Genomic DNA, 63023 nt, shown 5'->3' on the forward strand with positions numbered 1-63023 from the left:
GGAGGGGAGAGGGGAGGGGGGAGGGGAGGCGAGGGGCGGGGAGGGGGGAGGGGAGACGGGGGTGGGGGACGGCAGCGGCGGGCGGGGAGGGGGGAGGGGAGGCGAGGGGCGGGGAGGGGGGAGGGGAGACGGGGGTGGGGGACGGCAGCGGCGGGCGGGGAGGGGGGAGGGGAGGGGGGAGGGGAGGCGAGGGGCGGGGAGGGGGGAGGGGAGACGGGGGTGGGGGACGGCAGCGGCGGGCGGGGAGGGGGGAGGGGAGGGGGGAGGGGAGGCGAGGGGCGGGGAGGGGGGAGGGGAGACGGGGGTGGGGGACGGCAGCGGCGGGCGGGGAGGGGGGAGGGGAGGGGGGAGGGGAGGCGAGGGGCGGGGAGGGGGGAGGGGAGACGGGGGTGGGGGACGGCAGCGGCGGGCGGGGAGGGGAGCGGCGGGCGGGGCGGGGCGCGGCGGCCCCGGGACCGCGCGGACTCTGCCCCCGCCTGCCCGCGGCGCCCAAAGGAGCGGGTGGGGCGAGCGTGCGGGCGCCACGGGGACCTCGTCCGCCCGGAGTCCCGGCCCTGACCGGGGCTGTGCGGGTCTCCGAGCGGCGTGAGGTCCTCAGAGGCTGGAGGTTCCACGCGGGTCGGGCCGGCGGAGCCCCGGGCGGGGACGTGGAGAAGGAAGACGAGCAGCGGCGGGGCCGGCCCCGCAGGACGGTTCCCGACTTTCCTCCTCAGGGAATGGCAGCCGCGCTGTGCACCTTGAAACTCCGAAAGCAGGAGGCACCTTAAAGTGGAAGGGGCGACGTGGCTTCATTTCAGAGGAGTTTCTTTTCTCCTAATACTCAAAAGCCTGGCGCGTCCTTCGATCCCTGGCACGTTAGAAGCTCAAGTTCCTCGGCACCCACCCTGCGACGGCGTAGGGTGTCCAGGCGCAGCCCTGTGCCCAGGCACCGTTCCTGTCAGCGCACTTGCTATCCCATTTCACAGAAGAGCACGGGGGCGCCAGGAGCTGGGAACCCCATGAAATGGCGCCGGGGTCTGTGCCCCCACCAGGTCGTGGGGAGCCCTGAGCTGAGGGTGCCTGGGGATTGAGGGCACCTGAGCCAGGGAAACCGAGGCCCAAGGGACCCACACTGGGTCCTTTCGGCTGGGACCATCCGGGAGGCCTCAGGAGTGTCAGACCCACGTTTCCGGAGTCCAGCCTTGACCTCTGCCACTCACGGTCACTTAAATGGGAAGTGGCAGGCCTGGGATCAGAAACAAGGCTGCTGGGCCCCAGATCCGCTGCCACCCTGAGCCTCCTCTAAAACCTGTTCAGCACCACCATCAGCCCCCTGCCCCAGCAACACCAAAACAGGGTGCGTCTCAGCAACTGGACTTCAACTGGGAGCTCCTTGACCCTGCTTCCTGGATGCTCAGACACCTGCACGTGGGGCAGGGGGGGCATCATGAGGGAACTCCAAGGGCAAGGGGCTCTTGGGAGACAGCAAAGGCACCCAGAGTGGTGCTGGGTGGGAAGACGGTGCAAGCTGACCTGTGGCCCTCCAAGGGCAGGGTTGAGGTGCTCCCTTGCTGCACTCACGGTGGGGTGGGGGGGCTGTAGCTCCCGTCGGAATTAGGATTGTGAGGGTTCCGGTGCCTAGCATCAATGCTACATAAATGTAGGGTTCAGCGTCACTACTGCGCTTTCCCCCACACTTCAACCTGTCTGCAAATGAGTGACCACTGCTGTCAGTGTAGTCTTGCTAACGCACATTTTCTGCTAAGATGGAGAGGGTGCAACATCTACTGGAGTCAAGGAAAGGCAGGGTTCTTCATTGAGCACCTACTGTGTGCTGGGGAGCAAGGGAGAGGTCACTTGGAGGGGCCTGCCAAAGTGGGAGCGGGGGGAAGACAGTGGGGGCTGTGGGATTGGGCCAAGCCAAGAGGGAGAGACCCAGGAGAGGGGTGGAGGTAGACCCGGGAGGATAGAGGGTGGAGGTGAGGCTGCAGGCTGTTCCCCCTTCCATCCTTCCCCTTGGGTCAGGATTTGGGTCAGCCCTTAAAATCCCTGGGCAGGAGAACGATTAAAATCTGGTGGGGAAAGCAAGAATTAGGATTAGGGTCAGGATTGGGGTCGTCTCCTACATATGCTGACTGCAGTCCACCACACTTCAAGGAACTTGTCATGGCTTTCATAGCTGGATCTGCTGCTGCCCCCAGCTGCCTGGTCCTCCCTTACAGGAAGAACCTGAGGCCAGGGCAGCTCCCAGCAGGGACAGAGCCCGGCCTGGAGGCCAGGCCTCAGTGGCTTTCTCCTTCACCTGCAAATAGCAGAGCTGGAAGCCGGTGGTGGTACATGTCCCCAGGCTGGGTCCCCTAGAGACAAGCAACCCCTGGGGGCCAGGTCGCCACTCCCAGGCAAGCAAGCTCACGGATTCAGCAGCTGCAGCTCCCGCCTCTTGCCCAGCACTGGCTCTGCCACCTTGGTGCCTCATCGCAACCTAGATGGCTCCGGGCCTGTTTCCATATGGACTCTGTGGAGACTAAGACACCTGTGAAGTGGGCAGAAGGGGGCCTGGCACACAGTAGGTGCCACCTAAGTGCAGCCAGCCACTATACCTGCCCTTGCTTTCTGTGCTTCTCTGGGACTTGAGAGGTGAAGTACCTTGCCCAAAGTCAAAACGGGAGTTGTCTCCCAGGTTTCTGGCACGGGGCTCTTGGAGTCGAACAGGTGCCCGTCAGTGGGTTTGACGTGCAGGCAGTGGGCAGGGAAGGCTGAGGGGGTGGATGATTTGGAAAGACATCTAAGGTATCCCTCAGTCTCTGTCTGCATAAAGGCGGCAAGACAGTAGCTACCACCTGGGATTGTAGAGAAGATTAAATAGTTTGTGAAATGCTTGACCCAGGGCCAAACATTAGGAAACATCATTTGAGGGTTAATTGAACAAAATACAGTGTGGGTAGGTATCATGTGTTTGCTGGGTCAAGATGTAGAAGGTACTTCTTCCTGGGGTCAAGATTTAAAAGGGTTGGAAACTGCTGCCTTCAAATTCATAATCCAGGACCCATGAATTCAAAATTCCCCTCGGACTTTGCAATCCTTGGAGTGCCTCTTAATTTAGTGTAACCTTACAGTCAGTCAGGGACAGGGTAACCCTCCGGGTTTCCGCACCGCGAGTCTGCTGTGCTCTGTCTGTGAGGAAGTCTTCACTGGGTCACAGCAAAGAAAAACGCACAGCAGTAGTGCTGGATGCGGTCGCCAGAGCCCCTCGTGCAGACAACCCGGAACGCACAGCCCCTCCCACCATCTCAGTCTGTGCGTTCGTTCACTGTCCCCGTCTCCTCCCACAAGCTCCAGGAAAGTGGGAGCTGGCACACAGTGGGTGCGCAAGCCGTGCTTACTGGGATGCCCAGAGCCTGAGGTCACCAGGGAGCTGACAGCTGCAGGGAGCTCTCCCTGGGTCACAGCAAGGCAAGACACACAAGCAACAGTGGAGGGCAACAGTGCGTTCTCAAAGGGAGAGCTGGTTTCCGCCTGCTTCTCATACAAAACGAGGGGCAGAGATGGCAGGGGCCACCCTGCGAAACACTCGATTAAATCCCCATTCACAAACCTTCCTGATGCATGGAAGCTCTATCCCTGCCCCCCAAACCAGCATCTGGTGAAGGCAAGGAGAGTCACCTGGAAGACCTCAAATCTTTGCAGGTCTGCAAAGCTGCTGAGCACCCAAAGACCCCAAGGACCTGGTTCCGACTCAAGGAAGAACAAGGACGGTGGTGGCGGAGGGGCTCCAGAGAACTCGTAATGCCTCTGGTGAGGCCACCGCCGTCCTGTATGTCTTGATGTGACTGGTGACAGCCCACCAGGGCGGGGAACCAGTTCACTTCCCAAGTGCTCACCAGGGGCCGCGCTTTCGACTCTCCCTGCACAGGCCGTGGGTCGTGGCTCCGGGTGAGTGGAAACATTTGCCCCGCAGCGACCACCACCCCTCCCTCCCCGACCTCAAGCCACAGGACCAGGGGACGGGGCTGGGCTGCGCTCTGGGCTCCGCGACGCCTTCGGGAGGCACGGGCGCCCTCTGCTGGACACGCCGAGGAGGCGCTCCACACCAGGGTCTCAACATCCTGCTGAGAACAGCCCAGCAATGGGGCCGACAGATGGAGCAAATAAACATCAAGGACCCCCTAGCTGAGTCCTGATACCTGTGAAACAAACAGGACACCCCGTTACATCTGAATCCCAGAAGAGCAACAAACCAGTTTTCAGTATGTGTCCCAAATACTGCATGGGACATACTTACACATTCGTTTATCTGTAATCCGAACCTAACTGGGCATCCTGTATTTTATCTGGCCATCCTACCCAGGAACTACAAACCCAGGAAACAAGGACCATCAGGGAGAGAGAAACAGCTGGGTCAGGTCAGTGGCGGCCCAGACAGTGCCAGTCCAGGGCCCGGACATCTTCAACAAAGCCTGGGCCTGGGAGGCTGAGGCTCTGGGGACAGTGGCCAGTCCAGGACCATCAGTTCTGAGCAACTTTCTCCCTCCCCCACTTCCACCCCCACAGAAATTGTCTCAGGAGGGCTGATCTCCAGGCAGGCCCCTGGCTAAGGCCTGCTTCCTGGCATGGCCATGGACTCTGTCCAGAACAGATTTCCATATTTGGTTAGCAGGTAGGAAGGAGGTCATCAAAGACCTTCACTTCACTGTAAAAGGAAAGCATTAAATAAACTAACACAAATGACTTTTATTTATGGCTGCCGAAAAGCTGAGGACAGTAAGTTTGTTCTAGACAGGTATGAGCTCCCCTGAGGTTAGTCAAGACCAAGTCTGGTGGAGGCCTCATTAGTCCTAGGAGCCTGGTGTCAGACAAATTCGGAAGAGCCCCAAGGCACAGCGGGCCCTCCAGGTCCTCCTGCCTGGGTCTGGGCTGCAGGAAGGGCAGGATTCCACCACCCCACAGCTAACCCAGAGGCAAAGCTATGCTACACGAGCGGTGAGCAGGCCAGCCCAGCTCCTCGAGACCAGCACATCAACCCAGCTGCTGACAGGAGAGGGGCAAGCCCTTCCTGAGGCAAAACAGTATCCCCTCTGCTCCTTAACTGTCTTACCCACATCTAGTGCACTCTCAGAAACACAAGACACCATGGACAAGAACAGAATATTAGTCAACAATGGCATCCCAGGGTCTCTCCCAGCTCCAACCTATCTTAGATATTCCAATCAAATCCAATCTCCCTAAAGCGTGACTCTACTTCAGCTAAAAAACACACTAAGACTCCCCACTGCCTTCCCAGTTTCAGATTTCTTGGCCTAAGAGGGAAGTTGTTCCTGCACTGCCCTCCTGACCTTTGTGCTCACCCCACACAAATGGGACGCTCATGCCTCTGGGTGGCTGCGCCCGGCCTGCCCATGTGCTCCTCCCTCTTTCTATTCCTTCTCCATGGGGCCTGCCCTGCTACCGAAGGGGAACAAGGGACCCTGGCCTGGCCAACCAGGAAACCCCTTCTGCTCGGCAGTTCCTGATTCAGTTAAGGGCACGAGACCCAAGAACAAATTTTACCCAGGAGTTTTGTTAGAACAGTTGGGCAAGATACAGGCTTCCCACAGAAATCACAGATGTAAGGTTGTGTGCCTGGAGCTTCTGGTGCCATCTCAGTCGCCACGAAGGGCGCTGCCCCTGAGAAGAAGGTCAGTTCGGGCAGCAGAGAAATAGAAGCACCGAAACATCATAATGTGGATGGTGACTCCTGATTCCTGTTTCTGGAGGCCCTGGCATCCCCGGACTGGGTCTTAAGAGTATAACTTTCGGGCTGGGCGCAGTGGCTCACGCCTGTCATCCCAGCACTTTGGGAGGCCGAGGCGGGCGGCTCACGAGGTCAGGAATTCAAGACCAGCCTGGCCAATATGGTGAAACCCCGTGTCTACTAAAAATAAAACAAAAATTAGCCGGGTGTGGTGGCGCACACCTATAATCCCAGCTACTGGGAAGGCTGAGGCAGGAGAATCGCTTGAACCCAGGAGATGGAGGTTGCAGTGAGCCAACATCATCGACGTCATGCCACTGCACTCCAGCCTGGGTGACAGAGCAAGACTCCGTCTCCCAAAAAAAAAAAAAAAAAAGAAAAGAAATTATTCAAACAGAAGCACAGAGAGAGAGAAAAATAAAAGAGAGAGAGCTGTGAGGCAACACCGAGGGTTGTAACATTAGTGACTGCAGAGACTGTGGGACACCCAGGGCCGTGACACCAGTGACTGGAGAGACTGTGGGTCACCCATGGCCGTGACACCAGTGACTGGAGAGACTGTGGGACACCCAGGGCCGTGACACCAGTGACTGGAGAGACTGTGGGACACCCAGGGCCATGACACCAGTGACTGGAGAGACTGTGGGACACGCATGGCCGTGACACCAGTGACTGGAGAGACTGTGGGACACCCAGGGCCGTGACACCAGTGACTGGAGAGACTGTGGGACACCCAAGGCCGTGACACCAGTGACTGGAGAGACTGTGGGACACCCATGGCCGTGACACCAGTGACTGGAGAGACTGTGGGTCACCCATGGCCGTGACACCAGTGACTGGAGAGACTGTGGGACACGCATGGCCGTGACACCAGTGACTGGAGAGACTGTGGGACACCCAGGGCTGTGACACCAGTGACTGGAGAGACTGTGGGACACGCATGGCCGTGACACCAGTGACTGGAGAGACTGTGGGACACCCAGGGCCGTGACACCAGTGACTGGAGAGACTGTGGGACACCCAGGGCCGTGACACGAGTGACTGGAGGGACTGTGGGACACCCATGGCCGTGACACCAGTGACTGGAGAGACTGTGGGACACCCATGGCCGTGACACCAGTGACTGGAGAGACTGTGGGACACCCATGGCCGTGACACCAGTGACTGGAGAGACTGTGGGTCACCCATGGCCGTGACACCAGTGACTGGAGAGACTGTGGGACACCCAAGGCCGTGACACCAGTGACTGGAGAGACTGTGGGTCACCCATGGCCGTGACACCAGTGACTGGGGACTGTGGGACACGCATGGCCGTGACACCAGTGACTGGAGAGACTGTGGGACACCCATGGCCGTGACACCAGTGACTGGAGACTGTGGGACACGCAGGGCCGTGACACCAGTGACTGGAGAGACTGTGGGACACCCATGGCCGTGACACCAGTGACTGGAGAGACTGTGGGACACCCAAGGCCGTGACACCAGTGACTGGAGAGACTGTGGGTCACCCATGGCCGTGACACCAGTGACTGGAGAGACTGTGGGACACCCAAGGCCGTGACACCAGTGACTGGAGAGACTGTGGGTCACCCATGGCCGTGACACCAGTGACTGGGGACTGTGGGACACGCATGGCCGTGACACCAGTGACTGGAGAGACTGTGGGACACCCATGGCCGTGACACCAGTGACTGGAGAGACTGTGGGACACCCATGGCCGTGACACCAGTGACTGGAGAGACTGTGGGTCACCCATGGCCGTGACACCAGTGACTGGAGAGACTGTGGGACACCCAAGGCCGTGACACCAGTGACTGGAGAGACTGTGGGACACCCAGGGCCGTGACACCAGTGACTGGAGAGACTGTGGGACACGCATGGCCGTGACACCAGTGACTGGAGAGACTGTGGGACACCCAGGGCCGTGACACCAGTGACTGGAGAGACTGTGGGACACCCATGGCCGTGACACCAGTCACTGGAGAGACTGTGGGACACCCAGGGCCGTGACACCAGTCACTGGAGGCTGTGGGACACCCAGGGCTGTGACACCAGTGACTGCAGAGACTGTGGGACACCCAGGGCCGTGACACCAGTGACTGGAGACTGTGGGACACCCAGGGCCGTGACACCAGTGACTGGAGAGACTGTGGGACAGCACCCAGGACAGGGCACATGTACCAAAGACCCAAAAGACAGAGTGGGACATCAGAAAAATTTGAGAAATACTCCTTCAGAAATGGAACTCTAAGAAAGCAAAAGAAAACAAATATCTGCAGAAATAACAGTCAAGACTTCAAAATCTGTTAAAATGCACCCACCCTCAGGTCGAAGTAGCTCAGTTTAGAAAACTAGACCCAGGTGCATCACAAACGGCCAAAGTCCAAAAATAAAAGAAAATCATGTATATAGTCAGAAGTAAGATATTTCACAGTAAGGAAAACAGAAGAATGAGAAAATTCCTCATCAGAACAGTAGAAAGCAGCACGAATAGAACCACCTTAACACGCCCAGGGAAAAACACAGTCCACTTAGAACCGTATATCCTGTTAAAATGCACTTCAAAAGAGGAGGAGGAATTAGGGCCTTTTGATCCACGTAAGAGCTAAGCCTAGGCAGAATGTCACTGCAGAAGATCTACAAGACAATATATATTAAATACGGCACTTCAGACTCAAAGAAAATTATCCCTCTTGGCAACACGGAGTCTGAATGAAGAACTTAAGAGCGCCAGAAAGGTACAAAAATGTACACATCTTCGAAGGCTATGGAAAACAAGATCCCACTACACACCTATTCGAATGGCCAAACACAAAATACTGACACCACCAAACACTGGGCAGGACATGGGCCTCAGGAGCTCTTACTCATTGCTGGTGGGAGTGAAATGGCAGCTTCTCATTAAACACGGTCTCATCACACGGTCCGGCAATCAGGTTTGTTTATCCAAATGGGCTGAAAAGTTGTGTCAAAACAAAAACCTGCACATGGGCGTTTACAGCAGCTTTATGAGTAACTGCTGAAGCTTGGAAGCTGCTAAGATGTCTTTATGTGTAACTGCCAAAGCTTGGAAGCTGCTAAGTGTCTTTACGCGTAACTGCCGAAGCTTGGAAGCTACTAAGATGTCCTTCAATAGGTACGTAGATAAACAAGCTGCAGCACACGCCCAGGATGGAGTATCATCCAGCGCTAAAAAGAAATGAGCCATCAAGCCACAAAAAGACATGGCGAAGCCTTCAGTGAACATGAAAGAAGCCAATCTCAAAGGCTACATACTGTACGTGTACACCAAAGCACATCCTCATCAGACACCTCAATACACCAAAGCACATTCTCATCAGACACCTCAATACACCAAAGCACATCCTCATCAGACTCAATACACCAAAGCACATCCTCATCAGACTCAATACACCAAAGCACATCCTCATCAGACTCAATATACCAAAGCACATCCTCATCAGACACCTCAATACACCAAAGCACATCCTCATCAGACACCTCAATACACCAAAGCACATCCTCATCAGACTCCTCAATACACCAAAGCACATTCTCATCAGACACCTCAATACACCAAAGCACATCCTCATCAGACTCCTCAATACACCAAAGCACATTCTCATCAGACACCTCAATACACCAAAGCACATCCTCATCAGACTCAATACACCAAAGCACATCCTCATCAGACACCTCAATACACCAAAGCACATTCTCATCAGACACCTCAATACACCAAAGCACATCCTCATCAGACTCAATACACCAAAGCACATCCTCATCAGACTCAATACACCAAAGCACATCCTCATCAGACTCAATATACCAAAGCACATCCTCATCAGACACCTCAATACACCAAAGCACATCCTCATCAGACACCTCAATACACCAAAGCACATCCTCATCAGACTCCTCAATACACCAAAGCACATTCTCATCAGACACCTCAATACACCAAAGCACATCCTCATCAGACTCCTCAATACACCAAAGCACATTCTCATCAGACACCTCAATACACCAAAGCACATCCTCATCAGACTCAATACACCAAAGCACATCCTCATCAGACTGCTCAATACACCAAAGCACATCCTCATCAGACTCCTCAATACACCAAAGCACATCCTCATCAGACTCCTCAATACACCAAAGCACATCCTCATCAGACTCCTCAATACACCAAAGCACATCCTCATCAGACTCCTCAATACACCAAAGCATATCCTCATCAGACTCAATACCCTAAAGCACATCCTCATCAGACACCTCAATACACCAAAGCACATCCTCATCAGACTCCTCAATACACCAAAGCACATTCTCATCAGACACCTCAATACACCAAAGCACATCCTCATCAGACTCAATACACCAAAGCACATCCTCATCAGACTCCTCAATACACCAAAGCACATCCTCATCAGACACCTCAATACACCAAAGCACATCCTCATCAGACACCTCAATACACCAAAGCACATTCTCATCAGACACCTCAATACACCAAAGCACAACCTCATCAGACTCAATACACCAAAGCACATCCTCATCAGACTCAATACACCAAAGCACATCCTCATCAGACTCAATACACCAAAGCACATCCTCATCAGACACCTCAATACACCAAAGCACATCCTCATCAGACACCTCAATACACCAAAGCACATCCTCATCAGACACCTCAATACACCAAAGCACATCCTCATCAGACTCCTCAATACACCAAAGCACATCCTCATCAGACACCTCAATACACCAAAGCATATCCTCATCAGACTCAATACACCAAAGCACATCCTCATCAGACACCTCAATACACCAAAGCACATCCTCATCAGACTGCTCAAAACCAGTGGTACTGAAAAATCTTCAAAGCAGTTGGAGGAAAAAAACCAAGAGAGGACTGAAGATTTCCTGCTGGAGGCAGGGCAAGCTGGAAGACAGAAGACCTTGTACATCTGAAGAAAACGTCAGCAGGCTGCGGCGCTCCAATGAAAACTCCTCTACGCCCATCCCCAAACACCCAGGTTGCCCAGTGGCTGGCCCTGGTTCTCACAGCTCCTGGCACAGGCTCACCAGCAAGACCCCTGACTCTCCCACACCCATCATGCAAGTGGTCCTGGTCCTTCACCAATAGTCCCTGAGGCCAAGCCACAGTCACCTCCCAGCTGGGGGCCGGCCCTCCCCATATCCCATCACCATGCATGCCCACATTTCCCTCACTGATGTGGACAATATGCAACCCAACCAGGCTGCACCGTCCCACAGGGCGCTATTAACAATGCAGACCTCAGCCGGGCGCGATGTCTCACGCCTGTAATCCCAGCACTTTGGGAGGCCGAGGCGGGAGAACACAAGGTCAAGAGATAGAGACCATCCTGGCCAATAAGGAGAAACCCCATCTCTACAAAAAATACAAAAAGTAGCTGGGCATGGTGGCGGGTGCCTGTAATCCCAGCTACTCGGGAGGCTGAGGCAGGAGAATCGCGTGAACTCAGGAGGCGGAGGTTGCAGTGAGCCGAGATCGCACCACTGCACTCCAGCCTGGCGACAGTGTGAGACCCTGTCTAAAAAAAAAAAAGCAAAACAAAACAAAAAAACAATGCAGACCTAAAGTAGCTTCCACACCAAGAACAAAACTTGGCCTCATGACCTACTGTCCCCACCCCGCCCAACCTCTGCCCTCTGTGCCCTCAGCTTCTCCTGGAGACCCAGGCCTCTGTCCTCTGCATCTGCTGTCACGCCTGCCAGGCCTCTCGGCAAACTTTCAGCAAAGGAGGCCCATTCTCCTTCATGTTTCAGCTTAAATATCACTTCTAGGAGGCTGCCCCGACCACCTCTACTCAGACGTGGGCCCTCCTCACATCCCGTCATCGTGGCCACAATTCCCTTACTGACGTGAACAATACGTAGCCCACCACGTCATGCCCCCGGTGCACCCCCTCGCCCGTGTTGCTCACGACTTATCCTGGACCCTCCAAGAGACATGCAGGCCCCCAAGTGAGATGACAAGGACACCTGCCGCCCCAGCCCCCACCCGATCCACCACAAGGCACCCCGGGCTTCAAATCAAGTTTAATAAATAAAACAGCAAAGGGGGGTTCAAGGCAGTTATCACTTCACAGTGTGGTCCTTGGTGGGGTGAGGGATGGTCGAGTCCAACTCGGAAAGGGGCTCGAGCACAAGAGGCTGGACGACACCCGGGGCAGGGTGCGCCGCCGCCCACGGAGGACCCCACTCCAACGTGTAAACAGAAACAGAAACAAATGAGGGGGCCAGGGAGGAGGGGGACCAGGACTCCAAGCCATCTTGCTAGGAAGCTTCCCACAGAAGGAAGACCTGCAGGGCTGGGGAAACAGGCTGGAGTCTGGCCCCTGCGTGGCCAGCAGGGCTGGCTCCTCCGGAGGCTCCCTGCCTTGGTACCGGGGGAGGACAGCAAAGGGGGATGTAAATCACCTGTCTCCTCAAACCCACGCCTGGGGTTGCTGAGGGACCCCACCCCAACCGCTCAGGATCGGGGAGCAGGGATGGAGAGGGAAGAGGCAGGTGGGGGTGTAAAGTGCGGCTTTTCCTGAAGTGGAGACAATGGGGTGGGAAGGCGAGGCTGGGGTGGGGGCCGGACAGCGAGGTATATGGCTCTGTGCCCCACGGGGTTGGCACTGAGTAGCAGCTGCCCACGACCCCCAGGGCTGGGGCAGCCCGTGGCCCTGCCGGGTGTGGAGAGACAGAGCCAAGCAGGGAGCTGAGGGCGCCCCGGCGGAGGCTGCTGGTGCGGGGCAGGGCGTCCTGCCCGTCTCCCCGCTGGGGCAGTGACGCCTTCCCTCGCCTCTGCTGGCTGGAAGGGACTAGGTGGCCGGCTCTGCCCTGCGTCCCAACGGCGGGGTCTTTTCTGTCCCCGGCTGCCCGACGGATCCCACGTGCAGGCAGCGGCCTGGACCCGGGTGGCAGTGCCGGGCGCTGACGGCGCTGGGTGGGGCCATGGGTCCATTCTGTGTGGACAGGGGCGAGGGCTCACGGCCCAGCCACCTCACCCCAGTCCTGACGTGTTCTGAAGCAGAAGGAGGTGCTACCCCAAGGCCCAGGGGGTGGGGAAGGGGTCAGGAAGACTGACAGAGGCGGGCCCAGCGGCAGCGCTAAGTCCAGTCTGGGCCGCATACGCCGCCCGCGGCCAGGAGTCAGCAGGTCATCACGTTACAGCTGCAGGGGAGAGACCAAGAGAGACGCAGAGAGTGTCAGTGCGGCCCCACGTGCCTGCACAGCCCAGTGCTGAGCGCTGGACTCGAGACTCCCAGCCTTGCCTCCCCCACAGCCTATGGCAGCCGGGCCCGGGGTGCCCTGAGGGGAGCTGGTGGCTGGAGCAGGGGTGGGACAGCCTGGCACCTGCCCCCATTTGTGGAGAATGTGGACCACATGAATGTATTCTCCAGTCAAAAAATACATACAAGTAAAGAATAAACCTAAAGACACACTGAGAGCCTGCTCGTGGAGCCACACTGTCCTCGGGTCCTTGGGGCAAATGCCTCCCACCCTCCTCTGCTCAGCCTGAGGGCTGGGGGGACCTCGGTTGGAGTGTTGCGGAGGCCCTGGGCATGGGGTGGCACTCACTGTGACAGGGGCTCCGAGTGTAGCCCGGGGGCCGGGCACGTGGGGTGGGCGGCCAGGAAGGGGTTCACGTCCCCAATGCCGATGAGTCCAAACTCGGTGACCGACAAAGCCACCTGTGCAGGGGCCACAGTCTCCTCCGGATCCCCGCTCAGGTCCACATGGCTGGAGATAAGGGGCAGCTCCTTGGGCAGGGCGAAGTCCACGGCCAGCCTTGGGCTGGCGTCTGGCTCCGGAGCAGTGACAGCTGGCTGGTATGAGGCTGGGTCGGCCAGGGCTGGGGGCCGATGGGACAGGGGTACAACGGGGGACTCATCCAGCTGCTGGAAGGAACACGGCCCTGGCTCCGAGGACGGGAGTCCATCAGAGGCCACTCCGGGCTCATCGAGACCACCGGCCGTGCCATCCACGCTCAGTGGATCTGTGAAAGAGAATGCAACAGAGGGTGGGGCCTGCCCACAGCCGCGGATCCTGTGCAGGCTCCTGCCTAACTTTGCTGGGTCCAGCAAAGCCTGTGGATCCCTCCCCAGAAAAGCCTCCACACAAATACAAAAGACACCAGTTACACTGAAATCCGGAGCCCCAGGTTAAGGGTCTCAGCTTTAGAAGTAGATTTTAGTTCATCAGACCCACAGTGGGTCACAACCCACATCTTTAAAAAGAGCAGAATACAATAGACTTAGGTGTAAACAATGCCGGGGGCACTGCAGAGGGTAAATACAGGGTCTGTGGAATACACAGACTTAGGTGTAAACAATGCCGGGGAGTGCACTGCGAGGGTTAATACAGGGTCTGTGGAATACACAGACTTAGGTGTAAACAATGCCGGGGGCACTGCAGAGGGTAAATACAGGGTCTGTGGAATACACAGACTTAGGTGTAAACAATGCCGGGGGCACTGCGAGGGTTAATACAGGGTCTGTGGAAGTTTTGTTCCCACAGGCAGCGCAAGGGGCCTCACCACAATTCTAGGAAGTAGCCGAGGTGGACACCCTTTGGCAAACAAACCATGGAAACAACCAGACTCTGGAAATGGGGGACCCTCCCAGACTCAACCATCTAAACACAGAGCCAGAAAGCAAAGGATCCTCGTTTGCACCCTCCCCGTGTGGGTCTCCACCTTCGGACGCCACATCAGACACCACCACCGGACATGGTCCCTACCCGAGGCCCTGCTGTGCTCCGTCATGGCCTCAGGTGCAAGATCCTGGCGACGGCTCCAGACACCCTGTCCTTCCTGAGTGTCCTGGTGACGGGCTAAGTCCCCACCCTGGGGCAGGAAGGCCCTCCCCGGAGACTGAGGCCTGGTAAATACCCCAACCTCACCATATGGGGCTCCCCAGCAGTGGGGCCACATGCACCCCTCCAGCAAGCCCAGAGGGTAAGCGTAATCCCTGCCCTCCCCTCTCCCAGCCAGGTGTACAGAGCGGCATCCACATCACGTGGCTGCCCTCCGCCACCCAGACGCCCACTCCTCCTGGCGAGGCTGGCCCAGCACAGGGCGCCAGGCAGGAGAGGCTCCACCGGGCCTCAGTCACGGCTCCAGACCCGTGGCCACCCCCAGGGCAGGAGATACTCCCCAAGCCTCACCTGTGCGCATCCCAGTCAGGGTGTCCTGCTCCGGGCGCGGACGGCCGGGGCCATCGGGGTCGCTGCCATCCAGGTCCTGGTCTGCGTCCCTGTGGGGAGAGGGCGCCATGAGGGGCAGCAGACAGGACGGACGCCCCCACCCAAGAGGTGCCGCCCAGGCGCCCACGTGCCCACCCCCGGCGGGGTGGCCGCGTGTCGTTACTGCTGGGGAGTGCTGCACGCACGTGGTTCCGGACGGGACGTACTTCCTCCGGCCCAGTCGCGTCTGCTGGGCGAAGTAGTCGTAGCGCTCCGACTTCTTCCACAGGTAGTAGTACTCGACACACTCGCCCACTGACCGTGTGCGCACCTGCGGGGAGGGGTCAGGAGCCATCTGTGTCCCCGGCTGCCCAGCCCCGGCACCTGCACCACCATCCCAGGACGTCCTGGGACCCCGGGACAGCACAGAAGGAGCACAGCACCCATCACTCTCAGATAACGCAAGAGCCCCCGACCCATGACCCCAACAGGCCCACAGGCTATGCCCACCACAGGGAACAGGGGCTTGGAGCACTGTGGCACTGCCTCCTGTTTCAAGCCCCCTCAGAGCCCTCCAGCTCCTGGCTTGAGACCCCTCTTTCCCTTCTGTAGCATCAGCCAGACAAACGTACCCTCCAGGCCTCTGTCTACTGCTCACCCACCCCATCCCAGACCATGAGCCACCGGCCAGTTGCGTCCACCTCATCTGCCTGCTTCTCACAGGCCCGGGGTGGGAGTGGGAGTGACAACCCCCGGGTCCACAGACTCCTGGACTGAGCCCCTTTCCCGGGAGGAAGAGGCACAAGCCCGCGGCGCCTGCTTTCCCACCGAACACATCCCCCCAGGGCCCAGCGAATGCTTCCCAAGTGCACAGAAGACACCACGGAAGGACACATGGGTTCTGTGAACCCCACAAAATTCACGACGTGGCACATAAAGGCCAAACACACACGCACACAAGGCTTCAGGGAGACGAGAAGGGACAAACACACACGCACACAAGGCTTCAGGGAGACGAGAAGGGACACAGACACACGCACACAAGGCTTCAGGGAGACGAGAAGGGACAAACACACCCACACAAGGCTTCAGGGAGACGAGAAGGGACAAACACACACGCACACAAGGCTTCAGGGAGACGAGAAGGGACACACACACACACAAGGCTTCAGGGAGACGAGAAGGGCCAAACACACACGCACACAAGGCTTCAGGGAGACGAGAAGGGACAAACACACACGCATACAAGGCTTCAGGGAGACGAGAAGGGACACACACACGCACATAAGGCTTCAGGGAGACGAGAAGGGACACACACACGCACACAAGGCTTCAGGGAGACGAGAAGGGACACACACACACACACAAGGCTTCAGGGAGACGAGAAGGGACACACACACACGCACACAAGGCTTCAGGGAGACGAGAAGGGACACACACACGCACACAAGGCTTCAGGGAGACGAGAAGGGACACACACACACAAGGCTTCAGGGAGACGAGAAGGGACACACACACACAGGGCTTCAGGGAGACGAGAAGGGCCAAACACACACGCACACAAGGCTTCAGGGAGACGAGAAGGGACACACACACACGCACACAAGGCTTCAGGGAGACGAGAAGGGACACACACACACGCACACAAGGCTTCAGGGAGACGAGAAGGGCCAAACACACACGCACACAAGGCTTCAGGGAGACGAGAAGGGACACACACACACACAAGGCTTCAGGGAGACGAGAAGGGCCAAACACACACGCACACAAGGCTTCAGGGAGACGAGAAGGGACAAACACACACGCATACAAGGCTTCAGGGAGACGAGAAGGGACACACACACGCACATAAGGCTTCAGGGAGACGAGAAGGGACACACACACGCACACAAGGCTTCAGGGAGACGAGAAGGGACACACACACACACACAAGGCTTCAGGGAGACGAGAAGGGACACACACACACGCACACAAGGCTTCAGGGAGACGAGAAGGGACACACACACGCACACAAGGCTTCAGGGAGACGAGAAGGGACACACACACACACAAGGCTTCAGGGAGACGAGAAGGGACACACACACACGCACACAGGGCTTCAGGGAGACGAGAAGGGACACACACACACACAAGGCTTCAGGGAGACGAGAAGGGACACACACACACGCACACAAGGCTTCAGGGAGACGAGAAGGGACAAACACACACACACACAAGGCTTCAGGGAGACGAGAAGGGACAAACACACACACACACAAGGCTTCAGGGAGACGAGAAGGGACACACACACGCACACAAGGCTTCGGGGAGACGAGAAGGGACACACAGCAAGTGCGTTCCATGTGGCACCTGGCACAGAGCTGGGCACACACCTGGCAACACCTCCAACATCTCCACCCGGGAGGCTCATCCCACAGAGAGCTTGAGGCTGTGGCCACTGCTGGTGATGGCGGAAAAGACCCCCTCACCTGGACATGCTCTGGGCCAACTAACCCACCGCCACCCAGAACGAGGATGCCCAGTGCTCACCGCTGCGAGAACAACGTGGGGTCCTGCCTGGGGGTGAGACCGAGACAACCTCTCTGCAGGGCAAACCTCAAACGCACGTCACGAGGGAACTCTTCTGTGAAGGGCCAGGGTGAAATACGCACTGGCTCAGGCTGACCAATGTGTGCTGGCTACACACAGCCCCTCGCGGCTGGGCCAGGACCTGCCCGGAGCTCCAGAAACACGGCCGGGAGTTACAAAAACACGGCCCGGAGCTATAGAAACACAGCCCAGAGTCCAGAAACACAGCCCGAAGCTCCAGAAACACGGCCCAGAGCTATAGAAACACGGCCGGGAGCTATAGGAACATGGCCCAGAGCTATAGAAATACGGCCGGAGGTGTAGAAACACGGCCCGGAGCTATAGAAACGGTCCTGAGTCCAGAAACACGGCCTGGAGCTGCAGAAACACAGCCCGGAGCTATAGAAACGGTCCTGAGTCCAGAAACACGGCCCGGAGCTGCAGAAACACAGCCCGGAGCTATAGAAACGGCCCAGAGTCCAGAAACACGGCCTGGAGCTGTACAAACACGGCCTGGAGCTACAGAAACACAGCCCGGAGCTATAGAAACGGTCCTGAGTCCAGAAACACGGCCCGGAGCTGCAGAAACACAGCCCGGAGCTATAGAAACGGCCCAGAGTCCAGAAACACGGCCTGGAGCTGCAGAAACACAGCCTGGAGCTGTACAAACACGGCCTGGAGCTACAGAAACACAGCCCGGAGCTATAGAAACGGTCCTGAGTCCAGAAACACGGCCCGGAGCTGCAGAAACACAGCCCAGAGCTATAGAAACGGTCCTGAGTCCAGAAACACGGCCCGGAGCTGCAGAAACACAGCCCGGAGCTATAGAAACGGTCCTGAGTCCAGAAACACGGCCCGGAGCTGTAGAAACACAGCCCGGAGCTATAGAAACGGTCCTGAGTCCAGAAACATGGCCTGGAGCTGCAGAAACACGGCCCGGAGCTACAGAAACACGGCCCGGAGCTCCAGAAACTTGACAGGGGCTCCAAGTGCAGCCCGGGAGCACCACACTCCAGCCACACCTCGCCCCGCTGTCTCCAATCAAAACACCACGTGGTGCTGGAGTCTGACAAGGACAGTCCATCGCTGCTGCGCACGGCACCGCACAGTCACCTGAGCAATGTCCTGGGCCGTACAACCAGCCCCGGGCAGGTGCCTCCTCACCCAAGCCCTTCAGTGGAACACATCGGGCCCCAAATGGAGCACGGTCCCAGGACACGAGGCAGAAGCAAGGCTCGGCAACAAGGCCACAGCCCACTGGTCCTGAAGGGACTCAGTGCCCAACCGGGGCGTGGACAGAGGCGGAGAAGCCACTGGTCAGAGCCATGGGAAGGTTTTCAGCCAGAGATGTCTGACTGCCAAGAGGCTGGCTTGGAAGTTACCACTCAAGAAGCCACAGGGCAGAGGGCACTGCTACAGACATGCAGAGACCCACAGAGGACGTGGGGAAGGTCTAAGGAAGGGCAGAAGGCCCCGGCACTTGGCAGCACCTGCCTGTCATGAGGGTTTGTCCCGGGTGGCAGAAGGACCTGGGTCCCTGGAGGAGGGAACCAGGAGACCCCTGGTCTCCAGGTGTCAGGGGTTCTGCTGTGGGGCCAATGCTGGACACTGAGCCAGCAGGCTCTGCTCAGAGGACACAGACTTGAAGATGAGGTGCCCAGGGCCCTGAGGTGGAATGTGAGGCAGAAACAACTACTAGAATTCAGCTTTTGCCACGTTCTTTCCCAAAGCCAGAGCCTTGTTCTTGTGGGGACAGCAAAGGGGCCCACAGCAGTCAGTAGCAGAAAATGCAGAAGACAGCAATGGGCACACGGTGAGGAGGCGGACACGGGACACGGGGCTCCAGGCCTCCAGTCGGCCGTGTGCTGTGCGCCTGCGGACCCTGAACCCCTCCCCAGATCGAGAAGCCCCCGGTGGAGCCTGGCAGTGGAGTCCGCACCTTGTTGGCCTGGATCAGGTGAAAGTTCTTTCCATGCACACGGAAGCCGTGCTCGAAGTTCCTGCACTCCTCTTCACTCCAAGCACAGAGCCCATCTGCAAACACGGCCGGGGAGAAGGGTCAGCGGCGCCCAGGGCAGGGCCGCAGCGGAAGGAAGGCCCAGGCCGGGGAGAAGGGTCAGCGGCGCCCAGGCCGGGGAGAATGGTCAGCGGGGCCCAGGGCGGGGCCGCAGCAGAAGGAAGGCCCAGGCCGGGGAGAACGGTCAGCGGTGCCCAGGGCGGGGCCGCAGCAGAAGGAAGGCCCAGGCCGCTGCTCACCGGGAGAACGGTCAGCGGTGCCCAGGGCGGGGCCGCAGCGGAAGGAAGGCCCAGGCCGCTGCTCACCGGGAGAACGGTCAGCGGTGCCCAGGGCGGGGCCGCAGCAGAAGGAAGGCCCAGGCCGCTGCTCACCTCGGATCACCTTCACGTTGAACCGCAGCCTTCGCAGGGCCTCCTCCACATTGAAGTTGCATTTCACCAACTCGTACAGCGCCTGGGGAGAGGACATGTTGGCTCTTCCATGGGCTCAGCCCAGGAGCCGACAGCAAGAACTGTCTATACCATCCAGGGAGTGGCATCAGGGGCCGTCCTCACCACCCTCCTGGGCGATGTCAGGGCCACCTACACCTCTATCCAGCGAGTGGCTTCAGGGGCCGTCCACACCACCCTCCTGGGCGATTTCAGGGCCACCTACACCTCTATCCAGGGAGTGGCATCAGGGGCCGTCCACACCACCCTCCTGGGCGATGTCAGGACCACCTACACCTCTATCCAGGGAGTGACATCAGGGGTGTCTACATCCCCTTGCAGGATACCCGGAGGCGTCTACACCTCCTCCCTGATACGTGGTTTTAATTGGCCCCCTTCTGACCTGAGTAGCTGTTCCAGTGCCCTGGCCCCCGCACACCTGACCCCTGCCCTCCCCTCTGCCCTGCCTGGCCCCTGGAGGCACTGGGGTGTGAGCTCTGGCCCACGCCATGGCAGCCCTCAGCCCCTCTGTCCCCGGCATGGCAGCCCCCACCTGCTCACTGTCTTTCACGGCTTCTCCCTCTGGGAGCTGAGGCCCGGCCATCTCGTGCCAACGCCGCTTCACCGCCCTGTACAGGAACTCCTCCACCTCCCTCTCAGGGAGGACGCTGGGGTCCCAGAGCAGCTGGTCTTCGTTCTCGTAGACTGCACAAGCAGAGGGCAAAGGTCAGGTTGCAGGAACCCAATCTGCACCCACACACGCCAGGACAAGCAAAGCAGCCAACTCAGCCCCTGACAGGGAGGAGGCACTGTCCGCCTTCCCTTTCCCAAGCCCTGGGCCGCCATCGCTGCGCTCCTCCTGGGCTTGGTGCTGCTGTGCTCAATTCAACTACCGAGTGGGTCCAGAGCAGGCTCTGGGCACCAGACACAGGCCTGTATCTCAACGACCAAGTGCAGGGAGCCATGAGCAGTCAGCAGGGGCGCCTGATCCAGCCAAGGGGTCAGGGGAAGCTGTGGACAGCCTAGATCTGGGGCAGGGGGATTCTGAGCAAGGACTCTGCAGAGGGGGTTCTAAGTAGTGAGACCAGTGAGGTGAGGCTGGCTTCAGGCTGCACAGCTACAAGGGCACCTGAAATGCAGAGGCCTGAGGGAGCAGCAAGGAGGCCCCCGACTCTGGATAAAGGCAGCTGAGACTCGGGCCTGTGGACAAGCGGGAGCCCCCACAGTTAGGCACTGTCGCGCTCTAACCCTGGGAGCTGAAGAGCCACGGCCAGAAGGTGCATCACCGCTGGGGAGACATCCTGCCCCCGGTAGCTGGTGTGGATGGCAGATGTGCTCACAGAGGGGAGGAAAAGTCCACGACCTCAGATGCAATTGGCTTTCGGCAAAGGGAGGGACGCAGCCTCCAGCTGTGGCGAGGGACGTGACTGGGGACAAGGCAGGGGAGAGCTCAGGGCCAGGTCTGGCAAGGCTCAAGTGCCAGCACCTCTCGATTATCCAGGAAAGAGGCACAGGATCCCAAACAAAGCAAACCAACAAATAAAAAACAAAATCAGTGCACGGGAAGAAATGTGAAAAACGCACTGGGGAAAACAGCTCCACACGGGAGTCTCCACTGCCGGGGGCTGACGCGGTAACTAGCTCCCAGGTTGGTGCTGTGCCCCACCAAGTAGGGGCCTCTCCCGGTCCTCATGGCCATGAGGAAAACAGGCAGACACCACAGCCACCTTTCTCCATCTCCACAGGCGACACCTGAGCCCTGCTTGGACAGAGGTGGTCTCCAAGAAAACAGCAGACCATCTCTGGAGAAAAAGAACACCACATACAGCCTAGCATGTGAAGGGTGGGAAAACACAAGGGAAAAACATTAACTGGATGTGAGGGCTCATGCCTGTAATCCCAGCACTCTGGGAGGCTGAGGTGGGAGGATCGGTTGAGGCCAGAGTTTGAGACTCGCACACTCCATCTCTACAAAAAATTTCAAATGTAGTACAGGCACGTCTGTAGTCCCAGCTACGGTGGGATTGAGGCTAAGGTGGGACTGAGCCCAGGAGGTCGAGGCTGCAATGAGCCATGATTGCACCACTGCACTCCAGCCTGGGAAATAGAGCAAGACCCTGTCTCAGAATAAAACAAGAAAACAAGGCCAGGCGTGGTGGCTCACGCCTGTCATCCCAGCACTTTGGGAGGCTGAGGCGGGCGGGTCACCTGAGGTCAGGAGTTCGAGACCAGCCTGGCAAACGTGGCGAAACCCCAGCTCTACTAAAAATACAAAAATTAGCCGGGCGTGGTGGTGGGCGCCTGTAATCTCCGCTCCTCGGGAGGCTGAGGGAGGAGAATCACTTGAACCCGGGAGGGAGAGGTTGCAGTGAGGCAAGATCGCACCACTGCACCCCAGCCTGGGCGACAAGAGCGAGACTCCGTCTCAAACAAACAAAACAAGAACACATCAGACAACAAAGCAGGTCTACACAAAGCCGATGTTAAGAGTCAGCACACGAAGACTTCAATCTAACTAGGATTAATACGTTAAGGAAATGGACAAAAAGCCGGAGAGTCTCAGCAGAGACTTGAAATTTATAGAAAAGAATCTCAAGGACCTTCCAGGATTGGATAATACAATACCCGAATGGACCCACTGAACAGCTTTTTTACCAGCAGCCTGAACACAGCACAAAACACAATTAGTGGAATCAAAAGGAAACCAATGTTTACAAGACCAAAACTAAAGTGTAAAAGGAAAGAACACCGTTTAGGGTAGTACAAGACAGTGAGGCAACCTCTAAGATACGTGTAAATGAGTCACAGAAAAAGCAAAGAAGGAGGCAGCACAAAATCTGAAGAGATAACAGCCAAGAATTCTTCAAAACTGACGACTGATACCAACCCACAGAGCCAGGAAACTCAGGACGAACACAAGGACACACGAAGACGTGTGCACAGGCACAGGAGAGTCAAACTGGCTAAAAACAAACAAATAAAGGAAAGGAAACAACTCTTAGGAGAGAAAAGGGCACAATGACTTCAGAAGAAAGAATAAGACCATCCTCTGACTTCTCAACAGAAACGACGACAGCCAAAACGCAATGGAGTGAAACTTTTCAAGTGTTGAAAGAAAACACCCTGCAAACCTGGAAAAACATGCCATGAAAATATGCTTTAAAGAATGAAAGCAAAAATCCAGGCTTTTCAGACAAAAAAATGCTGAAAGCAAGCACAAGGCCTATTACAAAGGAAGTTCTTCGGGCTGAAGGAAATGATTCCAAATGGAAGCAGGAGGAAATATGTGGATAGGATAAATACAAAGAAAGTTCACTGTTTAAAACAACAATGTTATCATCTTGTGATATGTAGATTTTTTTTTTTTTTTGGAGATGGAGTCTTGCTCTGTCCCCCAGGCTGGAGTGCAGTGGTGCGATCTTGGCTCACTGCAACCTCCATCTCCGGGGTTCAAGCGATTCTCCTGCCTCAGCCTTCCGAGTAGCTGGGACTACAGGCGCCCACCACGCCTGGCTAATTTTTGTATTTTTAGTAGACACAGGGTTTCACCATGTTGGCCAGGCTGGTCTCAAATTCCTGACCTCAGGCAATCTGCCTGCCTCGGCCTCCCAAAGTGCTGGGATTATAGGCGTGAGCCACCGCAGCCCGGCCGATATGTAAAATTAACGATAGCACAAAACGCAGGGGACAGGTAAATTGAGTTAAACTGTTTCTTGCTTTGTAGGGGAACTAGAATGTACTTATTTCAAGCTGTGAGGCCCGGTGTGGTGGCTCACTCCTGTAATGTCAGCACTTTGGGAGGCTGAGGTCACTGGAGGTCAGGAGTTCAAGACCAGCATAGCCAACACGGTGAAACCTCATCCCTACTAAAAATACAAAAATTAGCTGGGGATGGTGGCGTATGCCTGTAGTCCCAGCTACTTGGGAGGCTGAGGCAGGAGAATCGCTTGAGCCCAGGAGGCCGAGGTTGCAGTGAGCCGAGATCACACCACTGTACTCCAGCCTGGGCGACAGAACAAGACTCTGTCTCAAAAAAAATGTAGACTGTGATAAGTCAATAGTTCATGTTGTAACCTCTAAAGCGCTAAAACTAAAACTTATAAGCTGAAACAGAAGGACAAAATAAACCTATTAATCCAAAAGAAGATATTTAAAAATTAAAAAACAAACAACAGTCCAGGTCCAGTGGCTCATGCCTGTAATCCCAGCACTTTGGGAGGCCGAGGTGGGCGGATCACGAGGTCAGGAGATCAAGACCATCCTGACCAACATGGAGACAACCCATCTCTACTAAAAATACAAAATTAGGCCGGGCGCGGTGGCGGGCACCTGTAATCCCAGCACTTTGGGAGGCTAAGGCGGGCGGATCACGAGGTCAGGAGATCAAGACCATCCTGACCAACATGGAGACAACCCATCTCTACTAAAAATACAAAATTAGGCCGGGCGCGGTGGCGGGCACCTGTAATCCCAGCACTTTGGGAGGCTAAGGCGGGCGGATCACGAGGTCAGGAGATCGAGACCATCCGGGCTAACACGGTGAAACCCCATCTCTACTAAAAATACAAAACATTAGCCGGGCGTCATGGCGGGCGCCTGTAGCTACTCAGGAGGCTGAAGCAGGAGAATGGCGTGAACCTGGGAGGCGGAGCTTGCAGTGAGCTGAGATCGCGCCACTGCACTCCAACCTGGGTGACAAAGCGAGACACTGGCTCAGAAAAAATAAATAAATAAATAAATAAATAAAATAAAAATACAAAATTAGCCAGGCATGGTGGCGGATGCGTGTAATCCCAGCTACTTGGGAGGCTAAGGTAGGAGAATCACTTGAACCCGGGAGGTGGAGGTGGCAGTGAAGTAAGATCGCATCACTGCACTCCAGCCTGGGCAACGAGAGTGAGACTCTGTCTCAAAAAAAAATAAAAACAAACAAACAAAAAACAAAGAACAGATGGAACACACAGAAAGCAAAGAGCAAGACGGTGGCATTACACAATTGTTTTATAATTACATGACATACAAGTGATTTTAAAAATGTACATGGACTAAAAAGTCTATTAAAAGACAATGGTTTTCTCAGACAATTAAAAATAAGATCTAGGTCGGACACAGTGGCTCACACCTATAATCCCAGCACATTGGGAGGCCGAAGTGGGCAGGTCACTTGAGGTCTAGAGATTGAGCCCAGCCTGGCCAACATGGTGAAACCCCATCTCTACTAAAAACACAAAACTTAGCTGGGCATGGTGGCGGACGCCTGTAATTGCAGCTACTTGGGAGGCAGGGGGGAAGAATTGCTTGAACCCGGGAGGCGGAGGCTGCAGTGAGTGGATATTATGCCATTGCACTCCAGAGACTCCGTCTCAAAAAACAAGATCTAAACATGTGCCATTTACAGAAAATACACTTCAAATATAGGAATCTAGAATGGAAAAAAGAATGGGAAAAAAACCATGCAAACACTAAACAAATCAACAAAAAGCTGCCGTGGTCACACTGATGGCAGATTAAGTACTTATATACGGTAAGAAGTATTACTACAGAGAGACATGTCACAATGGTAAAAGAAACAATTCAACACAAAGACAAAGCAATCTTAACGTGTATGCACTTAATAATAAAGCCGCAATGTGAAGTAAAAATGGACAGCATTAAAAAGGGGAAATAGACAATCCACAATCAGAGGAGGTCATTAACAATCTTTCAGTAAATAGAACAAGCAGCCAAAAAAATTAAGTGAGAATACAGATGATGTGAACAACAATTATCCAGCGGATCCAAGGGAATACACGGAAAATGCCACCCAACAACGGCACAGCACACTCTTTTCAAACACGTACAACATTTACCAAAACAGATCAAATAACGGACATAAAGCGAGGTGCAACTAATTACAAAGAACTGAAATCACAGAGTATGTTTTCTGACCACAGTGTAATTCAATTAAAAATCAGTAAAAGGAGGCCGGGCGCGGTGGCTCACGCCTGTAGTCCCAACACTTTGGGAGGCCGAGGCGGGCAGATCATGAGGTCAGGAGATCAAGACCATCCTGGCTACCACAGTGAAACCCCGTCTCTACTAAAAAATACAAAAAACTAGCCGGGCGTGGTCGTGGGCGCCTGTAGTCCCAGCTACTTGGGAGGCTGAGGCAGGAGAATGGCGTGAACCCAGGAGGCGGAGCTTGCAGTGAACAGAGTTCGCGCCACTGCACTCCAGCCTGGGCCACAGGTGAGACTCTGTCTCAAAAAAAAAAAAAAAAAAAATCAGTAAAAAGGCTGGGCGCTGGTTCATGCCTGTAATCCCAGCTCTTTGGGAGGCCAAGGTGGGTGGATCACCTGAGGTCAGGAGTTCGAGACCAGCCTGGCCAACATGGTGAAACCCCATCTCTACTAACAATACAAAAACTAGCTAGGCATGGTGGCGGGCGCCTGTAGTCCCAGCTACTCAGGAGTCTGTGGCAGGAGAATCGTTTGAACCTTGGAGGCGAAGTTTCCAGTGAGTCAATATTGCACCACTGAACTCCAGCCTGGGCAATAGAGCGAGACCCTGTCACACACACACACAAAAAGTAAAAAACAGAAATCCAGCAACAGAGAGACATGAACAAGGCTAAAGTTAGTCCTTTGTAAAGAGTAATACAATTGATAAAACTTTTTGGTTTTGTTTTTGAGATGGAGTCTCGCTGTCACCCAGGCTGGAGTGCAATGGCGAAATCTTGGCTCACTGCAACCTCTGCCTCCCGGGTTCAAGTGATTCTCCTGCCTCACCCTCTCTAGTAGCTGGGACTACAGTTGCGTGCCACCACACTCAGCTAATTTTTGTATTTTTAGTAGAGACAGGGTTTCACCATGTTGGTCAGGCTATTCTCCAACTCCTGACCTCGTGATCTGCCCACCCCAGCCTCCCAAAGTGCTGGGATTAAAGGCATGAGCCCCGACTCCTGGCCTCTTACATCTTAAAGAATAATTCCTCCAGAGGTTAGGAAAAAGGCACACTTCCAAACACATTCACGAAAGCAGCATAACTCTGGTACCAAAACCAGACACGGACAAATAAAAATAAAAGGACAGGCCAGTACCTCCATGAACATACATGCAAAAATCATAAATGTGAGCACATCAAACTGAGGAGGGAAGGGATTAAATACATATGTGTTGATTTTCATTAATCCAGGTGCTCACAGCGAGCATGTAATCACTGCACCAGGGGATATACAGCATTTTCATCAAGCAATCAATACATAAACTTGTTTCAGGTGTCCACTTAAAGACGCCTTACTGCAGGCCAGGTGCAGTGGCTCATGAGTGTAATCCCGGCACTCTGGGGGGCTGAGGCGGACAAATCACTTGAGGCCAGGAGTTTGAGACCAGTCTGGGCAACAAGATGAAGCCTGGTCTCTACAAAATATACAAAAAAAAAAAAATTAGCCGGCATGCAGTGGCGCACATCTGTAGTCCCAGCTACTCGGGAGACCGCAGCACAAGAATCACTTGAGCCCAGGAGCAGAGGTTGCAGTGAGCCAAGATTGCGCCACGGCACTCCAGCCTGAGTGACAGAGCAAGACTTTGTCCAAAAAACTAAATAGATAGATAGATAAATAAATAAAATTTAAATTTAAAAAATAGATACGTAAATAAAATTTAAATTAAAAATAAATAAATAAAATTTAAATTTTAAAAAATGTGTTATTGCAGGGCTTCCCAACCCCCAGGCCACGGCTGGCCGCACAGCAGGAGGTGAGCGGCAGGAGAGCCAGCATCACTGCCTGACTCCGCCTCCTGTCAGATCAGTGGTGGCATTAAGATCCTCATAAGAGCGCAAATCCCACTGTGAACTGCACACACCAGGGAGGCAGGCGGCACACTCCTTATGAGAATCTAATGCCTGATGATCTGAGGTGGAACGGTTTCCTCCTGAAACCACGCCCCCTACTCCAACATCCGTGGAAAAACTGTCTTCCACGAAACCAGTCCCTGGTGCCAAAAAAGGTTGGGAGCCACTGTCTCACTGGATCTGCCTTGTGGATTCACTAACACTGAACTCACGGCCAGCAGCCCCAGAGCTTGCGCCTGAGTGGAGCTTCTCAAATTTTCTCTGAAAGGGACATCATAGCCTTCTTCCACCTAAGAACACCAGACGGAACCTCGGCACTACATTTAGGGGCCACTTTAAACCGTCAAGTAGCCGACACAATGCACAAGGATGTGAAAAACGGCATTCGGTACACGGCAGGAAAGGCGCGTGCTCACAGTAAAAGATCTGAGAGCCAAGACAGAGCAGCAGCTTGTCCCACCTCGGCTGGAACTGCACGTCAGGTAACTCGCCTTCACTGACACTCTACACACATCTGCTGGCGCCTGACCGTAAAGGTGTTGCGAGTTTTGATTTGCGGTTTCAAATAAATTTTACCAAGTAGGCAATTCACCAGCACAGAACCCACAAATAATGAGGACTGAGTGCATGAGATACACACACACAAGAGAGAACACTTCATGGCCAGGAAGCACGTTTATTCCACCGTGCACAGTTAAGTTAACGTTTGAAAATCAATTTATGGGCCGGGCGCAGGGGCTCACACCTGTAATCCCGGCACTTTGGGAGGCCAAGGCAGGCGGATCACCTGAGGTCGGGAGTTCGAGATCAGCTTGGCCAACATGGTGAAACCCCATCTCCGCTAAAAATACAAAAATGAGCCAGGCGTGGTGGCGGGTGCCTGTAATCCCAGTTACTTGGGAGGCTGAGTGGGAGAACTGCTTGAACCCAGGAGGCAGAGGTTGCGGTGAGCTGAGATTATGCCACTGCACTCCAGCCTGGGCAACAGAGCAAGACTCCATCTCAAAAAAAAAAGATTAAAACTTGTCAGTTGCTGAAAAAAATAAGTTTTAATTTTAAAACTTACATAGATATGCAATGAAAACTTACAAAGTTAGAAGACTTGCACCACCTCAGACTTCCTTGTAACCTGTAATAACTGAGACAGTGGCGATGACTCCGGGTGAGACAAGACACACCTTACAGGCGCCTGATTTACCACAAAGGCATCACTGCAGCTCAGTGGGGGAGACAACGGACTTTGTTGTTTTTATTTTTATTTTTTATTTTTGAGACAGAGTCTCGCTCTGTCACCCAGGCTGGAGTGCAGTGGCGCGATCTCGGCTCACTGCAAGCTCCGCCTCCCGGGTTCACGCCATTCTCCTGCCTCAGCCTCCCAAGTAGCTGGGATTACAGGTGCCCGCCACCACACCTGGCTAATTTTTGTATTTTTAGTAGAGACGGGGTTTCACCATGTTCGCCAGGGTGGTCTCAATCTCCCGACCTCAAGTAATCCTCCCACCTTGGCCTCCCAAAGTGCTGGGATTACAGGTGTGAGCCACCACGTCCAGCCACCATACACCAAAATGTAAACTAAGTTGGATCACAGCCTTAAATGTGAAAGGAAAAACAATAAATCTTCTAGAAAGAAACGTGGAAGAATATCTCCAAGAGCCTGAGGTAAGTAAACACTCCTTAAGTAGAACACACACACACATTATTATTCAAATAATGATTGATAAGTTGGACTTTATTAAAATTAAAGACATCACTAAGAGAGTCAATGGGCAAACCACAAACTGGAGAAAACAGCAGCAGTGCACAAAGCCCAGAAAGACTTGTTTCCACAAAATGTGAATGACTACAAATCAGAAAGGGAAAGACAACAAAATGGGAGAAAGCTTGGAGCACGCAAAGAGAGAATATCCAAATGGCCAGTACACCTGCGAAAGGTGCTCACCAGGGAAATGCCAATTAAAACCACAATGGGACAGGAGTCCATATCCACCAGGAGGGCTAAAATTCAGGCAAATTCACCCTCAGTGGCAAACACCGAGAATGTGGAGCAACTCCCACAAATCATTAGTGAGAAACTCAAGCAGTATGCGTCACCCTAAGCACACACCTCCCACACGACTCCCCACTGTCCATCAAGTGCCGAGTGCCTATGTCCACTAACGAGGCACACGAGGGCATTCACAGCCCACAGCTGAACCAACCATGACCGCAGCCCATGGCAGAAAGGGTGGGTAAATGTGGCATCCAAACCAAGGACCACGATGCAACACACAAGACACACACAACCACGGCATCCAAACCAAGGACCACAATGGAACACACAAGAGACTCAAAAACCATGGCATCCAAACCAAGGACCAAAATGCAATACACAAGACACACACAACCATACAGACAACTCAAATGACAGACGTCATCACAATGCAATACACACGACACACACAACCACGCAGACGACTCGAATGACACAGGCGTCATCACAATGCAATACACAGGACACAACCACACAGACGACTCAAATGACACAGACGTCATCACAATGCAATATACAAGACACACACAACCACGCAGACAACTCGAATGATACAGTCGTCATCACAATGCAATACACAAGACACACACAACCACAGCATCCAAACCAAGGACCACAATGCAATACACAAGACACATACAACCACGCAGACGACTCGAATGACACAGACATCATCACAATGCAGTAAAGACACACACAACCACACAGATGACTCAAAGAACAGACATCATCACAATGCAATACACAGGACACACACAACCATGCAGACGACTCGAATGACACAGGCGTCATCACAATGCAATACACAGGACACAACCAGACGACTCAAATGACACAGACGTCATCACAATGCAATATACAAGACACACACAACCATGCAGATGACTCAAATGACAGACGTCATCACCATGCAATACACAAGACACACACAACCATGGCATCCAAACCAAGGACCACAATGGAACACACAAGACTCAAAAACCACAGCATCCAAACCAAGGACCACAATGCAATACACAAGACACACGCAACCACACAGACAACTCAAACGACACAGACGTCATCACAATGCAATACACAGGACACACACAACCACGCAGACGACTCGAAGGACACAGACGTCATCACAATGCAATACACAAGACACACAAAACCACACAGACAACTCGAATGACACAGGCGTCATCACAATGCAATACACAAGACACACACAACCACGCAGACGACTCAAAGGACATAGGCGTCATCACAATGCAATAAAGACACACACAACCACACAGACGACTCGAATGACACAGGTGTCATCACAATGCAATACACAAGACACACACAACCACACAGACGACTCGAATGACACAGACGTCATCACAATGCAATACACAGGACACACACAACCACACAGACAACTCGAATGACACAGGCGTCATCACAATGCAATACACAGGACACACACAACCACACAGACAACTCGAATGACACAGGCGTCATCACAATGCAATAAAGACACACACAACCACACAGATGACTCGAATGACACAGGTGTCATCACAATGCAATACACAAGACACACACAACCACACAGACGACTCGAATGACACAGGTGTCATCACAATGCAATAAAGACACACACAACCACACAGACGACTCGAATGACACAGGCATCATCACAATGCAATACACAGGAAACACACAACCACACAGATGACTCGAATGACACAGGTGTCATCACAATGCAATACACAAGACACACACAACCACACAGACGACTCGAATGACACAGACATCATCACAATGCAATACACAGGACACAACCACACAGACGACTCAAATGACACAGACGTCATCACAATGCAATAAACACACAACCATGCAGACGACTCAAATGACAGACGTCATCACCATGCAATACACAAGACACACACAACCATGGCATCCAAACCAAGGACCACAATGGAACACACAAGACTCAAAAACCACAGCATCCAAACCAAGGACCACAATGCAATACACAAGACACACGCAACCACACAGACAACTCAAACGACACAGACGTCATCACAATGCAATACACAGGACACACACAACCACACAGACGACTCGAATGACACAGACGTCATCACAATGCAATACACAAGACACACACAACCACACAGACGACTCAAATGACACAGGTGTCATCACAATGCAATACACAAGACACACACAACCACGAAGACGACTCGAAGGACATAGGCGTCATCACAATGCAATAAAGACACACACAACCACACAGACGACTCGAATGACACAGGCGTCATCACAATGCAATACACAGGACACACACAACCACGCAGACGACTCGAATGACACAGACGTCATCACAATGCAATACACAAGACACACACAACCACGCAGACAACTTGAATGACACAGACGTCATCACAATGCAATACACAAGACACACACAACCACGCAGACAACTCGAATGACACAGACATCATCACAATGCAATACACAGGACACACACAACCACACAGACAACTCGAATGACACAGGCGTCATCACAATGCAATAAAGACACACACAACCACGCAGACGACTCGAAGGACACAGACATCATCACAATGCAATACACAAGACACACACAACCACGCAGACAACTCGAATGACACAGACGTCATCACAATGCAATACACAAGACACACACAACCACGCAGATGACTCGAATGACACAGACGTCATCACAATGCAATACACAGGACACACACAACCACGCAGACGACTCGAATGACACAGACGTCATCACAATGCAATACACAGGACACACACAACCACGCAGACGACTCGAATGACACAGACGTCATCACAATGCAATACACAAGACACACACAACCACACAGACGACTCGAAGGACACAGACATCATCACAATGCAATAAAGACACACACAACCACACAGACGACTCGAATGACACAGACGTCATCACAATGCAATACACAGGACGCACACAACCACGCAGACGACTCGAAGGACACAGACGTCATCACAATGCAATACACAGGACACACACAACCACGCAGACGACTCGAATGACACAGGTGTCATACCGCGTGGGAGGGGCCAGCTGGCATCCCATGGGCCGAAGAAGTCCTGGCTGCTCCAGACAAGGCACCCTCATGGGGGGTGAGTCAGGGTGGGGAAAGGGCCCTGATGACAGACTCCAAAGCCAGGGTTTCTGGGTGAGGGTCCCATGTGTCCCCTCTGACCCTGCCTTCTGGATGTCCCAGCAGCTTGGCTGCACCTTCCTGGCTCCGTCCTCTTCTCACACGGGGCACCTCCGACCAGCCCCAGGAGGACAACTTCTCTTCACAGAGGGTCCGTGTCTCCCTGGACTCAGTACTTCTGCTGCACCTATCCCTTCCCACCACCCATCTCAGCCACTGAATCACCTTGGAGAAGGCTCCTGAGCTAGGAGCACTGGCCCAGGGCCTGCGAGGGCTCCAGGGCAAGACAAATGAGACCCAAGTCAATGGGCACGTGACTCCACGCCTCGAAGGGGCAAGAGAGGGTCGATTTTGAACTCTAGTGGGAAAGAGACGAAGGTCAAGCCCAGGAAAGGGAGCACCCTGAAGAGGAGCGGAGCAAGGCCGGGGGTGCAGCACAGCACCCGGCAGGTCTCTGGAGAACCGTCTAACCCGGCACAGAGCCATCGAATGCAGCGGCCCAGGCTGTGGGGAGGCAGCTGGAGTCAAGGGCAGGGCAGGGCTGGGTCAGGGGCAGGGCAGGGCTGGGTCAGGGGCAGGACGGGCTGCTGAGGGTCTGGCTGCACAGGCTGACCGGAGCAGACCCCAAGGGAGGGACAGAGCTGGGCAAGGGCAGGCAGCAATAGGCCCACTGCAGCCACGAGAGCCTCCCACCTCCTCCAGCCACAGGCTCGGCTGCCCCAGTGAGCAATGCGGGGCGGGGACCTGACCAGACTGTCCAAGGATCTGACGTCCAGCCAGGCCACTCCCCTGCAGAAGTGGGTTTCGCCTCCTCTCCCCAGGCCCTACTTACTCTTCTCACAGTGCCGGTTCAAGTGCAGGTTGCTGAGGTCAGCTTGGAACTGAGGTCCCACCATGATCTCCTGCAAAGCAAGGACCTGGGAATCAGGACACTGAGGAGCATCTAGGCCGGGCGGGAGGCTGGCTGCAGCGTGCTGTGGCAGGCTTACGGGGAGGGGCCACTGTCCAGACCCCAGACCCATCTGTGCCATCTACCTGCTGATGCCCAGTTCTGGGGTCTGAGGGTGGGAGGCAGAGGCCTGGGTGTGTGAGGGGTGAGGCTGTGTCCTGACGCCTGGCCTGGCAGAGGCCCAGACAGGATGTCGGAGGACAAACACTCTGGGTCAGCAGCAGGGGCCCAGGCTCCAGTCCAAAGCACCTGTGGCCGGTCCCAGCCCACCCTGGGGTCGAGCAGCACGTCCCTCCTCTGAGAAGGGGCACAAACCCAGGGAGAGGGCTCAGCAGGACCCAGCTGCAGTTACTGAGGCCGAGATACCAGGTTGGGGAGAGGGCAGAGCCATGGGCGGGATGCCAGGTTGGGGACACGGCAGAACCACGGCTGGGATGCCAGGTTGGGGACACAGCAGAGCCACGGTCGGGATGCCAGGTTGGGGACACAGCAGAGCCACGGTCGGGATGCCAGTTTGGGGAGACGGCAGAACCACAGTCCGGATACCAGGTTGGGGACATGGCAGAGCCACGGCTGGGATGCCAGGTTGGGGAGATGGTAGAGCCACGGCCGGGATGCCAGGTTGGGGACACGGCAGAGCCACGGCTGGGATGCCAGGTTGGGGACATGGCAGAGCCACGGCTGGGATGCCAGGTTGGGGAGAAGGTAGAGCCACGGCTGGGATGCCAGGTTGGGGACACGGCAGAGCCACGGCTGGGATGCCAGGTTGGGGACACGGCAGAGCCACGGCTGGGATGCCAGGTTGGGGAGATGGCAGAACCACAGCCGGGATGCCAGGTTGGGGAGACGGCAGAACCACGTACCTTCTTACATTTGTTGGCAGGAAGAGAGTCCTCCTCGGTGTCGGAGGAGGCAGAAGAGCCAGGCTCTCTGTCTTCATCAGCCAGGAAACGAGCTTTGGGAAAACAGAGGCAGGTCCCCCAGGGTCTCCACTGCCTGCAGCCTATACAACCCCTTCTCTCCACTCCCATTCTCCATCCACCTGATCCCCAGGCCATAACCCTCTCTCTGGCCAGACACTGGGTACACAGATGGGCACAGGACCCAGGACCAGGGATGCACCTTTGAAGAAAGAGGCCTTCCCTTCTATGCAGCTGCTGCACCTCTGGGCCCCGAGCCCTCAGTTCCCAGGAAAGCCAGCACAGAGGCTTGTGAAGGAGGCCGGTTCTGGGAATGCTGTCCCTGGATCTGCTAGGGGAACCAACATGTTCCCTACTTGTTTACACCAAATCGCTCTGAGAGTCCAGGCTCACTGGCCAGCGTGGAGGAGAACAAAGCACCCCCAGGGCTACTGACGCTTCCCGCCAGGCAGACGCCCTCATCTGTGATGAGTTCTTGGCCTGCATCAGCCCAAGGACCCTTCATCAAGCATCATGACTGCCTGGCAGGGGGCCTGGCTGCGGTGGAGTATGGGGACAGAGTCACCTACATCCACTCCGGTTAGGGAAGAGGTCGGAGGCCTCGTGGGAGGTCACGGACGGGGTGAGGTCGTCAGCAGATGACTGCGTCTCTTCCTCTTCTTCCCCTGAAAGCAAATCCTTCGCTATTTGTTCCTTTAAAAAAAAAAAAAAAAAAGTAAAGAACATTTTACAGTTTAACAATCTCGCAATACCACTAATGATAACAACAGTAAAGACACTGGGAGTGCCCTGAGGCTCACATGGGGCTGCTATTCCCATTCTGCAAAGGGTGCACAGCGTGGGGGGAGCGGGGATGGGAAGGAGGCACATGGGAGCCCACACCCAGCCACCAGAGCTGGAGACAGTTAGAGCTGCCACTGGGCACACGCCCGGAGTGCATGGCTCTTTCTCTGACTGTGCATTTGGTTTTAACCTTCTACAATGCAGCCCGCCCCTGCTCCCAACACCCAAGCCTTGACCTGTGACCTCTGGGTACGGAATGGCAGAGAGTCCTGGGGAGGCCCCGATGTGCCCCTCCACCCACCAAAGCCAGAATGACATGTGGCCTGGGGTTAAGTCTAGGGTCCAGCCCCATGCCCATGGCCATTCCAACTCCAGGGTAGTGGTCACAGGTACATTCTACTTATTCTGGGGGCCTTTGTGCCTCCTCTCACTGAACATTCCCCTCTGCAGAGAGGCAGCGCCAGGCCCCCCACCTTCAGCTGTGAGCCAGTTCCAGGAAGGGCCCTCACTTACTTTGTCCAGGGTCATGTCTGGGAGGTTCGGGGCCACGTCACCACCCTCACTCTCCCGGTCTGAAATGGGGTCTGACGCCTCGTAGCCATAGAGCGCAAGCAGCTCATCAAAGGGCATGTCGTTGCTCTGAGTTGGGGAAGGGAACAAGGCCCCATCAGGAAGGATGGCTCTGGGGGTTCCTGTCCCTGTCCTCTTGCCTGAGCCTCATTGGCCACAACCAGGGCCACTCTGTCACACCCATAGCAACTCCCCACATGGCAGCACTCCCCAGCCAGACCTCAGGCCCAGTCCTTCATCCAAGAGCTCCTTCACAACCCCTCAGAGGCACCAGAGCCTAGGGGTCACCGGCCAGGGAAGAGGGCACCACCCTGCCCACAATGCCTCCTTGCACAGGGTGAATTACAGGAATACAAGGATGGTGTGACACAGGGTGAATTACAGGAATACAAGGATGGTGCGACACCTGGCAATTTACTATTGTAACTCAACATCAATATATTAAAGGGGAAAAAAGTTATCTGAAAAAGGCATTTGGTAAAATCCGACATCTATTCCTGATTTGAAAAAAAAAAAAAAGGAACCCTCAGAAAACTACATAAACAGGCCAGACACAGTAGTTCACACCTGTAATCCCAGCATTTTGGAAGGCTACAGCAGGCAGATCACTTGAGGCCAGGAGTTCGAGACCAGCCTGGGCAACATGGCGAAATCCCGTCTCCACTAAAAATACAAAAATTAGCTGTGCTTGGTGGCATCCGCCTGTAGTCTCAGCTACTCAAGAGGCTGAAGCACGAGAATCACTTGTACTCAGGAGATGGAGGTTGCAGTGAGCCAAGATCACACCACTGCACTCCAGCCTGGGTGGCAGAGTGAGAATCTGTCTCAAAATAAAAAAAAAGAAGAAAACTATGTAAACGGATGCTTCATCAATATAATGGAGAAGCTGTCAATTCACACTCAGTCAAAAATGAGTAACCAGAGCAGCCCCCATCACGATCTGGAACAAGAGCACTGTGATTAACGAACACTGTTTTGATGCTCTGAGCCAATGTAATATGACAAGAAGTATAAATAAGGCACATAATTCCTGGGAAGGAAGAGATGCGAACTATCAACGTCATGCTCTCCAGTGCTGCTTTCAAATCCTTCTGTCCTCCCTTGTGTGAGCCTCTATTCCACAGAGGCTAGTCCTGTCTGCTCAGACTCCACCCTGATCCCTGTGGGTCACTTTCAGCTTCCAACTTCCGGAACACTCCCTCTCCTTCTCTCAAGATGTTAGCACTGGCCTCCCCTCCACCCCAGCTCCTGCCCAGACTCATCCTGGGGGCTTCAAGTCCACATAGAAACCTCCCGGCCTAGTCCCAGCCCTTCTCCAGGTGGAATATCTACACTGAGTCCCCCTTTTGTTCTCTCACAGGACCCCGTGGAAAGAACAGATTCTGTATGTCCATTACCTTCAGGATTATGAAGGTGGGAAGGTTGACACAGAGGTCCAGAGGCCCTTGGGTTGCCTGAACCTCTCCATAGTAGCCCAAGGTGAAGACCCTTTCCTAAGAGCACTCAGCCGTGATTTCCATTTTTGGCTTCATTGAGGCTTGCACTGATGGTGCAGCATTGGCAGCCGGCAAGAGCCCAGTGCCCGTGGAAGCTGCAGCCAGTGCATCCCTGCCCACAAGTCACTGCTGTCACATCCCTCACAGACCAAAAGCAAACACCCCAGCTTCACTTCAGAAGATGCTGGACAGCCGGGCAGGATGGCTCACGCCTGTAATCCCAGCACTTTGGGAGGCTGAGGCAGGCGGATCACGAGATCAGGAGTTTGAGACCAGCCTAACTAACATGGAGAAACCCTGTCTCTACTAAAATACAAAAATTAGCTGGGGATGGTGGTGGGTTCCTGTAATCCCAGGGAGAATCGCTTGAACCTAGGAGGCAGAGGTTGCAGTGAGCCGAGATCGTGCTACTGCACTCCAGCCTGGGTGACGAGAGCAATACTCCGTCTCAAAAAAAAAAAAAAAAAAAAAGATGCTGGACAAAGTGAGCATTTTGTTAAGTCTCACCCTGAGCAGATGTTTCCATGTGCTGTGAGGGCGTGGGAAGCATGCAGAATGCACCTGCTGCATACCAAAGTGAGGTGGTTCCTTCAAGGAACCACATGCATGGAACGAGTGGTGAGACGAAGAGGCTGTTCCTGGTCGTTTCACCTGAAAGAATGCTGGCCAACTACAGCCACTCAGACAGGCACCTGGCAGGCGCTGCCTTGTATGCAAGCCAGGGGGGCTGTTACTTCAAAGGAAACAGCTGACCATAACTGCTGCAATGGTAAAACTCAAGATTTTGAAAAACTTGGGTTTGACAACATGAACTTGCCGAATTTCTAATATTTAAAAAACTTATAGGCCAGGCACGGTGGCTCACGCCTGTAATCCCAGCACTTTGGAAGGCCGAGGCGGGCGGATCACGAGGTCAGGAGATCGAGACCATCCTGGCGAACATGATGAAACCCCGTCTCTACTAAAAAAATACAAAAAATTAGCCAGGCAAGGTGGCAGGTGCCTGTAGTCCCAGTTACTCGGGAGGCTGAGGGAGGAGAATGGCATGAACCCGGGAGGCGGAGCTTGCAGTAAGCCAAGATCGCGCCACTGCACTCCAGCCTGGGCGACAGCGAGACCCTGTCTCAAAAAAAAGAAAAAAAAGAAAAAAAACTTATGATAAGGCTGGTGGTGATATCAACTGTTACAGTCAACCCTAACCCCCAACATGACTATATTTGGAGACGGGGCATTTACAGAGGTAATTAAGGTTCAAGGAGGCCCTGAGGGTGGGGCCCTGATCCAACAGGATTAGTGTCCTTTCAAGAAAAACACCAGAAGGCTCCCTCTTGTTCTCTATCCACCATGTGAGGACACAGCAAGCCAAGAAGAGAGCCGGCACCAGAACCCACTCTGCTGGACCTTGATCATGGACCTTTCCGCCTCTTGACCTGTGAGGTTCACTGATACGGTCTCAGATTCCACTCCACAACTATTCTCTACAAAACTATCACTTGATGGGTTTTGCTGTAGCATCAAAGAAGAATACCCACAATTATCTGAAAAGCTGTGAAATACTCCTACCTTTTTCAACCACAGATTTGGCTGAGGCTGTATTTTTACTTCAACCATAAGAGCCTATCACAACAGATCAATGTCTCCCTTAAAAGACAGAAACTGACCAGGCGTGGCTCATGCCTGTAATCCAAGTATTTTGGGAGGCCGAGGTGGCAGGATCAACTTGAGGTCAGGAGTTCGAGACCAGCCTGGCCAACATGGTAAAACCTCGTCTCTACTAAAAATACAAGTTAGCCAGGCATGGTGGTGGGCACCTGTAGTCCCAGCTACTCAGGAGGCTAAGGCACGAGAATCACTTGAACCCAAGAGGTAGAGGTTCCAGTGAGCCCAGATTGCACCACTGAACTCCAGTCTGGGCAACAGAGCGAGACTCTGTCCCCAGAAAAAAAAAAAAAGACAGAAACTGGGTCAGGTACAGTGGCTCACACCTATACTCCCAACACTTTGGGAGACCTAGGTAGAAAAATCGCTTGAGGCCAACAGTTTGAGACCAACCCTAGCAACATAGCAAGAACTCTACAAAGAAATAAAATAAAAACGTTGGTGAGGTGTGGTGGCGTGCGACTATAGTCCCAGTTACTCAGGAGGCTGAGGCAGGAGCATCCCTTGAGCCCAGGAGTTCGAGGCTGCAGTAAACTATGATTGCACCACTGCACTCCAGCCTAGGCAAAAGTGAGATCCAGTCTCAAAAAAATAAATAAATGTTTTAAAGACAGAAGCCTGGCCAGGCGTGGTGGCTCACGCCTGTAATCCAGCACTTTGGGAGGCCGAGGTGGGCAGATCACAAGGTCAAGAGTTTGAGACCAGCCTGTCCAACATGATGAAACCCCGTCTCTGCTAAAAATACAAAAATTTGCCGGGCGTGGTGGCACGCACCTGTGGTCCCAGCTACTCGGGAGGCTGAGGTAGGAGAATCACTTGAGCCCAGGAGGCGGAGGATGCAGTGAGCCAAGATCACACCACTGCACTCCAGCCTGGGAAACAGAGCAAGACTCCATCTCAAAAAAATAAAAAGACAGAAGCTGGATTTTCACATTTGCTTCTACATTCAAAGAGATATGGAAAACTAAAAATTCAGTCTTCTAATTTTTTTCTTTTGGGACAGTTTTTTTTCATTTTCATAAAAATATTTATATTAACATGTAACTGATTTATTCAGTCTCCTGAGTAGCTGGGACTACAGACGTGCACCACCACGCCTGGCAATTTTCGTATTCTTTTTTTTTTTTGAGATGGAGTTTCACTGTGTCACTCAGGCTGGACTGCAGTGGCACATCTCAGCTCATTTTAAAATGAGTAAGCGAATAAGTATTTTTACATGTCCATTTTTTTTGTTTTTTTGAGACACAGTCTTGCTCTGTCCCCCAGGCTAGAGTGCAATGGCCTGATCTCGGCTCACTGCAACCTCCGCCTCCTGGGTTCAAGCGATTCTCCTGCCTCAGCCCTTTGAGTGCTGGGATTACAGGCGCCTGCCACCACGCCCGGCTAATTTTTGTATTTTTAGTAGAGACGGGGTTTCACCATGTTGGCCAGCCTGATCTAGAACTCCTGACCTCAGGTGATCCACCTGCCTCAGCCTCCCAAAGTGCTGGGATTACAAGCATGAGCCACCGCGCCCAACAATTTTTGTATTTTTAGTACAGACAGGGTTTCACTACGTTGGCCAGGCTAGGCTCAAACTCCTGACCTCATGATCCGCCTACCTCGGCCTCCCAAAGCGCTGGGATTACAGGCATGAGCCACTGCATCCGGCCAATTTACATGTCAGTTTTAACTTTTCATGTAATAAAAAAGCAATAGATAAAGCACATTAAGAAAGCTCCTTGAAACTCTAATTTTTTTTTATTTTTTTTTTGAGACAGGGTCTCACTGTGTCGCCCAGGCTGGAGTGCAATGGCGTGATCTCGGCTCACCTCAACCTCCGCCTCCCAGGTTCAAGGGATTCTCCTGCCTCAGCCTCCCGAGTAGCTGGGACTATAGACGTGCACCACCACGCCTGGCTAATTTTGTATTCTTTTTTTTCTTTTTTGGAGACGGAATCTCGCTGTGTCCCCCAGGCTGGAGTGCAGTGGCACCATCTCAGCTCACTGCAAGCTCCGTCTCCCGGGTTCACATCATTCTCCTGCCTCAGCCTCCCGAGTAGCTGGGACTATAGACGTGCACCACCACGCCTGGCTAATTTTGTATTCTTTTTTTTCTTTTTTGGAGACGGAGTCTCGCTGTGTCCCCCAGGCTGGAGTGCAGTGGCACCATCTCAGCTCACTGCAAGCTCCGCCTCCCGGGTTCACGTCATTCTCCCGCCTCAGCCTCCTGAGTAGCTGGGACTACAGTCACCCGCCACTATGCCCGGCTAATTTTGTTTTTGTATTTTTAGCAGAGACAGGGTTTCACCGTGTTAGCCAGGATGGTCTCTATCTCCTGACCTTGTGATCCGCCCACCTCGGCCTCCCAAAGTGCTGGGATTACAGGCGCACGCCACCGCGCCCGACAATTTTATATTCTTAGTAGAGATGGGGTTTCACCATGTTGGCCAAGCTGGTCTCGAACTCCTGATCTCAAGTGATCCGCCCGCCTCAGCCTCCCAAAGTGCTGGGATTACAAGCGTGAGCCACTGCACCCAGCCCGAAACTCTCAATAATTTTTAAGAGTACAAAGCAGGTCCTGAGACCAGAAGATATGAGAGCAGCTGGCTTAATCCTTGACCACTGTGCTGCTCAGAGAGCCCCATGAAAGACCTGGTCTCCACTGAATTTCAGCTACTAGGACAGCATCTGGCACTTTGCAAAAAGATGTACAATTTAGCACTTACCAATGTGGAATCTGAGCTGCACAAAACTCATGAGGCTTACCCCGGAGGGCTCCACCCAACACAGGGGCAGGATCGCCTCGGCCAAGTACCTGGGAGATGAAGTCCTTCTCCAGCTCCTCCTTGGGCTTGTCTGGGCACCTCGAGGCCTCCTCGCACTCCCCCCGAACACTGTAGTTCTGTGACAGGATCTCTGCGAGGTTGAACTGATGGTCTCCAGAGCCCATGGACACCACTGGGGAGAAGACAGCAGCCCAGGTGAGCACCTTGCCTCGCCTGTCCCAACCATCCTGCCGAGACTACTGACGCCTGGAGAAGCCCTAAGGATGAGGCCCTCTGCATGCTGCCAGGATCAGCCTCATGAGGGAACCCAACAGGACACCCCACGACTAATGCACACAGGAGCACGGCTGGTGAGCTGCACATACAAATTCCAAGGATTTTTTTGGGGGGTGGGTGTGTCTCTTTCTGAGAGACTGCTTGTCTTCCTGAACACAGAGAAGCCTGCGAGGATTTGGGGAGCAAGTGGACTAGAAAGAGACCAACACCCATCTCGTTAGGGTAGAAGGAGCAGCAGGACTCAGTGGAGGTGGGTTCACGCCGGACTCCATGACTCCTGAAACAGGGGTGACGCTGAACCCTCACCTGCACAGGGCAGTACAGCATCAAGGAGCATGCAGGGACAAACCAGTGGGGGCTCGACAACGCCAGTCCCTTAAGCTCCGTCTGCAGGGCCACATAAAGAAGCCATGCGATGTACATGGCCCAACAGTTGGTGGCTGTCATCAGATCCAGGGTTTCCCCAAAAGAACTGGGATGTGTCACCATTCCTCTGCATGTTTACTCTCCAATTGGTCAAATTTTTAAACAAACAAAGGAAATAGCTAGGGCTCAATCAATCCAGACAGAGAGCAGTGTAGGCCAAGGCTGGGGGCCTGAGGGCCTGGGAGTCCAGGGCAGGAGGCCTCTAGGGCAGCCACACAGCCTGTAGGGCTGGGCACACAGGTGTGCACCACACACAGCCCATGCACAGAACATGCAGCTGCAGGGCACAGAGGACCCCCAGCGGCAGGCACCTCGTTAGAGTGAGGGAATGACCTGGAGCTGAATGGGTGCGCCCGGACCCTCAGTGACCACCACACCCTTGGAGGAGCCACGTGAGGGAAAACAGGGATGGCACCGCCTTCTCTGGGGACTCGGGTGGTGACTAGTTTGATACGGAAAGAGACGCAGCCCTACACCTGGCAGAAGGAGCCCGGCCAGGGGAAGAAAGAACAGTCATAGAGACCCTTGCCCTACAGCGTCAGCTCCTCCCCGTGGGCCCAACGCAGGTGGCTGGCAGGCGGGCATGGGACCTTGATGCCCACTGGGCAAGCAGCAGCGCAGGGAGATGCAGGGAACCCGGGGTGCTGCCTGTCTCGCCGCCCTCCACCTTCTCAGCCCCGGCTCCCTCAGCAAGCCACCCCTTCCCAACACCCTGGCAAGATGAGGCAGCCCTCAGCTCGGTGCAGGCGTGTGCCCGGGTCCTCTGCTGGGGGTGCTGGGCTCTGAGGATGGTCTTGGGTCGCCTGGGCTCCCTGCCCCTGCTAAAGAACAGGAAGACGGAGTCCTGACCACTCTGCCCCACAGCTCCATCTGAACGGGTAGGAGCTGGGACACCCTGGACTCTGGAAGCCAGTGTGCCGGTCCACAGCTCAGCCAGGCCCAGCAGGCATTCTGTCTCTCACAGCCACAAAGGCCTTGGCGGACCTGAGCAGGGGAAGGAGGGAGGAAGGTACCTGCTGTTGTCTGCAAGCCCGGCTCCCCTGGGCACAGGCTGTGCTCGAGGCAGGAGACCACGCGAGGACTCTGCCTCCCCAGCGAGGAGGCCTGCGAAGGAAGAGAGGCAGGGTTAGCTCGGCCGGCCCAAAACCTGCTGCTGGACATCACAGTGTGGCAGCCAAGAGCAAGCGCTGGTCAGAGCCCAGTCCCCAGTGACCAGGGAAGGGGCTTTGTCTCCGCCTCTGAGGGCTGGGGGGCACTAGGAGCAGCACACGCGTGTGGCCGCCACTCGCCCCGCCTCCCACCAAGGACCGCTCACAGGGTGGAGGCGTTCTCGCCCAGGGTAGGACATGCATCATGTGACACTGAAAACTGCCCACACACAGGCCTACAGTCCTGACCCATGCTGCAACCTGGAGGAAGCTCAACAACAGCATGCGCTGGGAGGGAAGCCAGACACCAACGGCCACAGCGTAGGGTCCATTGATACCAAACATCCAGAACAGGCCAGTCCACAGACAGAATGGGGGCTCGTCCAGAACAGGCCAATCCACAGACAGAATGGGGGCTCGTGGGGGCCAGGAGCCAGGGAGAGAGACAGTGGGAGAGTGACTGCTAACAGGGACAGGGCTTCTTTTGGGGATGACAGAATGTTTTAGAATCAGATAGAGGTGACGGTTGCATGGTCGTGAATACACTAAAAATCAATGAATTATAAACTTTAAAATGTGCATATTTTATGGTTTATCAATTACCTCAATTTTTTTTATAAAAAGGCAAACAAAACCATTATAAGTTACCATTATCACAATGTTCAATCTCTCTCTTTTTTTTTGAGACAGAGCCTTGCTCTGTCGCCCAGGCTGGAGTGCAGTGGCGCAATCTCGGCTCACTGCAACCTCTGCCGCCCAGGTTCAAGTGATTCTCCTGCCTTAGCCTCCCGAGTAGCTAGGACTACAGGTGCGCACCACCACGCCCAGCTAATTTCTGTATTTTTACTAGAGATGAGGGTTTCACCATGTTGCCCAGGCTGGTCTCAAACTCTTGACCTCAAGTGATCCGCCCGCCTCGGCCTCCCAAAGTGCTGGGATTATGGGTGTGAGCTACCGCAAGCCACGATATCTCTCACGTACATAAACACAAAACCCTCAACAAAATACTAGCAAACTGAATCCAGCAACACATAAAGATGATTATAAGCCACGACCAAGTAAGATTTACTGCAGGGATGCAAGGTCGATTTAATATCCAAAAGTCAATTAATATAATACATCACATCAATAAAATAAAAAAACAAAACACAGGATCATCTCAACATACCCAATCCAACAAAATCCAACATACTTTCATAATGAAAAATACCCAACAAACTCAGAACAGAAGGGAGCTTCCTTCTTGGAAAAACCCATACTTATCATTGCCCTCAATGGGGAAAGGCTGCTTTCTCCTTCACACCACGAGCACCACAACGTGTACTCTCACCTCTCATGCTAAATGGAGTGCTGGATGGTGTAGTCGGCGTAAAAGCATCAAATAAAAAGAATCAAGATCGGTAAGGAAGCCGGGCACGGTGGCTCACGCCTGTAATCCCAGCACTTTGGGAGGCTCAGGCAGGCGGATCCCTTGAGGTCAGGAGTTCAAGACTAGCCTGGCCAACATGGTGAAACCCTGTCTCTACCAAAAATACAAAAAAATTAGCCAGGCATTGTGGCATGTGCCTGTAATCCCAGCTACTCAGGAGGCTGAGGCAGGAGAATTGCTTGAACCAGGGAGGCGGAGGTTGCAGTGAGCCGAGATCGTGCCACTGCACTCCAGCCTGGGCAACAGAGCAAGACTCCATCTCACCAAAAAAAAAAAAAAAAAAAAAAAAGGCTGGGCGCAGTGGCTCACGCCTGTAATCCCAGCACTTTGGGAGGCCAAGGTGGGCAGATCACGAGGTCAACAGATGGAGATCATCCTGGCCAACAAGGTGAAACCCTGTCTCTACTAAAAATGTAAAAATTAGCTGGGTGTGGTGGCGGGCACCTGTAGTCCCAGTTACTCGGGAGGCTGAGGCAGGAAGATCGCTTGAACCCAGGAGGCAGAGGTTGCAGTGAGCCGAGATCGTGCCACTGCACTCCAGCCTGGCAATACAGCAAGACTCCATCTCAAAAAAAAAAAAAAAGATTGGTAAGGAAGAAGTAAAACTATCTCTGTGCTGGTGCTGGTGACATGATCTAAAAAACTACTCAAACTACAGTGAGTTCAGCAAGGTTGCAGTACACAAAATCAATACATAAAAATCAATTTTATTTCTATATAAAAGCAACAAATACAAAAAGAACAATTCCATTTACAATAGCATCAAGGGAAGTGTGAAATGTGTACAGTACTCTGAGTGAACAAAGCACTGTTGAAAGGAAGATTCAAGGGAATGAAAAGGCATCCCACGTTCATGGCTGAGAAGACAACATTAAGACGGCAACACCCCCCACTGATTGACAAATTCAACACCATCTCTATCAGAACCCCAGCTGGCTTCTTTGTAGAAACCCACGAGCCGATTTCAAAAAGCATATGGAAGCTCAAGGTACCCCAAACAGCCCAAACAATCTTGAAACAATACTTCCTGATTTCAAAATTCACCACAGAGCCACAGCAATCAAAACAGTGTGGTACTGCCATAAGGACAGCACAAAGATCAACGAACTAGAACTGAGAATCCAGAAATACACTCACACATTCATAGTCAATTGGATTTCAACAAAGGTATCAAAACAGTTCCATGAAGGAGTGAACAGTCTTTAACAAATGGTACTGGGACAGTTGAATATCCATGTGCAAAAGAATGAAGTTGGACCCCTATCTCATACCATATGCAAAAATTACCTCAAAATGGATCAAAGGCCTTAAATATAAGAGCCAAAACCATACAACTTTTCGGAGAAAATATATGGATAAATATTTGTAACCTTTTGATTGAATCTAAAAATGTGGTGGGAAAAAAGTTTGTGACCTTGGATTTGGTAATGGTTTCTTAGATAAGACACCAAAATCACAAGTGACCAAAAAAAAAAAAAAAAACCAAATGGATAAACAACTTCACCAAAATTAAAAACTTTTGTGCTTCAAAGGACGCCACCAAGAAAGTGAAAGGACAACTGAGAGAATAGGAGAAAATATCTGAAAAATAATCTATCTGATAAGGAACTTGTTCTCAGTATAAAGAACTTTTAAAACTCAATAAGGAAGAGAATCCCATTGAAAAATGGGCAAAGGATCTGAACAGACATTTCTCCAAAGAGGACAGACAAATGGCCAATAAGCACAGGAAAAGATGCTCAATGTAATATCAGGGAAAAGCAAGCAAAGTCCACACTACGATACCACTTCCTAATCAGAGAATAAAAACTGTGCTCAAAAAGACAGTAACAAGTGTTGGCAAGAACGTGGACAAAGTGGAACTCTCCTGTGTCCTGCCGGTGGGAATGTTAAAATAGTGCAGCCACTTTGGAAAATAGTCCAGCAATTCCTCCAAAAGTTAAATAGTATCTAACCATGTGACCCAGGTCAGGGTCCTAATATCCATCAGCTGACAAAAACAGAACAAAGGACTAGCAATGGGGCAAAGAAGGACGCACTGACACACTACCACATGGACGTACCTCAAAAGACTCATGCTCCTGAAACAGCCAGACACAAAAGGCCACGCATCGTATGACTCATTTAATCTCAAATGTCTAGAGCAGGCAAATTCATAGAGACAGAAAATGGATTCCTGGTGGAAAGGGGCTGGGGGTTGATCTGGGGTTTGGGGAGTGACCACTAAGGGGTGTGGGGTTCCTTTTGGGGTGATGAAAATGTTTTAAAATTGACTGTGATGGTGGCTGCACAACTGGGTGAATACACTAACAACCACTGAACTGGACACATTAAAACGGTGAACTGCATGGTAAATGAATTATACCTCGGGAAAGCTGCTGCCAAAAAGAGTAGATTAAAATATTTAATGAAGTTTAAAAACTCGTGTAGTAAGAATTTCAATACTTCTTCACGGGTCCTCAAGAAAAAACCTCACAGGTGGTATAATCATTCCCCTCAAAAAAAACAAGGAAACAAGCTCAAAGAGATAGAGTCAGTTACCCAAGCTCACACAGCAGGTTGAGTGGTGCAGTTACAAAGTGGAGCTCAGGCCAGCGGCTTGCAAACCCTTTCCAGCCCATCACACTACTGGGGAGCACAGCGGCTAGTACAGTTGGCCCTTGAACAATGCAGGGGTTACGGGTGCCAACCCTCCACACAGGTGAAAACCCACGCATGACTTCTGACTCCCCGAAACTTGATTAATAGCCTCCTGCTGGTCGGGAGCACTGCCGGTAACATCAACAGTTGATAAACGCATATTTTATATATTGTATTATGTACTGTATTCTCACAAAAAAAGTAAACTACAGAAAAAGTTATTAAGAAAATTGTAAGAAAGAGAAAGCGTATTTACTATTCATTAAGTGGAAGTGGATCATCCTAAAGGTCTTCGTCCTCATCATCTTCACGTTGAGTAGGCTGAGGAGGAAGAGGAGGGGTTGGTCTTCCTGTCTCGGGGTGGCAGAGATGGAAGGAAATCCATGTATAAGTGACCCATGCAGTTCAAACCCGTGAGGTTCAAGGGCCAACTGTACAGCAACGTACAGCAAAGCCATGGAAGGGAGCTGGGGCAGCCACTGGCCCTGGAGTGACTCTGGCAACAAGGCTGCCAAGGACCAAGGAGCACCTCAAGCTCTAAGTGGAGAGTGACAGGACCCATCCAGCTTTAGAAAGTTTAGCTCCGTGGTGGCAGAGGGCAAACAGAAGACAGAGGGAAGGAAGAGCCAGCAGGGCCCCCAGTGGGAAGGGGCCATGGGGACTGGAAGCAAGCAGCACAGAGTGCATGGCAGCTGCACGGGCATCTCACGCCTCCTGCCCTGGGGTTGGCCTGGGACTGACAGAGATGGCCTCACCTCTTTCCAGGACACAGCAGGTGGCCACCAGCCCACAACCACTCTGCACAGCCACACGCGGTGTGAAGCCACAGGGAAAGCATCCTAAGTGACCTCTGAAATCACCCTCAGCCCCCTCTAGGACCCTCTGGGTAGGGGTCGAGGACAGGCTCTCTGGGCAACGCTTCCTGCCTCAGTCAGGGGCTGGCTTTCTACTCCCGCAACCAGGAGCCTGACTAACAAGGGGATGGCAGGCGACCACATCAAATGAGGCCCCAGTCTGGACGGCAAGTTGACAACAGTCCCGCAGGCTTGAGATCCACACCAAGTAACAGGGAGTAACATGTGGCCCCAGGAGAGGTGGTCTGCAGGGTCTGAGGAGGATCCGGCCCTTATTTGACTTGCCATTTAACAGGAGAGCTAAGGCAGAGGGGGGCAAAGAGGGAAGCGGCTGGGAACGGCAGAAAGGGCCACCAACAGGGAGGCCCTGAGCAGCCTGGGATCCCCAAGTTCATTTCCAGGCGACTCTGAGTTCCTGGAACTTACCACGGAGTACAGACTTCATGGATCTTCTTCCTCCCGCTGCCCCTGCCTGGTGTCCAGCTGCAAGTCTACTCTCAGAGCAGGTTCCCAGGGACTCTACTTCACTCACTGAGAACACTCTGCATGTTTCCCTCTGAGTTCACTCCCAGGAAAGACAAAGTCCTCTGTTTGGTCAAAGTGGAAGCAGCAAAAAGAGGGGGAGCAGGCCAACGGTATTCCAGGCAACAAAAAAAGCAAAGGAAGCGTAAACAGCATTCTAGAAACAAGGTCCAGAGGACAACAGGCCACAGACCCAGGCGTCCGCCAGGGTCTTCAGGCAGTAGAAGCGGCAGCCAGCTACTCAACATAAAGACCGCACCAGAGGCCTGGGTGCAGAGCACAGACCAGCCCTTCCCCCAGGGCAGCCCCCACAGGTATAGAGTGCACCAGAAACACAAGGGGCCACCCTTCAAAGCTTAACCCAAAATGACAGGGTGGCAGGTTCCATTGGCCAAGATGGCTGCACCTACCTCTCCCATGCCCCAAGCCCTCTCCCCAGTGTGACTGAAACAACCTCCTCCTAAGAGCCATGCTTGACCCTCCTCCCACCCACACCAACTCAAGTGCCAGGCGCTTGTTGGACTACCCAGCACCCCACTCCTCCGTCTGACCAATGTTCCCTGGGCGCCCACTCTGGGCTCAGCAAGGCAGCGGCGTGGTGGTGAACCTGAGAAACAAGTTCCACCTGCCTCCACCCACATGGAGTTGCTAGTTTTGGACACAGACAACAAACAAGTGGACACGTATGGTACCGAGAGGAGAAAACAGGGCGCACGGGCTCTGCAACTGCGGGTCAGGGAAGGCCTGGGGGGCCTGAGTCGAGGTGGAACCATCGTTGGCAGCCCCCAAATGGGTAGCGTGCACCAGCAAACAGGAGCCCAGGGCCCTAGAGTAGGGGCAGATCCGTGGGGACCACCTCACAGGGCTGCGGGACTCAGCAAGGAGGAGCATTTTATCCCAGGGACCATGAAAAGCCATGGAGGGTTTTAGGCAGGAGCAAAAGGTGGTGCTCTTAGGTTTTTAAAAGATCAATCTAGTATGCTTGAGGAAAGTATGAAGCATTCCCGTCTGCCACTGTGGTGCTTATGATTATTCTGGGATACTGATACAGAATAAAGTAGCTAGTACTGATCACGTGCTATAAAGTTACAAATTGCCACTTTTACGGGTTAAAAACAGTGGAATATCGTCAACTTCACAAGATTCAACTTCTATGTACAAGCCGTTGTGGCAGGACCTCATCAGACCTCCTAGCTCTGAAGGGTGGCCATTAAACTTCCCATTTCAGAGATGAGGAAAAGGAAGTTCTGAGTCACTGAGCAACCTGCCCAAGGCCACACAGAACAAGTCCGGTGGTCAGACAGCTTGCCATGGCTCCTCACGCTCAGCACCTCATACTTGTTGGTCCTAACCCACCCACGTCTCTCTCTGACCAGACTCTGCATCCCTGTAGGAGAGGCCCTGTCTGCTCCATTCACTCCCAGATCCTCAGGCCGAGGACAGAGCGGGACCTCCTTAGAAAATCAAATCAAATTCACTCAACAGGGCACCACCCCAAAGTGTAAAACAGAGTTACCAGGAGCAGCCGGACCACAAGCTGCTGTGCACATTTACGGAGCTCAGCCTAGGGCAGGGCAGAACAGCCACATGGCAGCTCTGGGGGAGGCTGGCTTGGGAGTCTGACTTGTGCCATCCCAGACACAGAGCTACCTGTCAGGCCACGTGTGTTGCCCAGATTCCAGAAGCACAACTCATTCGACCACCACATCGCTGCAGGGCCACTGGGAGACGCGGCTTCTGCCTCCGACCCTGGAGGACAGCCACCATCTGCATGGGGACTCAGTCTCCCTAAACGTCTCAAGAAGAACTAATTCTCGATGAAGGAACTGGCCGGTGGTCTGGCCTAGTATCGAGACACCTACACCGTCTTTGGCATAAACACAGGGTCTGTTACTGCCCCTGAGGTCGTCACCGGGGGAGAGAATGGCCAGTCCTGCCTTCCACAACGCCCAAGACATAAACACGCAACGTGGCACCACGGCCAGGCCGCAGTTCCAATCCCGGCTTCCCACGAGGCGGCTGTGCCTGGCTGGGTGGGCACCTTTTCCTTTGGGCTCTACCCCAGAGATAGGATCAGCTCTTGAGTCTGCCCGCCTGTCGTAACTTCTGCGCACAGAAGTCATGCACTGAGTCCCATTGACTGAGCACCTCGCAGCCGCCGCACCTTCACCTACATTATCTCTTTCCATCTTCACCAGGGCCCTCTAAGGTGAAAGCAAGTCCAGTCCACACAGGCTCATCCACCACTCCAAAATCAAAAAAAGCTTCAAAAGCGAAAGTTTCTTCCCTCCTGGTTTGACCTGACACGAAGCTATCTGTTGTCTTATCCTAGACAGTCCTAGGTGGGTTTGATCAAACATCACAGTCCAAAATCCCACAGATCCTCAAATTGGAAAAAATTCTGGATTCCAAAATATAGCTGGCCCCAAACATTTCAGATAAAGGGTCCCGGGCTTGTTTCCTGGACGAGGGAGGAGGCTCCAGAAGTAACTTCGTGCCCGGGAGAGGCTGGTCCAACTCTGCTGAGATCAGCCCCGACACTCTCTAGGCCCCGGCAGACCCGCCCACCCTGCGCCCAGTTTGCGCCAGGCGGGTCCGCGTCGGGAGTTCAAATCCCGCCCGGGGTCTGACCCAGCCCCGCCGGGGGGCTCGCGGGCGGCGGAGGCGCGGTGGGTCCACCGGGATCCCGATGGGGAGCGCGGGGCGCCTGGCGGCCCCAGCACTCGGCAAAGTTGGCAAAGGCGCGGGAGGGGAGGCCTGCGCGCCGCGGGGCCCGGACCGGGGCCGGGAACCGGAGCCGGACGCTGGAACGGAGCCGCGCGCCCACCGGACCCCCGACACCAGCCCCGCCCCGCGTCCCTCCCCTCCCCCACCCCGGCCCCCGCCCGCCCCGGGCCGCCGCGCATGCGCACTGCAGCCCGCGATGTGGCAGCCGGGGGAGTGGGGGGGGTGCCGGGCCGGGGGCGGCCGCCGACGGAGCCCCGCGCCCCTCCGGCCCCGGACGGGCCAGGCGCCCCGGCCGGCCTCAGAGCTCCAGAGCGGGGCTCTCCGTCCCTGGGGCCCACGACGAGGCCGAGCCACGGCGGCGGGGGGCGCGGACGCGCGGGGGCGGGGGGCCGGCTCCCCCGGCCCGCTCACTCACCTCCGCCATGGCCGTGTGTGCGCGGGAGGCGGTGGCCGCGCCGGGATCCCCGGATGAGGGGCCGCGCACTCATTGGCTGTGGAGCCTGGAGGGCGGGGCAGGGGCGGAGCCTGGAGGGGGCGGAGAGCGGGCCGGGCGCGTAGTAGGTGCGCGGGCGCGGGCGCGCAGCCGAGCGTGGCTGGCGGCTTCTGGCGAGCTTGCGGTGTCTTTCCGGCCGTCTCTGCTGGACCCTGGCCTTGGCCTTGGCCTTGGCGGAGGAGACTGCATTCCATAAAAATACGAATTCCTGATAATCACACCTGCGTGGGGACCACGTGGTCCTGTGTGACCTCTCCAATCCCTCGGCTGCTCGCTGTTAATACCCCGCGTGGCAGACTAGGAAACTGAGGCCCAGGGCGACGGGCCACCCAGAGTGTCAGTGATAGAGCCAGAATTGGTGTCCGGGCTGCGTGGTTCTGGAACTTTCTGCACTTTCGCCCGCGTGATGAGCAAACTAGCGCGCGGAGGAACCAATCGGGGAGTTTGCGAACGCGCACCAGTCGGAGAGGTTTTAGAAACGGTGGCCCCGCGCCGGAGAGCCCAAGGCGGGAGGCAGGGAGGTGGGCTTGACCCCAGGGCCATTTGGTTCTGCAGTCCGTCGTTTCGCAGATTGAACATTTCTGGAACACGTGCACGTTCTGAACCTGAGGGTTTGAAGGAGACAGCCCTAACGCCTGTCTTCAGGGCGTTTAGAGTGGAGGATGGGAAGGCAAGGACTCGCCACACCTTAAATTTGAGACGGATAAGTGCCGTGAATCTTCGGGGCGCACGATGCAGAGAGAGGATAGGAAGCAGGGGTGGGGCGTGAAGAGGCAGGGGCCAGGTGGGAGCTGTGGGGCCTGGACCAGAGTGCAGAGAGACTTGAGAAGGTGGACACCACAAGACTCGCTGATGGAGTGAAGCTGGAGAGAGTGAAGGATGGCCTCCAGATGTGTGGCTTGCGCAAATGAGTGGAGGGCGGTTCCTACTGAGACCAGGAAGAAGAGAATTGGAGACCAGGAAGAAGGGAATTGGGGACCAGGAAGAAGGGAATTGGGGACCAGGAGGAAGGGAATTGGGGACCAGGAAGAAGGGAATTGGGGACCAGGAGGAAGGGAATTGGGGACCAGGAAGAAGAGAATGAGTCTCATTCCTGTTTCCCAGTGATCAGCCAATGAATAGTGAGAACTTGACATGCATCAGCCTTGATTCCTGATGCAAAATCATTACTCAGTCCTCTGAGAATTCACCAACCAAGAGATAGAAGAACCACTCTGGAGGGGTCTACCCTCACTCCTTTTTTGGTTTACATCATTGAGATTGAGGGTTCTGGCCCTCGTGTTGAAGAGTCCTCACTGATTTGTGCAACAGTTGGTTCCTTCCTGTATTATTCATTTGTTATTATTCATTCAGTCATTCAGTGAACTGAACACATATCTTATGCAGTCCTCAACTGGGTGCTGGGTAGCCAGAGGTCCTGTGAAGCAGGGAGAAGCATGAACAGATAAGAGAGTGAGGTGCTGTGCTGTAACAGGTGAAGGAGCCCGAAGACAAGGGCTTGAGTCCACCTGGCACAACCAGGGAAGACTCTTAGGAGAGGGCTTGGCAAGAATCATCACATAGATGTCAAATGAGGACTTGGGTGAAGAGAAGGGTATTGTGGCCTGGAACAGTGACTCACACCTGTAATCCTAACACTTGGGGGGGCAGAGGCAGGAGGATCACTTGAGGTCAGGAGTTTGAGACCAGCCTGGGCAACACGGTGAAACCCTGTCTCTACTAAAAATACAAAAATTATCCGGGCGTGGTGGCGAGTGCCCATAATCCCAGCTATTCTGTGGAGGCTAAGGCAAGAGAATCACTTGAACCTGGGAAGGCAGAGGTTGCAGTGAGCTAAGATCACTGCACTCCAGCCTGGGAAACAGAGTGAGACACTGTTTCAAAAAAAAAAAAAAAAAAAAACTTTAAATATTAGAGGGCATGACGATAATGTGCCTGTAGTCCCAGCTACTCTGGAGGCCGAAGTGGGAGGGTCTCTTGAGCCCAGTGATTGTGCCACTGCACCCCAGCCTGGGCAACAGAGTGAGACCTGTCTCAAAAAAAAAAAAAAAAAAAAAAAAAGAGTGAAGGATATTTTAAGGTCTGAAAGTCTGTCTCCGTAGACTGTTAATCGCAGTGGAGAAATGAAGCCACTTGTTGGGTGGGTGATAAAACTCAGCATCCCTGGTAAAGGGCAGGTGCACACCATGTGCACCTGGATGTGGTGTCCAAAGCAGGACACGGCATCACTGAATCCAGCCAGCAGTGCATAACCCATATCTACATATGAGGAAAATTCAGACAAACCCAAATAAGGAATATTCTGTTAAACAAAAGAGGGACTGTATTCTTCAGAAATGTTAATGCCACAGTGGGGCGTGGTAGCGGGTGCCTGTAATCCCAGCTGCTCAGGAGGCTGAGGCAGGAGAATCACTTGAACCCGGGAGGTGGAGGTTGCAGTGAGCTGAGATTGTGCCACTACACTCCAGCCTGGGCGACAAGAGCAAAACTCCATCTCAAAACAAAACAGGCCGGGCGCTGTGGCTCACACCTGTAATCCCAGCACTTTGGGAGGCCGAAGCAGGAAGATCACGAGGTCAGGAGTTCAAGACCAGCCTGGCTAGCATGGTGAAACCTGATCTCTACTAAAATAATACAAAAAATTAGCCGGGCGTGGTGGTGCACACCTGTAGTCCCAACTACTCGGGAGGCTGAGGCAAGAGAATCGCTTGAAACCGGGAGGTGGAGGCTGCAGTGAGCCGAGATGGCACCATTGCATTCCAGCCTGGGTGACAGAGCAAGACTCCGTCTCAAAAAAAAAAAAAAAAAACCACAGCGACAACAACAAAAAAAAGTTAATGCCAGAAAAGATAAACCTGTGTAAATCTTTTTTTTTTTTTTTTTTTTGAGATGGAGTCTCGCTCTGTTGCCCAGGCTGGAGTGCAGTGGCACAATCTTGGCTCACTGCAAGCTCCACCTCCCGGGTTCACGCCATTCTCCTGGCTCAGCCTCCGGAGTAGCTGGGACTGCAGGCATGTGCCGCACCTGGCTAATTTTTGTATTTTTAGTAGAGATGGGGTTTCACCATGTTGGCCAGGATGGTCTCGATCTGTTGACCTCGTGATCCACCCACCTCACCCTCCCAAAGTGCTGGGATTACAGGCGTGAGCCATAGCACCCGGCCAGTACGGAGGGTTTCTACTATACTCATTCTTGCAATTATTCCATGAGCATAAAATGAAGTAAAACTCAGAAAATAAAGAGCAGCAAATCTTGAGCAGGGAGCTTAAGAGGAGAGGCTGGAGAGGGTGCCCCTGGCCGTGGCACAGTGGTTTGAGTGGACACCTCACGTTGGAGGAGATACGCCTGCATGTGCCTCCACTCCAGGCTCCCTGTTTCTTCTCTGCCTGGTTTTCATGGTCACCGGGCAGCTCCCAAGTTTGACAGAGGCATGGTGTCCCGGGATGAGGGTCCAGGTCACCGCATGCTACACCTCTTGGAGCAGATGGAGACTGCGTGGTGGAGCTGGGGGTGGTGAATCCATTGCAGCCCCGAGGCGGGGAGGCAGGGGGCGCTGTAGTTCACCCAAGCAGTGTCGTTCTTGCAAATTTTCCCTAGAAAAAGAGGCCTCACAAGATACTGGAGGAGCTGTGAGTAGTGCATGGGGTGGCCTGTGGTGGATGCTGGGTGCATCATCAAACCCTCCCCTACACAAGCACCAACCTCCCCCTCTGCTCAGGGTCAAGTATCCCTCTGAGGGGCGGCCCACATCAGCGACTGGTTGGTACAGATCCATAAAGACCCAGGCACCTGTGACCAACTGGGGTCAACCGTGAGGCTGCAGAGCTCCTGTAGGACTGGAGGAGGCTTGGTCATCTCAGCTCGCTCCTCCCTCCCTCCAGCCCTGCTTCCTTCACTCTCTGACAGGTGTTGACCCCAAGGGTAACCCCGACAATATTCCTGCACATAATCTTTGTCTCGAAGTCTATTTCCTGGAGACCTAACCCGTGCCACAAAACATGAGTCACATTTTGAAAGGTTTAAAAAAACAAACAAGGCCCGGCGTGGTGGCTCACACCTGTAATCCCAGCACTTTGGGAGGCCGAGGCGGGCGGATCACAAGGTCAAGAGATCAAGACCAGCCTGGCCAACCCGGTGAAACCCCAACTCTACTAAAAATACAAAAATTAGCCGGGCGTGGTAGCGGACGCCTGTAGTTCCAGCTACTCGGGAGGCTGAGGCCAGAGAATGGCGTGAACCTGGGAGGCGGAGCTTGCAGTGAGCCGAGATCGCGCCACTGCACTCCAGCCTGGGCGACAAAGCAAGACTCCGTCTCAAAAAAAAAAAAAAAAAAAAAACTTAGTCTATTTGTGCTGCCATAATAAAGCACCACGGATGAGGTAGTTTATATATATATATTTTAAGAACACATTTATTTATCACAGTTCTGGAGGCTGGAAAGCCTTGATCAAGGCGCCGGCAGTTTTGGTGTCTGGTGAGAGCCTGGTCTCTGCTCCCAAGATGGTGCCTTGGTACAGCATCCTCCAAAGGGAGGAACACTGAACCCTCACATGGCAGAGGGGATGGGCAGAGAGTGCTCCCTTTGACCTCGAGCCCTTTTTTTTTTTTTTTTTTTGAGACGGAGTTTTGCCTTTGTCACCCAGGCTGTGCAATGGCGTCATCTCGGCTCACTGCAACCTCCACCTCCCAGGTTCAAGCAATTCTCCTGCCTAAGCCTCCCAAGTAGTTGGGTTTACAGACATGCACCACGACACCAAGCTAGTTTTTATATTTTTAGTAGAGATGGGGTTTCACCACGTTAACCAGGCTGATCTCAAACTCCTGACCTCAGGTGATCCACCCCCCCTCCCTCAGCCTCCCAAAGTGCTGGGATTACAGGCGTGAGCCACCGCGCCCAGCCGACCTTAAGCCCTTTTGTAAGGGTGCTAATCTACTCCTGAGGGCAGAGCCCTGATGTCTTAATCACCTGCCAAAGGTCCCGCCTTTTAATACAATTGCACTGGGGATTAAGTTTCAACATGAATTTTGGAGGGACACCGTCATTCAAACCATAGCAAGAAGCAATACAAATTGAAAGTATAACATAATGAGAGAGAAGAGGCCATAAAAGAGAATGAATAGAAAAAAAAATAGGCCCGGGTGTGGTGGCTCACACATGTAATCCCAGCACTTTGGGAGACTGAGGCGGGAGGATTGCTTGAGCCTAGGAGATCAAGACCAGCGTGGGCAACATAATGAGACCCCATCTCTACCGAAAAACAACAACAACAAGAATAACAAATATACACACACACACACACAGACACATATATATACACACACACACATTTATATACACACACAAATATATATACAAACATAAATATATAAACACATACACACAAATATATACACACACAAATATATATACACACACATATATACACACACACAAATTTATATACACACACAAATATATAAACATACACACAAATATATATACACGCACATATATACACACAAATATATACACACACATATATACATACACAAATATAGACATACACACACAAATACATACACACACAAATATATATACACACAAATATATATACACATATACACATACACAAATATATATACATACACAAATATAGACATACACACAAACACATACACACGCAAATATATATACACACACATATATACACACACATACACAAATATATATACACACAAATATATATACACACACAAATATATAAATACATACACACAAATATATACACACACAAATATATATACACACATATATACACACACAAATATATATACACACAAATATATAAACATACACACAAATATATATACACACACATATACACACACAAATATATATACACACACAATTATATAAACACATACACAAATATATACACACAAAAAATATATACATACACAAATATAGACATACACACAAATACACACACATATACACACAAATATATATACACACACATATATACACACACAAATATATATACATACACAAATATAGACATACACACAAACACATACACAAATATATATACACATATATACACACACACAAATATATATACACACACATATATACACACACAAATATATATACACACACAAATATATATACACACACAAACGTGTATATACACACACATATATAATACTAAAAAAGAAAAAGAAATATAAAACAAAAGAAAGCAAAACAAAATAGAAAGTGTAACAAATATGATGAAAAACAAAGATGAAGCATTTATCCTATCGAGAGACTTAAATAGGCTAAACTCAGAAAGGATCAGAGGACAAATCTCAACCTTATGAGCGAACGTAGGAGTAAACCTAAGACACAGTGAGTCACGGCGTTCCCGTCCACGAGGCACGGGTGCCTCACCACCAGCATGCTGGTGGGTGATCTAGCTCCCAAATCCAACTTTAGAATCTACTTTCTCAAACTCCTTTTGCAGGTCAGATTCTCCAGGAAGTGAATGCTGAGGTAGAGATTTGTATGCAGGAAATTCTGACGCGAGGGCCCACGGGATCGGCACCTGTGGGGAAGTGAAGGCAGCAGGGCAGAGAGAGAAGGATCTGCAGCACAGTTACCGTGGAGGCTTCGGCTGTGGAGCTGGGCTGGCCCCTCAGAGCTGTATCCTACGGGGGCACGGGACAAAGGCTTTGTACCCATGCATTGACCAGTCATTGGGGAGGGAGAGAAGGTGACCACGGGGACCAGTTGTCTTCAGGCAAGGACAGTTCCCAGAGGTATTGTCTTCCAGAGGCTGGAGGACAAGTGCTGAGTTCTGGGGGGGATCTTCTGGCTGGTGTGCCACAGCTCCACTACATCTTGTTCTGAGAATTTAAATGGCTTGTATTTTTCTTCTAGTGATCACCTTTATAATTACAATTTCATATAATCTACTTAATTCCATTCCTTCAGACCAACACTGTCTAACACGAATGTGATAGAATTTAACATTTTCTAGTAACCACATTAAAAAGGTAAAAAGACACAAGTAAAATTAATTGTAATATGTTATTTAATACAAATATCTGTAAAGTATTATCTTTCCCATGTGTAATCAATATAAAATTATTGAGATATTTACACTCTGTTTTCCATACTGCTTTCAATCTCTGGTGTGTATTTCACACTTATAGGACATCACAATTCAAATTCGCCACATTTTACTTGCCTGAGAACCACATGTGGCTACAAGACTGCACAGCACAGCTTTAGATGCTGACACTGTTTCTATCTATTGACTCTAGTGTTTAAAAAAATGACATTAGGATACTTCTGCTTTGCCCTATTCCCCCTCTCCTACATAACAGAATCCTAGTTAATTACATTGATTTTCTTCCTGTTTAACATTATGCTCTTAAATATACTTACATTTCTATTATTGGAATAATCCATTTAAAATAATTTTTTGATGGGGAATGTGTATAACTGTACCACTTCCTATTATCTCTGCTCCCCTCACTTTTTGTTAACCATACCCTTTCTAGTTTCAAGATTTATAACATCTACATTTGTAGCCACTCTTCTTAGATTTGATTTAATGCCAGTCCTCAAGGTGAATGGACTCAGCTCTCAGCATCAGTTCTCTTGCTGTGGCTTCTCCATTTTCTCTCAGTTGGCTGAAAGTCATTCTTAAATACTTTCTTCAGGAAGTTCCTTCAATTCTTGCATGCTCTAAGACATTTGTCTGATGTCTTTATTTTATTTATTTATTTTTTGAGACGGAGTCTCACTCTGTCACCCAGGCTGGAGTGCAGTGGCGCAATCTTGGCTCACTGCAACCTCCGCCTCCTGGGTTCAAGCAATTCTCCTGCCTCAGCCTCCCGAGTAGCTGGGATTACAGGCGCCCGCCACCACGCCTGGCTAATTTTTGTATTTTTAGTAGAAATGGGGTTTCACCATGTTGGCCAGGCTGGTCTCAAACTCCTGACCTCAGGTAATCCACCCGCCTCGGCCTCCCAAAGTGCTGGGATTACAGGCATGAGCCACCACACCTGGCCAATGTCTTTATTTTTTAATGACAGTTTGGCTGGGTATAAAATTATTTCTCCAGACCATCTTACTTCAACATTAAGTCCTCCAGAACTTTGTAGACCTTTTTCTATTGACTTCTAGCAATGAATGTTGCTGAAATAAAGTCTGGAGAGAGGCTTTTCCCTTTTAAGTCTCTTGGTCTTATTATCTTGATGCACTCAGGTATAAGCCATTTAGTATCATTTTTCTTGGGACATGGTGAGTTATTCCAATGTATAGATGAAAATCTTCTTGTAATTCTGGGAAGTTTTCTTAAATTATAAATTTAAATATTTGCTGCGTTCCATTATTTTGTATTTCTTCTTCGTGAATATCATTTTTATATATGTAGTATGGCCTTTTTCTAGCTTCCAAATCTATTATCTTCTCTCTGACCCTTCATGATGATCTGTTATTTTCATGTATTGTGTTAGCTTTTGTCAATCCTGTTTTCCATGTCCTTTTACTATTATGTCTTCTGCAATGTCAGTTCTCCTTAAGGCAATTTAGACTTCATTTTAACTAATTTAGACTTTCATTTTTTCTTCCATTTCTTCCCTAAATTCTGCAACCTCATGTTAATCTCCTTCTGTTTCCTTTCTGTATCTTCTATGAACTGTATTCCTGCTTTGTGATAATTTACTTAAATATTTGGTGATTTTTTTTTTTTTTTTTTTTTGAGAGAGGGTTTCACTGTCACCCAGGCTGGAGTGCAATGGCGCAATCTTGGCTCACTGCAACCTCTACTTCTCGGGTTCAAGCAATTCTCCTGCCTCAGCCTCCCAAGTAGCTGGGATTACAGGCACCCGCCAACTCGCCAGGCTAATTTCTGTATTTTTAGTAGAGATGGGGTTTCACCATGTTGGCCAGGCTGGTCTTGAATTCCTAACTTCAAGTGATCTGCCCACCTCAGCCTCCCAAATTGCTGGGATTGCAGGCATGAGCCACTGTGCCTGGCCTGTATTTGGTGATTTTTAAACAATACTTATTTTCTCTGTGACATCTTTATTTCAATCCTATCCTTTTCTTTTTTTTTTTTTTTTCTTTTTTTGAGAGATGGAGTTTCACTCTTGTTGCCCAGGTTGGAGTGCAATGATGTGATCTCGGCTCACTACAACCTCTGCCTCCCAGGTTCAAGCAATTCTCCTGCCTTAGCCTCCCAAGTAGCTGGGATTACAGGCATGCGCCACCACGCCTGGCTATGTTTTGTATTTTTGTAGAGACAGGGGTTTCTCCATGTTGGTCGGGCTGATCTCGAACTCCCGACCTCAGGTGATCTGCCCACCTCGGCCTTCCAAAGTGCTCAGATTACAAGCATGAGCCACCGTGCCTGGCCTTAATCCCATCCTTTACTTTCTCATCTTTGAATAAGGGTGATCTCCCTAAACCAGCCTTTATTAGGAGGTTATATGATGATCAACCCAGGACTCTGCTCCTGTTAGTAGGAATCCTTCTGTGACACAGTCTGTGTGACAGTGAGTTATTTTAGCCTTTGTTGTTCTCTGACTCAGCAAGGCTGGCACAGCAGGGTTGTTCAGAAGGCAACCCCATGCCAGCACCCAGTTTACGGGAAGATTCCTTCTTCCTGCAAATATGATTTCACATGGCAGTTACTCATTCAGCCTGCATTCCCTTCTTCCTGAAGTTTCATGCCAAACCGAATCTATAGCAACTCCTACTGCCAGCCTATTCCTAATATTATTATTATTATTTTGAGACGGAGTTTCACTCTTATTGGGCAATAAGATCTCGGCTCACCACAACCTCTGCCTCCCAGGTTCAAGCGATTCTCCTGCCTCAGCCTCCCGAGTAGCTGGGATCACAGGCATGTGCCACCATGCCCGGCTAATTTTGTATTTTTAGTAGAGATGGGGTTTCTCCATGTTGGTCAGGCTGGTCTCGAACTCCGACGTCAGGTGATCCGCCCGCCTCGGCTTCCCAAAGTCCTGGGATTACATGTGTGAGACACTGCGCCCGGCCACCTGCTCCTGATATTCTGAGAAAGAATTATTGGTGTTGCCCCCAGACTATGGATGTATTTTGGAAAACTGCCCTACCAGCTTTGTCTGAGATCTGAGCCCATAGACACCCTTTCCCAGCATTTCTGACACCCTTAGTAACCTTCCCTTTATCATTAATTTGTTTTCGTATCAGTTCAAGGTCACAGATGTCATCACGTTTCTTCAAAGGTAGGTGTGGGCATCTCCGTTTCTCATTCCCGTAACTTCTTTTGGATCGTGATACCCCTGCAGGACTACATCGCTGTGTTTACTTGCTCCCCTATTGGTGGACATTCCGGCT

At 52.7% G+C, this 63023-nt stretch overlaps 2 protein-coding genes across 19 annotated transcripts; both read right to left on the minus strand.

Annotated features, from left to right (window-relative positions):
• Positions 1-8877: 8877 nt before the first annotated feature.
• Positions 8878-12877, minus strand: LOC129138111 (uncharacterized). The gene is given in 3 exon segments (XM_054673896.2): positions 8878-10589; positions 12222-12711; positions 12793-12877. Coding segments are annotated over 3 exon segments (2193 nt in total). The 3' UTR covers positions 8878-8971.
• MIER2 (MIER family member 2) lies at positions 11782-52678 on the minus strand. 18 transcript variants are annotated; one of them, XM_063800426.1, is made up of 16 exons: positions 49354-50490; positions 48330-48423; positions 43870-43960; positions 42184-42326; positions 36800-36895; positions 36176-36301; positions 35449-35572; positions 34823-34914; positions 33843-33912; positions 20499-20650; positions 19889-19970; positions 19440-19534; positions 15139-15263; positions 14915-15003; positions 13328-13745; positions 11782-12919 (listed from the first exon to the last, which is right to left on the minus strand). In XM_063800426.1, the coding sequence occupies exons 5-16, from the start codon at positions 36812-36814 to the stop codon at positions 12898-12900; spliced, it is 1410 nt and encodes a 469-aa protein (XP_063656496.1). In that variant the 5' UTR covers positions 36815-36895; positions 42184-42326; positions 43870-43960; positions 48330-48423; positions 49354-50490; the 3' UTR covers positions 11782-12897. The 18 variants fall into 18 exon arrangements, with proteins under 18 accessions (XP_063656496.1, XP_063656497.1, XP_063656499.1 ...); XM_063800427.1 differs by lacking the exons at positions 48330-48423; positions 49354-50490 and adding an exon at positions 52592-52639; XM_063800429.1 differs by lacking the exons at positions 48330-48423; positions 49354-50490 and adding an exon at positions 52592-52621 and having other exon boundaries at positions 15160-15263.
• Positions 52679-63023: the final 10345 nt, after the last annotated feature.

Source organism: Pan troglodytes, chromosome 20 (assembly GCF_028858775.2).
Source record: "Pan troglodytes isolate AG18354 chromosome 20, NHGRI_mPanTro3-v2.0_pri, whole genome shotgun sequence".
In the NCBI taxonomy this organism is placed as follows: domain Eukaryota; kingdom Metazoa; phylum Chordata; class Mammalia; order Primates; family Hominidae; genus Pan; species Pan troglodytes.

Excerpts from the sequence above, each read along its gene's own strand:
- MIER2 (XM_024351821.3), bottom strand. Across the intron at positions 19,535-19,888 it reads CAACGTGAAGGTGATCCGAG|ATGGGCTCTGTGCTTGGAGT; the intron begins GTGAGCAGCGGC and ends CCGTGTTTGCAG. Across the intron at positions 12,920-13,327 it reads CACTCGGAGCCCCTGTCACA|CTGTAACGTGATGACCTGCT; the intron begins GTGAGTGCCACC and ends TCTCCCCTGCAG.